Genomic DNA, 72,089 nt, shown 5'->3' with positions numbered 1-72,089 from the left:
ATCATAGACACTCAAATCTAATCTCCAGTAAGGAATCTAGACAATTTCCTTCTAGAAAACCTTTTATACCTTCCTCCAAAGAAGCACACAAAGAAAAAATAAATGTTCAATGGTATTCTCCTACTTGATTCTGTGGACCTTTTCCACTCTCTGTTACTGAAGACTCAATTCTCAATGCCCCTAGCACTCCAAAAGAACAGCAGTGGCAGCTCCCCTTTCCTGTGTCCAAGTCTCCCGTGGATTACACACTTCCACTCTCTGTTCTGCTTCCGGGATCCCACTCCCAAGTCTTCAGGTAAACCATAGGCCACGCTTGCATAGAGACCAAGGCAGTGTACCAGGGATCTTCTCCACTACCTTTGTTACATCACTCTCAATTCTCAGGATCTTCCCGAGTGTTCCAACAGAACACATATGGCACCATCCACTCCATACCATCGCAGCAAGCCTAACACCGTGAATACACTAGCCAAGCAGATCATTAAAAAAGTAACACTCCGCCAACACACTTTCTGAAATTTGAGATAACTAACAGAAAACTAAGAACAAAATCCCCACACAAGAAAAGAGCACTTGCACCTATAATCAATAAAGTAGAAGGAGAAGATGAAGAAACAATGAAACAAAGGGTTGGTTCTTTGCGAAAAACAAACAAGATAAACCCTTACCTAAACTAAATAAAAGACAGAGAGGAAATATCCAAATTAATAGCATGAGCAATTGTATTAAATATTTTTGTTTCTTTAAAATCCGACTCATGTTATGTGAATTTTTTTTCTATTATCCCCAGGTGTGGAGCAAGAAGCTGCTTCAGTTTGTCCACAGCTGTTCCTTATGATTGTCTCGTGCTCTAGCAGGGCTGTGGTTTTGCCACCTGCACATAGTTTAGTTCTGAGTCTTCTGGAGAGGGTACACATGCAGAGCCATGAGAGGACACTGGGTCTTGGAAGAACAAAGAAGCTGCTGCTCTTCCTGATGCTGTTCACCCACACTGCTACTCTGTTTGCCATTGCTGGTTTGTGGGCTGCTGGATATCCTGGTGACTAAGAGGTATTGCCCCAAAGATCCTGACCACCCTAATCCACAGGAAGTAGTTAAAGAGACCTCTGTTTCTTTCCCCTCTAGCATTCTCTCTCCTTTACCAATTGGGGGTTTTGGAAGGAATAAGGGTTGTAAGGGAGGTATAGGTTTAAGAATCCAAATAAAGGGCTGAAGAGATGGCTTAGGTTAGGAGCACTGGCTGCTCTTCCAAAAAACCCAAATCAATGAGATTTAAACAAACAGTGCCATTTGTTGTTTGCTGTTTCAGTGGGGTTCTGGAATCCACACAAGTAAGACAGTTATTGCACTAAAGAACCTAATGAACCCTAATCAGCATTAAGTAGCTGGAAATCTGCATTCCTTGTCTGTACTAACTGTTTTCTCTCCTAACAAGGGGTGGCGAGTGAAAGGGAGGTAGAGGTATTTAAGAACCAAGAATAAAGTAGGTATTTGAAAAAGGAAAGCTTACAGTTTTGCTCTCAGTAATATCAAATATAATTCCTAGTTGAAAAAAAAAAAACCTCATGTCACATTTTGTGTTCTTTCCATTGCTTAAATTGCGGCATTCCTGCTCATTTCATTCCAAAGCAATACTTTTGCTACCAAAAAAATCCCATGCCTCAACCTTCAGGTCACCTGTGTCTGTGCCCTTACATCGAAATACCCACTACTGTGAGGCTACATCTGAAAGCCAGAACCCATTTGGGTTCTCCTGGATATATTTCATCAGATGTAAGACTGTTCCAAAGTCTGGAGATGAACTACTGGAGGCATCTCCATACCTGACTTCAAGATATACTAGGAGTAATAGGAATAAAAACTGCATGGTACTGGCATAGAAGTAGGCTGGGTGATCAATGGAAACAAATCAAAGACCCTAAAATAAACCCACATACCTATGCACAATTACTTTTGGACAAAGGAGCCAAAACCATACAATGGAAAAAGACAGCATCTTCAACAAATAGTGCTACTCAAAATACATGTCCACAGTAGAAAAATGCAAACAGATCCATATTTCTACCCTGCACAAAACTCAATTCCAAATGGAACAAAAACTTAAACATAAAGTCAGATTCACGAAAACTGCCAGAGGAGAAATTGTGTAACTCCCTTGAACTCACTGGTCCAAGAGACAACTTCCTGAATAGAACACCTGCAGCTCAGGCTCTAAAAGGTACAATTAAAAAATGTAACAAAAGCTTTTGTAAAGCAATTGACACTCTGAACAAGAGGAAATGGCCATCTACAGATTGAGAAAAGGTCTTCACAACCCTCCATCTGACAAAGGGCTAATATCCAGAATTATATTAAAGAAATCAAGAAATTAAACATCAACAGACAAAATAATCCAATTAAAAATGGGACACAGGCATAGAGAATTCTCAACAGTGCATAAACACTTAAAAAAGGGCTCAACATCCTTACTCATCAGGGAAACGCAAATCAGAACTGTCTGTGAGACTCCATCTTACATTTGTCAGAATGACTATGGCCAAAACCTCAAGTAGCAACACATGCTGGCAAAAATGTACAGAAAGGGGAACACTCCTCCATTGCTGGTGGGGGAGCAAATTTATATAACCACTTTGGAAATCAATCTGGCACTTTCTCAGAAAACTGGGAAAAGACACACCTAAAGACCCAGCTATACCACTCCTGGGCACACACCTGAAAGTTGCTCCACCATCCAAAAAGGTTATTTCCTCAACCATGCTCATAGCAGCATCATTTCTACTAACGAGAAACTGGAAACAATCTCTATGCCTCTCAATCGAAGAATGGATAAAGAAACTGATATTTACACAATAGAATACTACCCAGCCATTAAAAACAAGGAAATCATGAAATTTTCAGGCAAATGGATGCAACTAGAAAAGATCTTCCTAAGTGACATGACATAGACCCAGAAAGACACACAGAAAAGACAGTAGTAAGCCTCAGGGACAACATACACAGGACAATGAGAGTCCCTTTTAGAGGACAGAGCCGTAGAGACTCCTCCTCACCATGGAATCCACACTCAGAAAAGCTGACAGGGCAAGGGCCTCTGCCCAGGGCACCACATACATACTGGCTCACAATCCATCCCACTTCTAACACGTGGAACTCTCCTAGCTCAGCAGACCAGCTTTTCTGGGACTGGCATCAATGAACCCCATGGTCTCCATGGCATAGCTTGTGGTCCTGGATATTGATCACTTTAGAAGCACCAGAGAAGAATCTTGGAAAGACTCTGCAAGGTACTTTGTGCTGGTCCTCCTTCCTGGTTGTGTAGCTTCCCCAGAGTCCATCATCATTTGCTTAAACCAAGCATTTGGGCCTCAGGGCTCTGGCAGATCCTCTACTGTAGGATTAGAGATAATGGGTTCTCAGACAGCACAAACCATCTCAGCTCTGCCCTAGGGCACACAGAGCCTCCGCCTAGTAAATTATTAGTTTAATAAATGTTTCCACTCCCCCAGGGTACATGTTTATTTTACAAGTCACAGGGTGCTGCATGTACACATTTCATTACCCTCTCACTGTCCAATGCAGCCATCTCTACCTCACAGCTGAGAATTCCTGCATCATCCCTCAGTCAAATGCAAACAGTAACAAAAACTGAAGCTTAAAGGAGCCTTGAAGTTGAAAGAAAAGAGTAGCAAATAAGAGATGAATGAAAAACTAAAAATTAAATGACATTATTCTTCCTAGTTATGGTGGGGAGAAAATTTATTATCCCTAGAAAGGCACACACACCGGCAAGTACTTCTGGGCGAGCCCAAAGTTCACACATCCCTGAGCCATGGGAGGACAGGGAGGAGAGGAGAGGGGCACGCCAAACTATGAGACTATGACAGTAAATAGATGAAACAGATCGGGGAACCAAATTGCGTAAATAACAGAAAGAAAGGCAGCTGGGTTAAGGGCCCGAGCCCTGGGCTAGAGGGCAGTGTATGCCATCCATAGCCTGTAAACAGGGAGGGACTCGGCGATGCTGGGCAAACCTGGTAGCTTATTCTGCTCTGAACTGTTAAATAGGCACCTCAGCCATTTGTCCCCGGATTTGAGTCTTAACAGTGCCCAGATCGCCACATCCAGTCTGTTCACAGTCCATCCCACTTCTACCACGTGGGACTCAGTCAGCTCAGCATTCCTAAGGCCAGGACAAAGGACCTCACAAGCAGCTGCTGGCTGCCAGGTTCCATCCAGCTGGGGAAGGACCAACCACACCAGCTCCTGCTGCTCAGAACTCAGCCTCCTACTCCACCACCATGTTGGGGGCTGCGGTCATACACTCACCATGGCGCCGTTTTGGAAGAGGCCTGAAACCCCTCACAGGACCCAGCAGCTGAGCTCAGACCACTGGATGCCAAACACTCCTGAGAGCTCAGCTTCCAAATGGAACCTGAAACCTGGCACCCGGAAGAACCCTCCTCTTCCTCTGAGTACAGGATTCATCTGGAAGTCCTGATTGGCCAGTGAGTCTTGAGGGACATGAGCACCTTCCATAGGGTCACAGTGTACTGAAGAGACAAAGCAAAGTGCTTCCTGGCCCAGGCGGAATGAATGCATGTTTGCTAATTACGAAGAGTAGTGAGGGTCTGGCTTAGGGAGGAAGCTCAGGAGAATCCTATGCTCCAGGCAGGGACTTTGGATCCATGATTCGACCTTTGGGTTCATATGTGGAGAATCAGGGTCACATCTTTCCCAAATCGGCAGAGATTTTTTAAGTAGATTTGTTCCTGTTGTCTAATAACCTACCCTTCCATCTTTCAGCTCTTTGTAAGCTGTTCCTCCTCCTGGAATCAATTGGGATAGCTTGAACAGCCCATTATTCAACTTGCAGCGGAGTGAACAATCTGTCCACAGGCAGAAATCTATCACGAATATTAACAATTAAAGAGCGATTTTAGGAAACAAAAGGAGATTGTTGTTCTGTCACTTCACACTGGTTCAGGTTAACTACAGCTACTTTTCACCTGGTAGGTATGAGATAACCTTGGGAGAAAAGCAGGAAACAGAAGATACACAATTTGGGGCATGCATATCTTCCTCATGATAAGGTTAGTTCTGACTCCTGATTTGGTCCTCTATAGGCCACACAGGATATTTATTGAACATGTACAACTGATTTCCTCATTTCACATTGTTACTGTCAACTCCTCTCACAGCAAGAAAGCTTTCTCCCTCTTTCTTGCCCATTCCCTTCGGTGCTGTGACTATAAAAGCTCCAATACTTGTCAGTTATCTCACTTCATACACAGTTCCTCCTTTATTTGTAAGGCACCAATTAAAGCCAGAGAGGTTGGAAAAACTTCAGTCCCTTATAGGTCCTAAAAGACCACTGAACCCCTTCTTATCTCCACTCTAAACCTGCCCTTCTACCCCATTCTTTCCCACAGATGAGATTCTCCCTATGAGAACTCAGCCTTTCTGCTGATAAAGCCCTGGTACTAGGCAAGGTGGTTCCTAGTTTTACCTGGGCTAAGCCCCTGACCTGCAGTACTATTTGGTTGATGAACCACTAGCCACATGGTCCAGTTCAATTCCCCTTTCTCATGCACAGGAATGGCTTCTTCATATTCTCTTCTCTTTGGGAAACATCTAGTTTCTACACTGATATTTGCCCTACTCAAATGTCTCATACCAAGGAACACTAAGAGTGATCAGAAAGTAAAAACGATTCCCTGTATTTCTTTTCTCAAAGTCCTGTCTCTTTCTCTCTTCCTGCTATCCCAATAAATAAAAATACTCTCTGGTTTCTTTTTATACTCTCAAAAGAAATGTGAAGATTAAACTGTAAACCTTAAGGGGACCACATGGTATGAACAATTTTAATCATAATTAATTCTCTGTTTATTTTATCTCCTTTTAGATAAAGATAGGAACAACTCTCATTTTAAATTGGAATGAAACTTTATGAAAATTCCAAGTTATATTTTACAACATGCTATGTAATATGCTTCAACCATGGTTCAACATAATTTTTATAAGATGCTAAAATTTTTAAGATTATAAAAGTCTATTCAAATTAAGATAATTTAAAATGCCTGTCTAACTGCCTGTGACTTTATCTATTCCTAAATTAATAAATAAATGCCTTTTTTCCTGCCATGAGCTGCCTGTGATCCAGATTTACCACTAGGTTTTCTGGCTAATGCATTTGGTAAAATAAATTCACATGTAATTTTAAAGTTGCTTTATAAAAAAAATTGCTTTATACTATTCTACTATATTGTTGTTTATTCTATATCTCACACCTTGAGGGTTAGTAAGTAAAAGTTTTGACCTAAATACCCTAAAACTATATGATATAATGCCAAGAATATAATAAATTAAGATCTGTTAATTTTAGACTCATTTCTTTATTCATGGTAAAACTTGGTCATTATGCTATATCTTTACTATCAAGGTTAAAATATTCTTTTTCTTATTTTCTAAATATAAAAACATTATTGATCTACAATACAGCCTTAGACTTTTATAAGTTACAGACTATGTTTATGACTTTTAAGGCTGTACCTTGGCAGGGACAAAACCTAAAGCCACAATATTTGACGGTTAACAAATGCAAGTTGACAGTCAGTCATCCCACACACCATCAAGTCTTCAAACATGTCCAAAATTATATTTATAGTCATACAGATGCAAGCATGGTCTCACTACTATCTTAATTAAACATGTAAGGATGGTCCCTGAGTCACCATATAGGATCTGGTAAAAAGAATTAGAGAGGTGCCTTCCCGACAGGCTCATCTATGGCTTAAACTATGCTCCAGACCTTGGCTGCTGCTCTGAGACTGTTGGCATTCGCACACAGAAAACCAGAGGTCTTCAGTGCCCCATCCTGTCGGGGTATAGCCAAAAGTCATTTTCACCAGGTGACTGCTTGAAATGCAGCCAAAGGGGACACTGGTCCCATGGCTGCCTCAACAAGCCATGACTACCTGCTGTCAGACTGGCTTCTGGAAGTCAAAATGCTCCCATGCAGGCTTTTGCTCTATGCACAGCCATGGTGGCTCAACCAGTACAAGAGCCACAGATGCTTTCAGCCTTCCTGATCATTGGCCTGGTAGAGAACAAATGGCTCCTAGATTCAGCAACCTCCAACACCATCACCCAGCCCAGGGTAACAGGTTTGTTTTGCGGATTTGTTTTGGCTTCAAACTAGGGTCCCTTGGTCATATTGTCAATTTCTGTGTTGGGAGACTTCAGATGCCTTCGCAGTTCTCTTCATATGCAGGAGACCAGGCCTTAAGCCTCACTGGTAGAGTTGTAAGGCCTAGGTGGTCTAGTTTGCTTCAGACTGAATAAAACAAGCCTTAGTTGTAACCTTTTGTCATCCCTTTGGCTAAAGAACAGTAAATGTTCACAGCAGTCTCACATATGTCTCATGGTATGTAACTAGATATAAAGGTCTAAGGAGAAGAAGTTTAAGTTATAAAGATCCTACAAAATGTTTAAGGGTCTAAGAAAGTGTTTTAAGGTTGGTAAATGCAAACTTAAAAATTGGTTAAGCCTCTTTTCCATAAGGTATAATCATAGTAAAAGTTAAGACCAAGTGAGCTTTTGTCCCTTCTACTTCATGAAAGGCTTTTGCCTTTCCACAGTTCACCTTCGAGAATGTTGATGCTGTTAACACAAAGGTGTATGTCTACCACCTTTTCTACAATGTGTATTTCAATACATGTTATAATGGTGTTGCTGCCATCTCTAAAAGTTTATATCCTTTATAAAACTTAAAAGTGATCCTTGTAAGCTGCAGAAAAGCCACCTGAACCCACCTCTCAGATCAATTAGGCTCCAGATAATGTACTGCACCTGTTGTTTATCTCAAAAGGGGGGATTCTTCCCTCTCCCTTCCCTGGTTTTGGAACTCCTCTTTCTTGGCCACACAGTTGCTATATCCACACATGCAACACCAGTTGACTGATGCTTTCCTTTCCATGTTCCGCATAAATGTTTCCCTTTGCCTGAGAGACTGATGGGTATCTTTCTATTTCCCTGCGTAAAGGAAGTTTCCTCCCTTTTGGCCGACCCACACACAGATGCCTCCCTTGGTTGAATCTTCTTTTTCTTTTTATCAAGAAGATTTTTGGCTTTCCTTTCCTCTCCTGTGTAGGGTGTTTCCTCTGAAAATCTTAGTACTAGTTGAGCCATGACTCCCGGCAATCATCCCTGTGGCACCTGTGTTGTAAGTGGTGATTAATATTTACTATTGGTTTATCTTTTATTAAAGCTTCCTGTTAATCCTAAACAGCTGTATAACCAAATCACCACAAAGAGACCTGTTTTATTTAGGTAACCTAGAACACAATGCTGGACAATAGTTACAGTCTGCTAAACCTCCAAACCCTCATAGTTTCTTAACATTTAGATTTTACCCATTATACTTGCTTTTTTTTTTTTGAAATCTTAGGTCTGGTTCATTTTCTCCATGCTGTTCCTAGATCTCTCCTCCAGGTCTCTCTCATAGCTCTCCTCCAGCCTTGCTCTCCCAGCTCTCTTCCCATCTTCCTGTCCTCTGGCTCCTCCCTCTCTTCGTGCTTCCTTTCCCTGCTCAACATTGTGCCTAGTTACTTTATTTTGGATGTTTGCACAAAGTTGAGATAGGTGATGTTTAGAATAAGTATCACAATGCAATGTCTGGATTGAAACCAGAGAGTGGGGGAGAGAAATCAGCATTTGAATGAACAAGGGTAAAGTGTATACATTTCAGAAGAACATTATACCAACGTTTCCCACTTTAAGTCCAATAAAAGGCTCCTTTTCCTTCAATAAAATAATAATTTTGACATTATGAAAACTGTTAGGTAAAATCTACATGTGCAATGTCCAGTGCATGTGTATTTAGCAACTTAAGAGAAAGTATCTGATCATTCTATTTATCTTGACAAGTTTAAAGTTCTATACTTAAATTAACTTTTATCCCTATTGATATTACCTATAGGAAAGCATTTCTTAACTTCTAAACAACGTAAGCTTAATTGTGGCAATATAACTCTTTGGTCTTCAACCCTATCAGAGACTTGAGAAGGAATAAAATTAAGTATTAGATTAAATATGAAGTGCATGTCAGCAACTTTCAAAAATTAAAAATTGACAGATACAGTTTGCTGCCTGAACAGTCATCCATAACTTTCTGTAAGGTTGGAGCATCATCTTCAGCCTTCTGGCTCAGAATATTTAACAGACATATATATGAACCAGGAACTATTTAGGGCTTGCTTACCCTGTCTTGGCAGAGTTCAGCAGTTGACTTGTCCTGCATTATCTTGCCCATTTTTGGCAGAATTTGTCTTTCATGAAGGAAGGCTATTTATCTGAGTGGCTTGTTTGCCACATTTGGAGGCATGGAGGTTCTTCGATGCTCATTATCTTCTTTCATGTAGGTGGCATGCTGCCAGGAGATGACCTGTCTCATTGTCAAAGAATCTTTAAAATAATAAAGACATTTCAAAAGGCCATATTCTGTAGGTCTTTGAAGTTTTTGAAGACTGCCTATCTTTATATCATCGATCTGTCTACAAAATCATATTTATCTGTTAAAATTCAGATGTATGCTCATGTGATAAATTAGACTAGTGTCTGACATGAGTATGAGTTAAATAACTAGCAATTAACTTGCATTACCTAATATCCTAACCAGTTTTTAATAGCAGTTTAAAAGTATTGGAAGTAACTTTGATTTTGTATCAATATACTAAAGGTTATACCAGTGTATGAAAAATACTTATTTTTGTATCAGTATGCAAATTCCTATACCAGAGTTAAAATTACCTTAATTGAGAATAACAAATAAAACCCTAAGCTGAATAGATTCAATAATCTACCTTTTGTCTTATTCCTATATGTAGTCTCTGTATACTATTTTCTTTTTAACCCCTTTTCTCCTTATCTAAGAAAGAAAAAGGAAAAGTGTGAAATCCCTGCATATAACCTTGTTGCACTCTGAATATCACCATTAATAATTATAAATAGCTCTCCATTACAATAAAATTTTGTAGCCATAGCAAACAACCAAAAACACACCCAACACCCTTTAACGAAAATTGGACGTTGTTCTCCTGAATTCCTTCTAGCTGACATTTTGGACATGTAGAAATCCTGCAGTAAGTACAAGTAAAACTGGGAAAATGGTTAATTAAGCAAGCAATAACATTTGTGGTCCAGCCTTTGAATGTTAAGAAATTTTCGGCTTAATAAAAGTCCTCTTTGGAACAGTCTACAATGCTGGACCAATAAAGATTAGTAGCTTTCTTCAAAGTTCTTTTGGGAGCAGGATTAGATGAGATACAGCAATTGAAGCAGTTGAGTCAGGAACAAGCAGAATGCTGGAACATGCAAGATGCTGGAACAGATGTGTCAATGTCTCAGCATGCTGAAGAATGATTCTTTTAGATTTGATCCAGCATCTCTTGTGTCCAGTTCTTTTATTCTGCAAACATATAATTTCTCACAAGCATTATAGAGTTCTAAAATTATAAATGTATGAGAGGTGTAGGATGCAACTAAACTGTAAGCCAATTCTATCTATGCAAATTAAAAGATTAGCATAATATATTTTAAGGACATTTTAGCCAAGGATTTATTGGCCAAGTATTGTTGAAGTTCTGGGTAGAGATAAATTTTTTTATCTCTCAGTTAGTTTTAGAGTTGTTCCCATGTAACGGGATCAGAGCAATATAAATTACCATTATTATTGAACATAGAGTCATTATCCTGTTGAAATAAAAACAAGGTTGGATAAGTTATAATATCTTTTTGGTCTCTTGCGTGCCTGTTGTATGTGGCCAGGTTGCTACCTATTTCCCTAGAGAAGCCTCCCATTAGAGAGACAAGCTGGTTGTCTTGAGCAATAGAAAATGCATGTTTTAAGTAAAATTTATATAAACTCCTTTTTAATTTAGAATATAAGCATACCGTAAGTGTCTTGTACCTGTTTAGAAGTTTAGCCCTAGATTTTTTGTAGATGTTGTAGCTCTGTGCCCTATCCCCTTTTTATATAGAATCGGTAGTTATGCCTTTATAGCCAAACTTTATATAAACTCCCTCTTACCTTTAGCATTTAAGCATACCCTAGTCATCTTCTACCTGGGCTTTACATTGATTATGGCTATTTTTTGGCTTGCCCCTTTTTCATGCAGAGTGGACAGTTATGCCTTTACAGCCAAACTTTATATAAATTCTCAGGATTAAGCATATAAACTGTCTTACCCTTTGCATTTAAGTATATCCTAAGCATCTTGTACCTGGGTTTTTACAGTGGTTTGGGCTATTATTTGGCTTGCCATCTTTTTGATATAGGATGGACAGTTTTGTTTTTTGAACATATGAATATAATTTTTGAGTGTTTTGACCAAACCAGGTTGGCATGTACATTGCCATCGTTATGTCTCTTGTGTCTTTTTTACATAGGCATGGCCAGCATTTTTCCCCTGTGAAAATGTCTCATGTTTAAAAGGATAAGGCAGTTTCTAGAGCAGTGTGACATTATGTCTCTTTACATAAACCTAAAATATATGTGAATCCAACCTTTAGATCAGTAAGGACATAACATCTATTATTAAAAAAAAAAGAATTTACATGGTAACCTTAAGGAAAATTTTGTCATTTTTTAAACTTAGAGTATCTTTGCAAGTGGCCAAACAGCAGAAGTTGACATCTTGGCTTTTATTATGTAAATTAGCTTGATCCTGAACTCAGAGACTTGCCTGTTTCTTTTTATTTTGTGTTGGGAAGAAAGGCATGTGCCTTCACTAGCTTGTTCAAATCATTATCATTGTAACTCAAAGCCCTTAAATAAAAATCAAACAAAGAGACAAGAAAATTTTAAGTTTAGGTTCAGTTGTTCCAGTTTACGCTGTAACAAACAAAGCTCAGTTGGTTATTTTAGTTGATGTTTCGGTGAATTGGAGGACCCTTACCAGAAAGAGCTGACAAGCATCTTGTAGCCAGAGAGCTTTGAATTTTAGCTGTTATTAATCTATTTATTAGGAAGAGGGCCCTTTTTCTTGTCTGTAAGTTAGTATTCCAATCCTTGTTTTTTTTCCCCGTTTTTCTCCTTGAACTTTCTTGGAGAAGGCATGGAGAAGAACCATCACAATTAAACATATTGCAACTAGATCCATGACTATGACAGCCAAAATGAAGCCAGAAGGGATTAAAACACCCAATGCAATGGCATTTTTTAAAATTCAAGATGCAGTTTAAGCCAAACTCAGTCTAGAGGTTTTTCTGCCTCCAATTCCTCTCCTTCCCACCATGGCTGCTGAGCTGAGCTGAGCTGAGCCAGCCACATTGTAAGGAAGCTATGCATGTTTACCCCTCAGTTAAACTGCTGCAGCAGTCAGTTTTGTTATGGAAGTCTCAGGTCTGCCCACAGGAGGCTATTCTTTGCTCCTCTGAAGGGTAAAGAGTGTCTCTTAAAGAGACAGTAATTAACCTGGGAGTTTTTAGGTTTTAAGTTTGTGTTTTATCACTGGGAGCTTATTACCCCCACCAAGTTATGATAAAGTGTGATTTAAAGGGTGTGGATACTTAGATTAGTTGGGCATCATTTGTTGCAAGTTGCTGTTAAAATGTACTATTAATTATCTTTTAGTCATGCTGGCTGTTAATCTTAAACAGCTGTGCAAGAAAATCACCACACAGACACAGGGATTTCTTTAGTTAACCTAGAACACAGTGCTGGGCAATATTTACTCCATCCTAAACCTCCATGCCCTCAGAGTTTCCTTACATTTAGATTTCCCACATTATACTTGCTTTTAGTGATAACTTAGGTCCATTCTATCTCCACATAGTTTCAAAATCTCTCCCCCAGCTCTCTCCTCCCTTAGCTCTCCTCTCACCCTTTCTCCTCCCACTCATTTCCTGTCCTCTAGCTCCTCCCCACTTTCCTGCCCTCTGGCTCCTCCCATTGCTCAACATTGTGTCTAGTTCCTTTATTTTGGTCTGTTTACACAAAGTTGAGACAGGATGCTTAGAATAAATATCACAATGCAATATCTGAATTGAAGCCAGAGAGTTGGGGGAGGGGAGAAGAGAAATCAGCATTGGAATGAACAAGGGTAAGGTGTGTACATTTCACAGGAACATTAAAAAAGAGAACACACTAGCACTCCATGTGACTGGGTCTGTGTCCAGCCCTAGGATGATGTATGTGTTAAGGGTATGGAAGTGACCCTAGTCTGTGTGTATATACCACTAAGATGAATGGGGAGGGTTGGTCTATGGGGGATGGGATTCAGCATCATCTTTTGGGAAGTCTGAATGTTCATTTCTTCAGGAAGTTGGTATCTAGATGGGTCAAGATCAGCAACAGTGTGGGATCCCCTCAGAAGACTGTAAGTGATGTGTTTGGTGGTGTCCTTGACCAGAAGTGGTGCCAGGGAGCAGGTTGAGGTGATGTCTGTGGATTCAGTTGGTAATTTTCACACTGACGAGGCAAGGCACTAGTTTCTGGAAAAGTAAAGAGTACAAGGCTCTGATCTTTGGTGTCCTTGGAGATGGTGATGGTGCAGGCCAGACACTGAAGACAGGAGTTTAAGTGAGGGGTTTAGGAGGAAGAAAATGCAAGGGATTTTGTGTCAGCCTTTGTGTCCCTGTCACTCAGACTCATTTGTGCTGGGCCATCCTATGGGAAGCACCATGATCCAGGTGCTTCCACTGTTTGCCTGGTCTGGGTGACCAGTGAACTGTGGCTTCAATGTTGGGAACTCATCCCCAGGAACCCCAATACTGTTTTCAGGGGACCAGGAGGGATCCAATGTCTGGGTGCTGGAGAGAAAAGTGCCTGGACCTGGTGATCTCCATTCACTGGCATATCTGTCAAGTGCTGGGGATCCAGGTTTCCTGACTGTCAGACCAGAGAAACAGCTGTAGGGGTACCAGATCTATTGATACCCAAATGTCCCAAGAATCCTGAAGATGCCTGAAGGGGAGCAGGAGGTATCATATATGTGGCTGCAAGAATGGAGGTTCCCTAGGCCTGGGGGTCCACAGTCATTGGCATAAGCCTAAAGTTTAGGGCCCCCATGGTTCATTACTCTCAGACCTGGGAGACAGCCATGGAGGGGCCTGGATGCAATTGACCATAACTGTCCCAAGAATACTAAAGCTCCCTTGAGGGGAGCATGGACCATCTGATGTCTGGTTACTGGAGTGGAGGTTCCTGGACCTGGGGCTCCTCACTGGCTGGATATGCAGAAAGTGCAGGAGCTCCAATATTTGTGCCCTTCAAACTAAGGAGATGGCCCTGGAGGCCTGCGTCCAATTTGCCTCAACCAAATGCTATGCCCCTCTAATACAGTGCAGATTGGTCACCACCATCTTGGAATCCTCCCCCGACAGACCACACTTAGAACAATTTCAGTAGAAATTGAAGACTGCAAGTCTAGCTCCAAAAACAGGTGGAGATATACTGAGCAAAAGTACCTTTAAGTTCATCATGTATGATATAAATGGTACATTAACAAGATTCATCAAAGCCACAATTCTCTCACATACCAAGGGGAGAGATCACAAATACAGAAATCAGGGTAATGACACCTATCACCACTGTTTGCAATTCTTAGATGGACAGCTATGCAGAGCTAGTCTAACCTCGGAATAAGGCTGCCTTTGCCTTTAGGTAGATTGACTCAATAAAGGAAAAGGAGTTCATTGCAGCTACCCAAGTCTGCTTTCTTTCTCAGAACTGTGACATCAATATAGAAAATTCCCTTTCGAAACTTTGTTTTTATTTCAGGTGCATTGATGTATTGTGATAGTGATGGACCCTGGAGTTCTAGGCAGCCGTAAGATGCCATGGGGTTGTTGGGATAAAACCCAGGTCATCTGGAAGACCAGTCACTGCTTCAAACCACTGAGCACTCTGACCCTGAGAAAGCCACTTTGTTAAGCTTTAAATGTCTTTCAGATATACGGATGATTTGTGTTCATGTGTCTATGTACCCTATTTGAAATGGCCAATGTGGGCACCAGATCCATGGAAACGCATTTAGAAGATATTTGCTGGCTAGCAAGTGATATCTGAAATGGAACTTGTCTTCTGTAACAATACCCAGTGCTCTTATCTTCCATGCTATCTCCAGCCACCATTTATTTAAAACTTTTCCTACAGATGTTAATTAAAATATATTACACCATTTCCCTTCCTTCTCTTTTCTCCATGCCTTTCTGAATTCTCTCCTTCCAATGTCTTAAAAAAGAATGTGTGAATAAGTGTGGACCTGCATATATATATATATATATATATATATATATATATACTACTAATGTAGTAATATATATATACACTACTAATGTAGTAATATATATATATACACTACTAATATTCTATATATATATTACTAATTCTATTCCTATTGGTTGTGAGGATAAGGTCTAAGGTTTCTGTGGTGAACCCTTTATGTAGGATATATAATTATGGAGTGTATCCCTGCTAATCCCACAACTTGGATGGAGTTCTAGTCTCCAATGCCCACAGGAATCTAACCCTGAATTGAAGTAAGCTGTCTTGGACAGGAAACATTAGAAAGCACAGGGTGACAAATTCCTTAGATAACACATGGTGCTGGAATGGCCCTGATGTTCTGGAGCTGTGGGGAAGACTATGGACATTGGTCTTAGCCAATCAGTCCCCTTTGTTCTGTGGACCTCCCATTATACCATTGATGGGGGATATTTCCGTCGATTGCTTTGTCATCTTGAACTTTCTGCATTCTCTTTCTGAACACCATGACTTCAGGACTGTGTTACCATGCCTGGCTTGGATGGTTTTAACCTCAGTGATTTGCTAGAATGTTGGGGCAAGGGTAATGAGTTGCTACATTTAACTATATTGAGAATCTCCTTATGTCTGTGAGGCTACTTTTCACTATCTGTTGAATTAAGAACAGAACTCCAATCTACTTTGATGTGTCATAAAATCTCCATGTTAAAGAAAAAAAACAATACTTTTCTTTATACTTAAAGGAGAGGATTTTAAGCCAAACAACTGCAACTGATCAATGCTTTTTTCCATTACTGGACTTAGGAACAGAGTCTGTGTCCTGCCTACCATGACCATTTGGATTCAGCAATTTACTCTCAATAAGCCCACAGAAAAAACTGAATTATTGAGGGAGACCATGCCCAACTATACTGCAGGTACTAGGGAGGCAAGGTTAGCAGATCTATTATGTACACTAAGTTCAAGGTCAGCCTGGAATTTACAGTGAGACTATTATTTCAAATAAAAAAGAGAAAACAATGTTGGAAAATGAAAATACATTTAATTAAGTTATTTGTTTATTACAGTTTATTCACTTTGTATCATGGCACTATCCACTTACAATTCTGACCATTTCCAGCCAGCCTCCCAATCTCCCCCATGCACCTTCCCTAGTCCTCATATAGGGAGCTAGGGAAAAATCAAAAACAATGGTTAAAACACAAATTATTAATAAAAACTGGAAACATATTCACATATTTATTCAGTGTGACAAATTTTGACAAGTGATGAATATATGTTATGCTGTTTCTTTCTTCCCACAGGTAATATTTGCTAATTGAAGACATGGTAATGTATTTAATTGCCAGCTTATGCAAATAGTTCTCAGGGGGTTCCCAGTTCCCAAGGAATAAGGCCATGGAAGCTACCATGGAGGAATCCTAAATGTGGGCAAAGAGAAGAGTGGAGAGATAGAAAGAGAGAGAGAGAGAAAGAGAGAGAGAGAGAGAGAGAGAGAGAGAGAGAGAGAGAGAGAACAAACAGAAAACAGAGAAAAAGAAGAAAAGCACATAGAAGAAAACAAAATATCTGGGTACATAAGGAAGAGCCTCTGGGAGAGGGCAGGCCCATTCTACTAGACTGAAAATTTAAGGGTAGAGGTGGGGAATGCCAATCATACCTTTAGAAGGTAGGGAGTGAGGGATGCTGGGACAACCTAGGAAGCAAGAAAACCTTCTGTCAAAAAGGCACCTCAGCAGCTTGTCTTAGGTGTGAAGTACAACATATGGTAAAACATTCATCTTTTAGGTTTAATAGGTTTAGAGAGCAAAGATACACGACTAAGTAATCTCTCCAAGCCATACATTAAAAACTTCCTGCCTATAAGTTGCTCCCTCATTCTCAGCATATTTCTTTCTTGGAAGGAATTCAAAGAGTGACATAATGCTATTGAGCAGAAAATATCTCATCTAGGGGAATAGGTCTTTTTATCAATAACAGTCCAGACCAGAGTAGAATTTCAAGGAGTTCATTGATTTATTAGATGTTCACCTAAGGGAGATATAGGAATGTTTATTCAGAATATCCATATTCCTGCCAGGCAGAGAGGTTGCAGTGATGACACATGGGGAGAGAAATTTAAAATCAATTTGAGACCACCAACTGGCAGCCTACATGGTATTCTGACTGACATATATATATACATGTATCTGAGAAGACAAGGAAATAGGGAAAGAAGTGGAGAGTTGACCCACCACAGATGAGTAGATACAGAGACTACAGTAGGAGGCAGCTTGTCCTCGATACAGCCCAAGAATTCATTGCTCTCTGGGACTTTTATCCTTTCTTTTACATCCAAATATACTTCCCTTTCTTTAGCACCCAAATCTCCTTCTCCATGTTCCTCAGGTCTCTGTAAATGCCTGATATCTCCAGCCTTCTATTGACATCTGTTTAACCTCAGGCTCCCCTGACAACAACCTCCACAGCATCTGAAGTCTTCACCACTCAGGGCTCCTAAGTGAATGTTTGCATGCATCAGGGGAACAGAATACAATCCATTTCAGAAAGGTTGGTCTTCATGCCTTCAAGTTCATTTTCTGTCTTTGCACTAGGCATAATCTCAAAAAAGGATATACCTGACATATGTCTTGGTGGGTTCCCTTTGATACCTATTTACCAGCTGTGAGATAAACTCAGTGTGGTGGCTTTGGTTCAGTGGTCAGGCACTTTTAAAACACTTGTATTGTTAGTTGCTCTCCTGGCCATTTTTTGGATACTTCCATATTTTTGTGAAGATATTGGCTCAGAAACTTCTTCAAGCAGCAAGCCTAAGTTACTTTCTTATGTTCTCAATCTTCTCTTTCTTCTGGGTCATCAGGGCTGAGTTAAAGATGTAGTTAGGATCAACCTTTCCCACCTAAATGCTATTCATCACACTTCCATGGGGCTAAACACGTGGCTCAGCGCCTAGGAGAACTGGCTGCACATTTTCATTTTCAAACAAATTTTATCATTTAAATTGCCTTGAATTCATCAATTATTACATAACATTATGTTTATAATGTGAAAAAAGACAATGTTTTATCGATGTAATATCTCAACTAATCTTATTGGAGCATCAGGGAAACAGAGCTGTAGGAAAGGATTTTGGTGTCCAAAGCTGGAAATCAGACCTCAATCCTCCTACTGAGATGGCCAAATGATATGTGACAAAGATGTCTCCCACTCTTTACATATCTGACATGGATTAAAATCACATAATCCTGTCACATGCACATATCAGAAGTGTTTCTTTTTAAGTAAATATCCTTGTTGTTACATTATATAGAATCTTTATAGTATAAATTTCCTATAGAATACAGTACTTCTAGATGAAATGACAAATGGATGAGTAGGAGGAACATACAGAATCACAGAATGTCCAATCATATATACATGTTCATATCACATCAAGCTATGTAGTGAGTTGCAGTTGATTACTGATTAGACAACTTCATTACATCTCTATGAAACATGAAAACACAAAGCCTTGAATTACCATGTTAAACATTCGTAGGGCTTCTCTAAAGTATGATTCATTCATGAACGTGAAGCCTATAGAAATGTACAAAGGTTTAGATATACTAAAAACATTCACAAGGATTTCTCTCCAGAATGATTTCTTTCAAGGCTTTGAAAAAATGTGACATGCAAAGGATTTCCTGATTTATATTCATAGGGTTTCACTCCAGTATGAAATCTTTCAGCCTTTAGGAGATCACAGCAATGTGCAAAGCCCTTACAACATTGAGTATATTCATTGAGTTTCATTGCAGTATCAAATTTTTCATGCCTTTGGAGATCACTGCAATGTTTGAAGGCTTAATCACCCTGATTACATTCACAGGGTTTCTCTTCAGTATGTGTTCTTTTATTATTTTGGAGATTTCCGTTTCATGAAAAGGCTTTCCCCCACAGATTACATTTTTATGGCTTCCCTCCAGTATGTGTTCTTTTATGCACTTCGAGACAACTGGGTTGTGAAAAGGATGTAACACAATGATTACATTCATAGGGTTTCTTTGCAGTTTGAATTCTTTCATGCCTCTAAAGACCACTACAACATGCAAAGGCTTTACCATATTGATTACATTCGTAGGGTATCTCTCCATTGTATGTTCCTTTATGCCTTTGAAGACTATTGGTTTTGAAAAGACTTTACCACATTGATTATATTACTAGGGTTTCTCTCCAGTATGTTTCTTTTTGTGCACATGGAGATTACTGGATTGGGAAAAGGCTTTACCACAGTGATTACATTTGTAGGGTTTCTCTCCAGAATGTGTCCTTTTGTGCACATGGAGATTACTGGACTGTGCAAAGGCTTTACCACACTGATTACATTCATAGGGTTTCTCTCCAGTATGTGTTCTTTTATGCACTTTGAGTGTACTGAGGTGTGAATAGGCTTTACCACATTGACAACATTCATAGGGTTTCTCTCTAGTATGTGTTCTTTTATGACTGTGGAGACTATTGGGTTGTGAAAAGGCTTTCCCACACTGATTACATTTGTAGGGTTTCTCTCCAGTATGAATTCTTTCATGTTTCTGGAGAGCACTACAACAAGGAAAGGCTTTAGCACAGTGATTACATTTATAGGGTTTCTCTCCAGTATGTGTTCTTTTATGCACTTGGAGTGTACTGAGGTGTGAAAAGGCTTTATCGCATTGACCACATTCATAGGGTTTCTCTCCATTATGTGTTCTTTTATGAATGCGGAGATTAAACAATTGTGAAAAGGCTTTCCCACATTGATAACATTCATAGGGCTTCTCTCTACTATGTCTTCTTTTATGCTTTTCGAGATTTCCGAGTAGGGAAAAGCCTTTCCCAAACTGATTACATTTGTAAGGCTTCTCTCCAGTATGTGTTCTTTTATGCCTCTCGAGATTTCCATGCTTTGAAAAGGCTTTCCCACAATGATTACATTCATAGGGTTTTTCTCCAGTATGTGTTATTTTGTGCATTAGGATACCACTGGGTTGGGAAAAGGCTTTACCATACTGCTTACATTCATGCTTCTCAAAAATAGGTCTTCTTTCATTCCTGTAAAGATAATTGGGTATCTATAAGATTTACCATAGTCATTACACTGATGAATCTATTTGTCAGTGTAAATTAAGTTTGCAATTTCGCCTAAGTGTAAAATGAAGTTTCCTCTTAATGTCTTATCACTTTGTTTACTTTCATAACTACTCTCTTGACTGTGGGTGTTTTGTACCTTCCAAGATATTTTTGGTGGTAAGAAACTTTATTACATGGCTTACTTATAGCATCATTTTTATGTAAGTGGGTTTTCACATATTTAAAAAAGACCTAGGAGTCAGCTTTACCACAGTGACTGAATTCATAACCTTTCCTGTTGTTGGTGTCATACTACATTTGTAAATGAACCATAATAGACACAACAGTTTCCACAGGGCCAGAAATTATACGGATTTTCTGTACTGAGAGGTTTTTTTTGGCAATAGTCCCAATGAGTTTGGAAAACTAATTAAGTGTATTAGTATAATTTATTAATAGTCCCCTGCTTTGCCTAGACTTTCTGAATGTGATACAAGTTTATGATTCATTTTTTATTAATAATGAATGAATGAACACATGAACAAATATAAACTTATAGTGTTGTCACCATCATGTTTTCTGTTGTATGCGTGTATAGGATAGTTTAGAATGCAATAGGATAGTTTAGAAGCACATGATGATGTGCTTCTGGAAAATGCCTACTCAGGAAAAGCAGGTTGTGCTGGATCCTTCCAAAAAGTATGTCAAAAAAGATGCAATGATGGAGATCTACAAGAACATCATAGCTATGGAGGACACAATGAATATTCTTTAACAATTAACTAAAACTTTCATTATGAATAATTATTAATAAATTCAATGAAAACTTGCACTACATTCAAAAAATCTACTCAAGTAAGGACTACGACATCTTCTAATTGTTTTGGAAGAGTGAGGTATGTTTCTTCTTTCCATATCCTTACCCTCACATGACTTGTATGAATTATGACAAAGGATACACCTATTAAAAGAGGAATGACAAATGAAAAAATACCCAAATTCACAGAGTTTGACTCTTTCTTCTTCAAAGACGTGCTATAGGGATTATGGTTCCTCCACAACAATATTCTTAACTCTCATGCCTTCTGTCTAACTTAGCTTAGCAACTTCAAGGATTTGTGTAACATCACCTTTGCTATGGAATATTTTCTCACAAGGAGGTCTTGCACATAAAATTATCACCTATTCAATGAATAGGCCTTTTGCAGTATGAGTGGTATGATACTCAACAGATAAGAATTTCTACAGAGTATCTAAAATGTGGATATGAGTAATGATTTATCAATTATATAGAAGAATTTTAATTTAGAATATGGCTGCTGTGGTAAAAGATCTCATACAAAGTCCTTTGATGTGTATGTGATCTGGCTGTAATATAAATATACTTTAATCTAGAAAACAGTGGCAAGCAGATCTGAGTTCAATGCCAGCCTGGTTTATAGCAAGTCTGGTAAGTAAAGCTATGGTTCAGGTATGGTGGTACATGCCTTTAATCTCAAACAAAGGGTGTAAAATATTGCTAGAATGAAGCACCCATGTTTGAAAGAAAGGTCGAGTTAAGTGGCACAAAAGGGGATAAAATCTGAAACATAATTGACAGAGTAGGATAGATGTATCTGTCGTGAGAAGAGAGAGGAAAAGAAGCTCATTAAGGAGCATTGCATGGAGAGAGGATGGAGTTTTACTGGGAGAGTAATAGAAAGACAGGTTTTAGGGAAAGAATTAAGGTTAAGATCAAATGATCCAGAAAATTTGAAAGAGCATGATGATTAGAAAAAAATGCTGGAGTTATTTGAGGCCAAACAATGCAATTCAGAGGGTGGGAGAAAAGCCAGATGTAGTAAGTTAGCTAGGAGAGTTGTTGGGCCAGAATTCGAAAGAACAAGATAGGGTGTGCATATGAAGCAGTAATTCACACAGGCTGAAAATCTTCTACACATAAGATAGATCATATGGAACTTAGAAGCTGCCCTGCTCAGGCCAAGAATAGCAGAGAGAGGAGCAGTAATCCTTGGATATAGGAATTATGGGAGGTGAAGAAAAGTCCTTTTTATAGTAATAGCTGTTTAGCAAGGGTTTCACCATGTTCTCTCATTTCAAAATGCCTTGCTAACATAAAAAATATACCTGACAGTGAGGAACATGGGATTGTGAGAATTTAATATTCCTTAATACTCTTAGAGTGGTGTTTGTTTTCAAACTGTTGCTTTTCTTCAAAACCTCTGGGACACATTAATATTTTTTTACAGGGGCTTCGGATATGGTCTGGAGGTTAATAGCACTGTTGGTTCTTCCAAAGGTCCTGACTTTAATTCCCAGCAACCACAAGGTGGCTCACAACCATCTATAATGAGATCCTGTGCCCTCTTCTGGTGTGCAGGCAGAATAACGTATAAATAATGAATAAATAAAACATCTTTAAATATTATTTTCACGAAAATATTTATATCAAATTTCATGAAGTAATTACCGTTCATATCTTCTAGAAGGTTGATAATGTTCTTCCATATTATGGTCTTCCCAATTATAGCCTAAAATATGTACCAGAAAGAGTATGATATATTATTGAAAAATAGGTAAATTTTCTGTTACTATATTCAGTAAATCTCAGAAACATGCCTGATTTTTCAACTCAATCATCCCGATTCTAATTGAAATTATATAAGAGCATCAATACAAACAAACAACAGTAACAACAGATGTCACCTTTACCTTAATAGAGAAAGAAAATTCACTGTCTTACCTATAGCTGTAAGGTGCTTATAGGTCTCTATCATCACATCTTTGTAGAGACTCTTTTGGGAAGGATCCAGCAAGGCCCACTCTTCCCGAGTGAAGTTCACATTCACATCAGCATAGGTAATTGAATTCTAAATGATCCCACACATGAGGATAGCAGAAAGCACAATGGTGACAACAGTGTAAATGCATACTTCATTGAAAATATATTCATATAATTCTGGTGATTCCCTGATATTTCCTGAACCAGAAGATTCGATATACTCATTAAGTCATTTTAGAAGGAAACTAAATGAGGAGGTTCACCGAAATTCTGCAACCTTTGAATAGAATGCAGTCTTTCAAGAGAAATGAAAAGTACCAGACATAAAAGAAAGCAAGACAAGCAAGTAGATGAAAAATACAGAACGCAGATCTGCATGCACAATTACTAACTACAAAATTTAGGAGCACGCAGGATGAACTGGTTGACGACTTTAATTCCAGCACTCAGGAGGCAGAGGTATGTGTATCTCATTGAGTCAAAGGCCAGCCTAGTCTCTGAAACAAGTTTCATGACATCTAGAAGTACATTTAAGACCTGAATCCACCGCAATCATTTAAATAAGAAAGATAAGAAATATACAAAGAACTCTATGGTATTTCTGAAGTTCCTACAAAGAATTATATATTCACATTTCTGTATCTATCTTCCAGAAACCTGAAGTGTCCCAGCTTAAACTGTAATGTTAATGAAAGCTAACTAAAAGGGAATGCATGTTCAAACAGGTACAAATGGACAGATGAAAACATTAGTACTGGAATTGTTGGTCATAAATGAGCAACTTAAGGCAGTTGCGGGGACTCAGCAATGAAAAGCTCTTGTTGGTCTTGCCAATAACGGGGCTCAATTGCCAGTGCTTACATGGAGGCTCACAACTACCCATTACTTTAAATTCTGAAGTTCTGAGGCCAGTCAGCTGCTGACTATTGTGAGGACCAGGTACACAAGAGTTGCATAGTCACACATACAGCGAAAATATTAGTAATATTCAATCACTTAAAACAAAACAAGAAGCAGGAAGAACCAGACTTGCCTGCAATCCAATGACTCAGAAGACTCACACAGTATTAATGTTATGAATACAAGACATCCTGAGAAACAGAATATACTCTCTACCAAATATCAAAATTCAAGTGTGGATGTGGATGAAGATCAGCATAGTAGCATATGCTTGACATGTAAAAAACCTACATACCACACTCATCAGCAAACATATGAAAACAAAAACTCCCAGGCATATTGGTTAACATTGAATCCCAGCCCTCTGGAGCCAAAGTGAGGTGGACCTCTAAGTTTGAGGCTGGGCTGCATTGCATACCTACATCCAGGACAGCCAAACCTACACAAAACCTTGGTCTTGAAATACAATAAAAATAAAAAATGTAAAAACCTCAGGATACCAAAATAGCTTAGCAATGAATAGCAATTTCTTTGACTCTTTCTTGTGATTTAGAGATAGATTGGATAATGATGATGCCCACGTGAGCATGAGAAGGAAAAAGAAGGATCAGTTTCAATCACAACACATTAGAACAGAAACAAAAGGAAATGGTTTGAGATCATAGACACTCAAATCCAATCCCCAGTAAGAAATCTAGACAGGTTCCACCTACAAAACCTTTTATACCTTCCTCCAAAGAAGCACACAAAGAAGAAATAAATGTTCAGTGATATTCTCCTACTTGATTCTGTGGACCTTTTCCACTCTCTGTTACGGAGGACCCAATTCTCATGGTAGCCCCTAGCACTCCAAAAGAACAGCAGTGGCAGCTCCCTTTTCCTATGTCCAAGTCACCTGTAGATTACAGACTCCCACTCTCTGTTCTGCTTCCGGGATCCCACTCCCAAGTCTTCAGGTCAACCATAGGTCATGCTTACATAGAGACCAGGGCAGTGTACCAGGGATCTTCTCCACTGTCTTTGTTAAAGCACACTCAATTCTCAGGATCTTGCCTAGTGACCAAGAGAACACATGTGGCACCATCCACTCCATACCATCCCAGCAAGCCTAATACTGTGAACACACTAGCCAAGTAGGTCATTAAAAAAGTAACACTCCATCAAAACACTTTCTGAAACTTGAGAGCCCTAACAGAATCCCAAGAACAAAACTCCCATACAACAAGAGAGCACTTAGACCTATAATCCAAAAAATAGAAAGAGAAGACAAAGAAACAATGAAACATAGGGTTGGTTCTTTATGAAAAACAAACAAGATAAACAAACCCTTACCTAAACAAAATTAAAGACAGAGAGGAAATAACCAAAATAATAGAAACAACAATTGTATTGAAAATTTTTGTTTCTTTAAAATCCCACTCATGTTATGTGAATGTGTTTTTCTTTAACTCCAGGTGTGGAGCATGAGGCTGCTTCAGTTTGTCCACAGCTGTTATATATGATTGTCTCGTGCTCTAGCAGGCCTGTGGTTTTACGACCTGCGCATAGTTTAGTTCTGAGTCTTCTGGAGAGGGTACACATGCAGAGCCATGAGAGGGCCCTGGTTCTTTGAAGAAGAAAGAAGCTGCTGCTCTTCCTGATGCTGTTCACCCACACTGCTACTGTGTTTGTCATTGCTGCTTTGTTGGGCTGCTGGATATCCTGGTGACTAAGACGTATTGCTCCAAAGATCCTGACCACCCTAATCCACAGGATGCAGATAAAGAGACCTATATTTCTTTCCCCTCTAGAATTCTCTCTCCTTTACCAATTGGGGGTTTTGGAAGGAATAAAGGTTATAAGGGAGGTATAGGTTTATGAATCCAAATAAAGTGCTGAAGCGGTGACTCAGGATAGGAGCACTGGCTGCTCTTCCAATAAACCCAAATCGAAGAGATTTAAACAAACAGTGCCATTTGTTGTTTGCTGTATCAGTGGGCTTCTGGAATCCACACAACTGAGACAGTTTTTGCACTAAAGAACAAATGACCCTAATCAGCATTAAGTACCTGGAGATCTACATTCCTTCTCTGTACTAACTGTTTTCTCTCCTAACTAGGGCTAGTCGAAGGGAGGTATAGGTATTTATGAACCAAGAATAAACTAAGTATTTGAAAAAGAAAAGTTTACACTTTTGCGCTCAGTAATAAGAAATATAATTCCTAGTTGAAAAAAAAAAAAACACCTCATGTCACATTTCACATTTTGTCTTCTTTCCATAGCTTAAATTGTGGCATTCTTGATTATTTCATTCCAAAGTAATACTTTTGCTACCAAAAAAATATCCCATGCCTCAACCTTCAGGTCACCTGTGCCTGTGCCCTTACATCGAAATACCCACTACTGTGTGGCTACATCTGAAAGCCAGAACCCATTTGGGTTCTCCTGGACATATTTTCATCAGACATAAGACTGTTCCAAAATCTGGAGATGAACTACTGGAGGTATCTCCATACCTGACTTCAAGATATACTAAGAGTAATAGTAATAAAAACTGCATGGTACTGGCATAGAAGTAGGCTGGGTGATCAATGGAAACAAATCAAAGACACAGAAATAAACCCACACAAGTATGCACAATTGCTTTTGGACAAAGGAGCCAAAACCATGCAATGGAAAAAGACAGCACCTTCAGCAAATTGTGCTGCTTCAAATACATGTCCACATGTAGAAAAATGCAAACAGATGCATATTCCTCACCCTGCACAAAACTCAGGACCAAGTGGATCAACAGCTTAAACATAAAGCCAGATTCCCAAAATCTGCCAGAGGAGAAAGTGGGTAACACCCTTGAACTTACTGGTCCAAGAGACAACTTCCTGAACAGAACACCTGCAGTGCAGACTCTAAGATCTACAAGTAATAAACGAAACATTTTGAATTTCAAAAGCTTTTGTAAAGCAATGGGCACTATTATTACCAGGAGATGGCCATCTACAGATTGAGAAAAGGTCTTCACCAATCCTCCCTCTGACAAAGGGCTAATTTCCAGAATTATATTAAAGATTTCAAGAAATTAAACAGCAACAAACAAAATAATCCTATTAATAATGGGACACAGGGATAGAGAACTCTCAGCAGAGAATTCGTGAATGGTGCATAAGCATTTAAAGAAATGCTCAACATCCTTACTCATCAGGGAAATGCAAATCAAAATTATCTTTGAGACTCCATCTTACACCTGTCAGAATAACTAAGATCAAAACCTGAAGTGACAAAACATGCTGGCAAGGATGTGAAGAAAGGGGAACACTCCTCCATTGCTGGTGGGGGAGCAAACTTTTACAACCACTTTGGAAATCAGTCTGGCACTTTCTCAGAAAACTGGGAAAAGTAAAACCGAAAGACCCAGCTATACCACTACAGTGGATACATATGAAAGATGCTCCACCATACAACAAGGACATTTCTTCAACCATGTTCATAGCAGCTTCATTTCTAGTAACCAGAAACTGGAAACAACCTATATGCCTCTCAACCGAAGAATGGGTAAAGAAACTGAAACATTTACACAGAAGAATACTACCCAGCCATTTAAAACAAGGAAATCATGAAATCTGCAGGCAAATGGGTGAAACAAGAAAAGGTCTTCCTGAGTGACATAACACAGACCCAGAAAGACACACAGAAGACAGTACTAAGCCTCAAGGACAACAAAAACAGGACAATGAAAGTCCCTTTTAGTGGCCAGAGCTGCAGACTCTCCTCCTCTCCAGGGCATCCACACTCAGAGAGGCTTACAGAGCAAGGGCCTCTTCCCAGGTCACCACATCCAGTTTGGCTCACAGTCCATCCCACTTCTAACACATGGGGCTCTCCTAGATCAGCAGACCAGCTTTTCTGGGACTGGCAACAACGAACCACATGATCTCCATGGCATAGCTTCTGGTCCTGCATATTCATCACTACAGAAGAACCAGAGGAGAATCTTGGAAAGACTCTGCAAGGTAATTCATACTGTTCCTCCTTCCAGGTTGTGATGTTTCCCCAGAGTCCATCATTAGCTTAGACCAGGCATTTGGGTCTCAGAACTTTGGAAGATCCTCTACGGGAGGATGAGATATCAAGGGACTCAGACAGCACAAACCATCTCAGCTCTGCTCTTCCATTCTAGGGGCAGACAGAGCCTTAGCCTGGTAAATTAGTAGTTTAATAAATGTTTCCACTCTCCCAGGGTACATGTTTATTTTACACGTCACAGGGTCCTGCATGTACACATTTAATTACCCTCTCACTGTCCAATGCAGCCATCTCTACCTCACAGCTGAGAATTCCTGCAGCACCCCTCAATCCAACACAAACAGTAACAACAACTGAAGCCTAAAGAGCTATGAATTTGAAAGAAAGAAGTGGCACATGGAAGGTGAATAAAAAAATAAGAATTAAGTGACATGACTCTTTCTAGGTATGGTGGGGAGAAAGTTTATTATAGAGAGAAAGGCACCTGTGAGCCATGTGAGGAGAGGGAGGAAAGAAGAGGGGCAAGCCAAACCATGAGACTATGACAGTAAATAATAGATGAAATAGAGCAGGTAACCAAATTGGGTAGATAACAGAAAGAAGGGCAGCTGGGTTAAGCGCCTAGTCCTGGGCTAGAGGGCAGTGTATGCCAGCCATAACTTGTAAATAGGTAGGGACTCAGGGATGCTGGGCAAACCTGGTAGGTCATTCTGCTCTGAACTTTTAAATAGGCACCTCAGCCATTTGTCCCAGGATTTGAGTCTTAACAGTGCCCAGGTCGACACATGCAGTCTGGTCACAGTCCATCCAACTTCTAACACGTGGGACTGAGACAGCTCAGCATTCCTAAGGCCAGGATAAAGGACCTCACAAGCAGCTGATGGCTGCCGGGTTCCATCCAGCCCAGTAAGGACCAACCACACCAGCTCCTGCTGCTCAGCCTCCTGCTCCACCACCACGTTGGCTGCCTCGGCCACACACTCACCATGTCGTCTCTTTGGAAGTCGCCTGAAATCCCCTCACAGGAACCAGCAGCTGAGCTCAGACTACAGCACGCCGAACATTCCAGACAGCTCAGCTTCTAAACCGAACCTGCAACCTGGCACCCGGAAGATCCTTCCTCTTCCTCTGAGTACAGGATTCGTCTGGAAGTCCTGATTGGCCAGTGAGTCTTGAGCGACATGAGCACATCCTATAGGGTCACGGTGTACTGAAGAGACAAAGCATAGTACTTCCTGGCCCAGGAGGAATGAATTCATATTTGCTAATTACAAAGAGCAATGAGACCCTGGCTTAGGGAGGAACCTGACCTTGGAAAAATCTATGCTCCAGGCAGGGATCTTGGATCCATGACTTGAACTTTGGGTCCATATGTGGAGAATCAGGGCCACATCTTTTCCAGATCTGCAGAGATTTCGTTGTCAGTTGAATTTTGCCTGTTGTCTAATAGCCTACCCTTCTGTCTTCAGGCACTCAGGAATCATTTTCCCTTCTCCTTCTCCTGAAATCAAGGTGGATAGCTTGAACAATCAATTACTCAACTTGCAGTGGAGTAAACAGTCTATCCACATGAGGAAGGCTACCCAAAATACTAACAATTTAGAAAGATTTTAGGAAGCAAAATGAGATTGTTCTGTGACTTCACACTGAGGTCAGCTAAACTGAAGCTACTTTTCCCCTGCTAGGTATCAGACAACCTTGGGAGAAAAGCAGCAAACAGATGATACACAATTTGGATCAAGCATGTCTTCCTCTGTGAGACTGTGAAAACAAGCAAACAAGAAACTGGAAAAACACTGTGGTATCAGCAACGGATGTGTAGGTGAACCAAACAGATAGACTGAATCTCTCTATGGATGTAGAAACTGGATCTATAAGAATTACCCACAGTTTCTGGTCCACCTAATCCAACAATCCCTGTCTGCCAATGGAAATTTGAAAAATTCAGTAGCCACTTAGACCATGTAGCTGGATGTCTCAGCTGGTCTTTAGTAGATCCCAGAATTCCAAAAAGTAGGCTCTACTCCCAGTTCCAAAAAATATGACTTTGATAGCCAGAGTTTGAACAAGCAGAAAATAAGAAAGAGCTATCATCTTCAATGGAGTTTATATGTGTACACTGCTATCAGAAATGTGGTTTACATGAAAGAGATATCTTTTCACTTCAAATAATCCAGATTAATCGCCCGGCAGTAATGGTGCATGCCTTTAACTCCAGCAATCCAGAGATAGAGGCAGGCAGATATCTGTGACTGAAAGGCCCACCAGGTGTACAGAGGGTGTTTGAAGACATACATGGTTACACAGAGAAACCCTGCCTTAAAAAAGCAAAATAAAAAAATAAATATAAATAAAAACAAAATCAAGATTAAAGAAGGGGTTTCCTACTTCACAATACCCAACTGCTAGGGATTTAGTTCACAGAACTAGCATAAATAGTGGCCCCTACCATGACCTTGGATGGTCTCAAGAAACCTCTACCCAAATTTCACCTGGGAAAATCTGACCCTCTTTGGGACTTGATGATCAGTAACAATCCGGTTTTAAAAGACTCAAGATTGTATCACACTGGATCCTGTTGGCTATGCTACAATTCACACCCCCTAATTATGAAGGGATTGGTTTAATTGAAAATTGTACCATTGAAGCTGTTTCCAGCAGTTTCGAGGGCAGTGTGCTGGGACATAACTGACTCTTCAATCAGTGTCAGAACAAGGAGTTTGTTAGGGACAGGTACTATCGTCCAATTGGCATCTCTGTAACATTACCCTGAGTGTTCCATCCTGTCAGACCAACACATACTTGAGTCCACCCAGCCAGGGATGGCGGGCTTGTGACACTGGGCTCACTCCTCACCTTTATAGCAGCATTCTGAACAATGCCCAAGGTTTGTGTATTGTAGTTCAACTGGTTCCATAGATTACACATCATTCAGAAGATAAAATAACTAATGTCCTTTTGGGAATGCCAGGAACACTGAACTGACTCGGTTCAAATGAGAACCTATGTCCTTTACTCTGGCTCTTATCCTAAGTGCAGGCTTGGCTGGGGTAAGAACAGGAGTTGCAGTTTTAGCAGTTCAGAGTAAAAATTGTAATGCTTTAAAGGCTGATATAGACCAAGATATTCAATGCCTAGAAAATTCAATCTCCCAACATGAAAGAAGTGTTGACTCTTTGGCTGAAGGGGTTCTAAAAATAGAAGAGTGTTAGGCCTTCTATTTTTACAACAAGGAGGCTTATGTGTGGCCTTAGAAGAAGAATGTTGTTTTTATGTCAACCACTCCGGAGTTATCAGAGAAACTTTAACTAAAGTCAGAGAAAGTCTAGAACAAAGGTAAAGAGAAAGAGAGGAATCTAAAGGATGGTTTAAGTCTTGGTTTGATGCACTCCCCTGGCTGACGACTCTGATATCTACTCTCCTGGATCCTCTTTTTATTCTTGTAGTACTTTTTGCCTTTGGTCCTTGCACCTTAAAGAAGCTTCTACAGTATGAAGCAGAGATTGGGAACAATACAGTTAATGGTTATGAGATCCAACTACCACTAATTGCATGAAGGATCCCATGATTGTTCATGAGAAGTTTCTAGTAGAGGGGCAAATGAGAGAAAAAGAGCTGAACTAAGTCTTTCTTTTTTTCAGATTCCATTTTGAATGGCCCTGTCCTTTAAGTGACCCAAGTTCTCCCACCAGGAACCCTTGTGTGTTTGCATCAGACTTGTGTTACTGGTGGTCTCTTGGGGAGGGTCTCAAGATAAAGTATAACACCAGCACACAATTACCTGTAATAAAGAAACCTCCAAATCTGTACAACTTGTGCAGGCAGATACATTTAATGATGTAACAGAGTCAACCACCTGTTGTTGATTGTGAAGTAATGAAAGGCTCTTTGACAAGTGCTGAGGCTTCTGTGATTCAGCCAGAATACTTGAAGACAGGTGAAAAGGAGGCATCCATAAGACTCATAGCAGTACAGAAACCAGCATGTTAGGGAAGCCATGAGAAGAGCACCAAGAACAGTAGTAAATATTTGTTTGTTTGTTTTAGGATCAAAACACAGGATTCCATTGTGCTCAAGGTCAGTGTGGTGGTTTGAATAAGAGTAGCTCTCAAGGCTCCTGTGTCTGAATGCTTGACATGTTGGGAGTGGCAAGGTTGAGTAGTGGGGCCTTGTTGGATAGGGTATGGCCTTGTGGGAGGAAGTGTGTCACTGGGAAGGTGGGATTTGACTTCTCATATGCACAAGCAGGCTTGGGTGACTCTGCAACTGACTGATCAAGATTTAGAACTGTCAGCTCCTTCTCCAGCCCCATCTCTGCCTGCCCACTGCCATGTTTCCCTCCATGGTAATCATGGACTAAACCTCTGCAAATGCAGCATGCTCCTATTCAATCTTTTTCCTTTCTATGTGCATCCAAGGTCACCGCATGTTTTCATAGCAACAAAATCTTAAGAAGAGTTAGCTCACCTTCAATGGATGGTGAGCTCAACACTCATTAGTCACATGGCCCTGTGGGATACATGGTTTAGATGACTCCCTTTTCTTTATAAAACCATGTTTGGCCTGGATACAGGAGGAGAAGATTTCTATGGCTGGGGAACAAAGGAAAGAATACTGTTGACTCAATCAGAAACTGTGGAGTCCATATATATTAGCACAGGAACTGCAACTGTGGAAGCAATGCCTTGTCATCCAGAGGTTGTACCTCCTCAGTACACAGACACAAGAGGTTCCCTGACCCCACTGTATTGTGGTTGACTGTGACAGGGTTGAGTTCAGATGGATCTGGGAAATTTATATTGAGAGACCAAAAAGATTAAAAATTAGCAGCTATTATTAAGGGCTGAACTATGTGGGTGGAGAAGTCTGTTGATGCCCTGAGGGGAAGGACCACCTTACTGCATTCTTTCCCCACCTACTAGAGATAACAGTTGCTAGGAAACTGGCCCATCCCCCTAGGGAGGGACACCAGGTCAGTATGGTCTGGGGATCTTCCTATAGCCAATCAATTCAAAATGTAATATTTTGATGAATAGATGCTTGCCAGGCAGGTATTGCCCCTGCCTTGGGCATGCTGGGAGGAACCAGAATCTATATATCACCCAACTAACCTGGGGCAGCATGCTCAGCTCCCACCGCTTTGGCGGTGGGGCTGTGTAGGCCCGAGCTGCAGCTTGTAATTTTTAATAAAAAGACCCTCATGTGTTTTGCAACGGAGTTGATTCTTGGAGATCGTTTGGGGGCTCGCGAACTGGGTAAAACAATATGAGCTGGGATTTAATACTTTGGGAAACACGTTTTCTGAAATAGTGTATCATAAGTAAATATTGGCAGTTTGTGTGTGTGTATGTGTCATTTTCCTCAGGAAAGCATTGTCGTATGGCATTGAAGGCAGTCAAAATTAACCACCTCAAGAGACTGCCATTAACTGCAGAGCTGACATAAATGTCCCCATATTTTTCTGTGGGAACTGGTAGGGAGGGAAATTACAGATAATGGCACACACACAGAGGATAGAGACTTGAACCAAAGTTTGAAGCCTGGATTGAAACCTAAATTGGAAGTGTTGCAGTGTTCAATCTCTCCCTAATCAGGGTAGGGCAGGTGAGATGAAGGAAGCCTGTCACACAACAAGAGAGGAGTTGGCTGCCCTGTGCTAACAGGAAATGATTTCTCTCTTCAGTTTATCTGTTTCTACTTTCTATTTCTCTAGACCTATCTCTACCTTGGTGGCTCACCCATGTTGGTTTTCATTTTGCTCAATGTCTTTTTATGTGATTTCTTGCACCCAAATTTCATATCAAACACATGTCCCAACCCTGAGATGACCCAATTAATAAAGCAGTACTTTTTGGTGCTCCACAGCATTTCTTAATTTTGGTGTATGCACAGATGATTCTTGTTGCCCTGGTAATTTCCTTGGAACTCAGTCAATATAATGTCTAGAGACCTGCACCCCCAAGTGTTCTTTTACTCACCTGGACAATTCTGAAGTTATAAGGCCATTACAGAAGCTGGTGGGAGGCATTTATCTTCAGAGGATGATTCAGGTGGTTCCTTGACAGACTTACCTTCTGAGACTAAAATATGAATTGCTACAAATAATTGCCTGGACAATACTACAATTTCTCTTCATCATGAGAATGTGCTTGTTAAAAGAAAACTTAACTAGGTGGGAAAAGAACACTTCCTCAATAGAAAATGCACTTGGTTTTATCCTAAAGAATGTGGTGGTGACTGAGTTTTTTTCTCCAAAATCTGTGGTTAGAGCTCAAAATCTCCTTCACAATGTGAGTATGAAAGGAACTGGTGCATATGGAAAAAGGAGGAAGGGGAAGGAAAACACTGCTCCAGGTTAAGAAAGGTCACTGATCCTGGTCATAAAACACCTAAAATTCAGACATGTTCTTGGGAAGGAAGAATATTATGCTGGATGGAGGACACATTGAGATTTGAATTCCATATGTTAAATGCAAGTTTTACTCTCTTTGAGAGAAAAGACTTATGGTTGACATTTCTTTTTATATTTAATTTTTATATTCATTTTACATCCCAATCACAGTCCTCTCCCTCCTGTGCCTCCTTCTCACCCTATTTTTCCCTCCTCTTGTCCTCAAAAAAGGGAGCCCATTTCCACCAATGACACATCAATTCATATCAAGAGTGAACTCCTCCTCATCCTCAGGCCAGGCAAAGCAGCCTGATAAAGATGAAGTAGTGAAAATCAGGCAACACAGTCTATGTCATAGACAGCACTTATTTCTTACAAGCATCTGTGTGGCTGCATCTGTAGAAACCAGAGATTAACTGGAGAAGCATAGCAGGCTATTCTGATCTGCCCCATGTATGAAGAAAACTCTAGAGAGGGATGCCTCTCTATCTGGACAAAAAATCTCAGTTCCTGGAAAGTCAGTAACCCATTTCTTTGCATATCTGTATTTTTCAATTGTTGCTGTGTTAGCTTGTGGTTTTCCTACTAATGATTGAGATCGCTAATACATTGGTTTTAAATTGTTAAAAATGCTTATACTTTGTCTGTGTGTGCTCATTGGCTTTAGCTGTCAATGTTACATAGCTTAGCATGATCTGTGGGAGTAACAACTGGGGGTTCGCCAGATGAGAATCACTTGTGGCTATGTTTGTGAGTGACTACAGTGGTTGTGAATTCAGTGGTAAACCCCAGGCACTGATGGTGGAAATTTACCTCAACATGTGGCCTGGGCTGGTTAAGAAAACTTACAGAGAAGTAGACAGTGACCTTGTAAAAGAACATAGCAACAAACAGTGTTCAACTATAATCCATGCCTTCATTTGATAGCCTGAGTTTCTTTTTTGAGCTCCCTCAATGTTTGGGGCCTACCAGCATCAGCCAAAGAAGCCGACTTATCACCTGAGTCGTCTTTGGTTATTGGCGTTAATGACAGCAACAGAGAAGAAAGGCAGAATAAAACTTATACTCTCAAAATTTTGCTTGTCATTGTCAGAAAATCTGAATATTGTTGTTTTGATCAATACACAATATATAAGAAATCTAGATATCAAAAGCCACTTTATGCTTAACTGGGGCTTAATGTTGCATTCCAGGAAGTACTGAAAGAAGAGAGTGGCGAGAGAAATACAGGTCGTGGAGGTCACGGTAAGGAGGATTCAGTGGAAATTAGACTCTGAAAAATTTGGCAAGGGGTTACATGATGTTTTGAATGATGATGGCCCAATATGCTTATGTAATAGAAAGCTTGCTGCTCAGCTAAAGGAACTGACTGAGGAAAATTAAGAGATAATGGAATCATTGGATGGGGTGTGTCACACTCTGAGTTCTAAGTGTGGCTCTATCTATCTATGTATCTATCTATGTATCTATCTATCTATTAATTTATTTATTTATACATACATACAGTGTTCTGTGTGCATATGTGCCAGCACACCAGAAGGTACCAGATCTCCTTAAAGATGGTTATGAGCCACTATGTTGTTGCTGGAAATTGAAATGAGGACCTTGTGAAGAGCAGACAGTGCTCTTAAGCACTGAGACATCTCTCCAGCCCCTGTGGCCCCATTTCAAAAACAATATGGAGAGAGGGACAACCTGGTGAAAGAGCTGTCACCACACAATCTTCTATTTTCTGAGTTATGGGGCCAGTTGAGGGCACTGTGCTGGTGGAGTTCATGAAGATGTGTGCACTTGTGAATGTATATGTGTGTGAGAGACAGACAGAGAGAGAACAAGCACCCACAGGGCCTGGATCTGTGTTGAGCCCCTAGGATGAGGTATGTGTTACAGGTATCTAAGTGCCCCCAGTCTGTGTGTGGATCTCTCAGTCAGAAGAACGGGGAGGCTGTTTCCATGGATGATAGGATTCAGCATTATCTTTTGTGAAGTTCTGAGTTTTTTCCAAAACACGAAGCCATCTTCTCAGCCCTGAGAAAGCCACATTTTAAAGCTTTGTATGTGTTTCATTTATATGGATGTTTTCCATTCATGTGTCTGTGTGTCCTACCTGCAAAGGCCAAAGAGTACAGTAGATCCCTTGGAAATGCATTTACAGGGTATGCTTAGCTAGCTTGTGATTCCTGAAATGGAACCTGTCTTCTATAAAAACATCCAGTGCTACTAACTCCTATGCCCTCTATAGCCAATATTTATTTAAATTTAATTTTACCGATGTTAATTTAAATATATTACACCATTTCCCCTATTCTTGTCCTTTATCCACCCTATTCCAAATTCTTTCCTTCCATTGTCTTAAAAAAGAATGTGTGAATAAGTATGGACCAATGTATATAAAAAAACTTACTGAGTCCATGTGTATGGCTTGTGTGGGTAAGGGTTTTTGTGCTTACCCCTTTCCATAGGATATATAAATGAGGAAGTAACCACTGCCTGAGGCTAATTATCCCACTTCCAAGAGTGTTCTAATCTTCAATGCCCAGAATGAGTCTGACTCTGAAGTGACCTGACCTGTCTTGGACAGGAAACATTAACAAGGAAAAGGTGGCAAATTAGGTAACACATGGTGCTGGCATGGCCTGGATGTTCTGGGGCTGCAGGGAGGACTATGGACATTGGTCTTAGCCAATCAGTCTTCCTTTGTATTGTGGATCTCCCATTATACGATTGACCTTGGATATTTGCTAGGATGTCATTGAAATCTTAAAGTTCCTGCCTCCTCTTTCTGTACACCATGACTATAGGCCTGTGTTACCAAGCCTGGCTTAGGTGGTTTCAACCTCAGTGATTTAGTAGAATGTTGGGATGAGTGTAATGAGTAGTGACACATACATATACATACTTATGTCTGTGAGGCACCTGCTCAGTATATGTTGAATAAGGACAGAACTTCGATTTACTATGATGAGTGATAAAAACTCAATGTTAAAGAAAAAAATATTTTTCTTTATAATTATAGGAGAGGATTTTAAGCAAACAACTGTAGTTGAACAAAGATATTTTTTTCTCTTACTGGAGTTAAGACCAGAGCCTGTGTCCTTCCTACCATGACCATTTGAACTCAGCGATTCATTCTTAATCAGCCCATTGAAAGAACTCAGTTACTGAGGTAGACCATGCCCAACTATACTGCAGGCACTAAGAAGGCAAGGTAAGCAGATCTAGTATGTATACTAAGTTCCATGTAGGCCTGAGATTCATGTTGAGACTATTCTTTTAAATGAAAAAAAGAAAGAAATCAATGATTGAAAATGAAATCATCTTTAATTACTTATTTATTACAATTTATTCATTTTGTGTCCTGCCTGCATCCCCTTCCAAACCACCCATTCTCACCCACTTTCCATCTTCCCATATGCACTTTCCCTACTTCACTGATAAGGAGCTAGAGAAAAAAGAAAAAAAAAAAAACAAACAATGGTTAAAACACAAATTATTAATGAAAACTGGAAACATATTAACATATTTCTTCATTGTGACTAATTTTGACCAGTGATGAATATATAAGGTTTCACTTTATCTTTCTTCCCACAGGTGAAATTTGCTAATTGAAGACATGATGAAGCATTTAAACACAGGCTTATTGCAAACAGTTCTCAGAGGCTTCGCAGTTCCAAAGGAACTGCAGGGAAGCTCCCATGCAGAAAACATAAATGTGGCCAGAGAAGTATGTGTAGAGAGAAAGAGAGACAGAGGGAGCAAAAGAAATAGAGAGAGAACACACAGAGAGTAAACAGAAAGCAGAGAAGAAACAAAGAAAGGAAGAGTGAGAGAAGAAAAGCATATAGAAGAAAACAAAATATCTAGCTATATGGGGAAGAGCCTCTGGGAGAGCTAAAGCCTATTCTACAGGACTGGAAAGTTAACGGTAGTGGTTGAGTATGGCAATCATGCCTTTTAGAAGGTAGGGACTGAGGGATGCTGGGAGAACCTGGAAGCCAGATCCCCTTCTGTCAAAAAGGCACCTCAGCAGCTTTTCTCAGGTGTGAAGTACAACATATGGTACCTAATTTACCCTTTAGGTTTAATATGTTTAGACAGCAGGTAAGAGATACACAACTCAGTAATATAACCACGCCATGTATTAAAAACTTCCCATCTGTAAATTTCTCCTCCATGCTCAGCTTATGTCTCTCCTGCAAGGTATTCAAAGAATGACATGTTATTGAGCAGAAAATACCTCATCTACAGGAATAGGTCTTTTGAACAATGACATTTCAGAGGAGATCAGAATTTCATGGAGTTCATTGATTGACTAGATATTCGCCCAAGGGAGATATAGGAATGTTTATTCAGAATATCCTTATTCCTGCTAGGCAGAGAGATTACAGGGATGACAGAGTGGGGACTGAGGAGATTTAAACTCCTATTTGAGACCACAAAGTAGTGTCCTACTTGGTATTCTGACTAACAAGTACACATGTCTGAGAAGACAAAAGAAGAGGGGAAGAACTGGAGAATTGACCCACCATAGCTGAGTAGATACAGAGAATAGAGTAGGAGGTACCTTGTCCTCAGGTTGTCTAAAGCAGGTAACCAGACCTCAATCATCATATTTAGATGGCCAAAGGAGATGAAACAAAGTTGTGTCCCACTCTGTACATATCTGCCATGGCCTCAAACCCCATGAACCTTACACACAACCTTACACACACACACACACCAGAAGTGGTTCTTTTTTAGTAATTATCCTTGCTGTTACATTATCTAGAACCTTTTATATATTTCCTATAGAACATAGTACTTCAAGATGAAATGACAAACGGACAATTAGCAGAAACATACAGAATCATGGAACATCAAATTACATATTCATATTCATATCACATCAATCTATGTAGTGAGATGCAGTCAATGGCTAATTATACCACATTCATCAGCTTTCTCTTCAGTATCAATCATTCATGAAAGTGAATCCTATAGAAATGAACAAAGATTTTTATCATACTAAATACATTCATAAGGTTTTCTCTCTAGTATGATTTTATTCCTGGCTTTGAAAAAAAATGTGGCATGCAAAGGCTTTACTGGTAATATTCAGAAAGTTTCACTCCAGTATGAAATCTCTCATGCTTTTGGAGATTACAGCAATATTCAAATGCTTTACCACATTGAGTACATTCTTAGGGTTTCTCTGAAGTATGAATTCTTTTATGCCTCTGGAGACCACTACAACTTGCAAAGGCTGTATCACATTGATTACATTCGTAGGGTTTCTCTCCAGTATGTGTTCTTTTGTGCACTTGGAGCCTATTGTATAGTGAAAAGGCTTTCCCACACTGATTACATTTGTAGGGTTTCTCTCCACTATGTGTTCTATTATGTACTTTGAGATTACTGGTTTCTGAAAAGGCTTTACCACACTGATTACATTCATAGGGTTTCTCTCCAGTATGTGTTCTTTTATGCCTCTGGAGACTGTTCCAACATGAAAATGCTTTACCACATTGATTATATTCATAGGGTTTCTCTCCAGTATGTGTTCTTTTATGCTCTTGGAGATGTCTGTGTTGTGAAAAGGCTTTACCACACTGATTACATTTGTAGGGTTTCTCTCCAGTATGTGTTCTTTTATGCACCTGGAGATTACTGTAGTGTGAAAAGGCTTTCCCACACTGATTACATTCATAGGATTTCTCTCCAGTATGTGTTCTTTTATGCACATGGAGAGTACTAGGGTGTGAAAAGGCTTTACCACACTCATTACATTTGTAAGGTTTCTCTCCAGTATGTGTTCTTTTATGCTTTTCGAGACTACTGGGTTGTGAAAAGGCTTTCCCACACTGATTACATTTGTAGGGTTTCTCTCCAGTATGTGTTCTTTTATGCACATGGAGACCACTGGATTGGGAAAAGGCTTTACCACACTGATTACATCTGTAGGGTTTCTCTCCAGTATTCTCCAGTGTTCGTTTGTGCACCTGGAGAATATTAGTGTTTGAAATGGCTTTCCCGCACTGACTATATTTGTAGGGTTTCTCTCCAGTATGTGTTCTTTTATGCACCTGGAGATTACTGTGGTGTGAAAAGGCTTTACCACACTCTTTACATTTGTAGGGTTTCTCTCCAGTATGTGTTCTTTTATACTTTTGGAGACTACTGGGGCATGAAAAGTCATTACTACTTTGGTTACATTCATAAAGTTTCTCTCTAGTATGTGTTCTTTTATGCATTTGGAGACTACGATGTTGTGAAAAGGCTTGACAACAATGATTATAGTCACAGGACTGCTGTCCCGTATGAGTTCTTTCATGCTTTTGGAGATCACTGCAATATACAAAGGCTTTATCACTTTGATTACATTGGTATGGTTTCTCTCCTGTTTGTGTTCTTTTATGAATTTGGAGATTTCCATGTTGGGAAAAGACTTTCTCACCCTCATTACATTCATAGGGTTTCTCTCCATCATGTGTTTTTCTATGTAGGTGGAGTTGACTGTGTTGTGAAAAGCCTTTACCACATTGATTATATTTGTAGAGTTTCTCTCCAGTGTGATTCCTTTTATGCCTCGATAGATCAGTGGGATGTGTGAAGGCTTTACCCCAGTGGTTACATTCATAGGGATTTTCATATATAGGTGTTCTTTCATTCCTGCAAAGATCATAAGTATACATGTAAGCTTTACCATGTTCATGACACTGATGAATCTTTTTATCGGTGTAAATTAAGTTTGCAATTTGGTCTCATTGTAAAATGAAGTTACATCTTAAACTTTTATCACTTTGTTTACATTCATAGTTTCCCCCTTGACTATGGGTGTTTTGTACCTTCCAAGATACCTTTGATGGTAAGAAACTTATAGCATCATTTTTCTATATGTGGTTTTTCACATATTTAAAAGGACCTAGGAGGACTCAGCTTTAACAGAGTGAATGCATTCATAAATTTTCCTATATTCATAACCACACTGAATTTGTAAATTGAACCAGAATGAACACAACAATTTCCATAGGGCCAGGAATCATAAGAATTTTTTGGAATGTGATTTCATTGGTTATATTTCCAATGAGGTTGGAAAACTAATTATATTAGTTGAATTTATTAATAGTCTCATGCTTTGACTAAACTTTCTGAATGTGATACAGGTTTATGATTCATTTGTTATTAATAATGAATGAATGAACACATGAACAAATATTAATTTATAGTGTTGTCACTATCATGCGTTCTATTGTACATAAGTATAATGAGGTTTACAATGCAATAGGCTGTGATGATGTTCATCTGGAAAAAGCCTGCTCAGGAAAACTGAACTTTTGTGAATCCTTCTGAAAAGAACCTCTACACAGATGTAATGATAGAGACCTACAATATAATAACTGCTTTTGGGGAGACAATGAACACTCTTTAACATTTTAATTAATACTTCAGTACTGAATAATGATCAATAAATTAAATATAAACTGGCACCACATTCAGAAAGTCTGCACAAAATAAGGACTACTACATATCTTCTACTTGTTCTGGGAAAGAGAGGTATGTTTCCATTTTCCATGTCCGTATGCCCACGTGAGTTGTATCACACTTGACAAAAATAGTTATTTAAAAAAGAACAATGGGGGATCCAAGATGGTGGCAACCAGCGTACATCATATCTGAGAGGCCAAGGATCTGAAACTCTGAAATTGGTAAGTGGAGGGGCAGCTGAAGCCAGAACATCTACATTGCAGCTTCCTTGGTAAGAGGGGACAACACATGAGCTGAGACCATTTAGTTCCATGTCATCCAAGGACTCCTCTGGGGACTGAGAGTGGGAACAATCGATCCCTCTGCACTTTCCCTTCTCAGGTCTCCCTTCTCCTTAGCCGAGGCAGCCCACTGTGCCCTGCAGCTCCTAGCAGAGCACTCCCTGCTTCCTGACTAAGTCAGCAGGGGCAGGCCTCCTAAGTCCTCAGTGGCAGTTGCTGGCTATACCAGCCTTCCATGTCCCAGGTCTACAAGCAACTGTATTGGCCTTTCAGAGCCTCCCAGCAAGTGAATGTACCAGGTTCTCAGACCCTAAGTGGAGGGCAGCTGGATGTACAGGCCACCCAGCACTGCAGACTGGTGTAGGGTCTCCACAAGGCTTCCCATCAGACATCTGTACCTGCCTCCCACTTCTGCAGCTGTGGCTGGACTCCCAGTGGACTGTTTTACCATCTTCCAAGTTTTGCAGCTGCAGCACCACTGAGCTGATAGATCTCCTACACCCACATTTGCCCCAGCAGGGACACATCTGGGAGTAGAAAACAGGGGGAAACCCTGTGTTCTCTCATTAGACCAAAGAGAGAATGGGTATGCCTTCAAATGAGTGCCTGCAGAGCCCCACATCCAGGGTCTCTCTACTCTAGCAGCCAGACATCAGATCCCTCCCACCCACACACCCACTGTGGACAACATTGGTATTCTTGGGACAGTGTTCTCAACATGGAAGGACAAAATCTATATAAAGAACTAAGGAAGTTAGTTCTTTATATAGTTAGCAAAAAATCAAGTAATCCACTTAAAAAATGGAGTACAGAACTAAACAGAGAATTCTGAATAGAGGAATATTGAATGGCAGAGAAATACTTAAAAAAGTTAATCCTCACTAGCCTTTAAGGAAATGCATATGAAAAAGACCCTAAAATTTCACCTTACACGTATCAGAGTGGCTAAGATCAAAAACTCAAGAGACAACACATGCTGGAGAGGTTGTGGAGAAAGGGGAACCCGCCTCTACTGCTGGTGGGAATGTAAACTTCTACAACCACTCTGGAGAGCAATCTGGCACTTTCTCAGACAACTAGAAATAGCACTTCCTCAAGATCCAGATATACCACTCTTAGGCATATATTCAAATGAGGCTCAAGTATACAATAAGGACATTTGCTAAACAATTTTTGTAGCAGCCTTATTTGTAATAGCCAGAAGCTGGAAACAGCCCAGATGCCCCTCAGTGGAGGAAGGGAAGCACAAATTGTGGTATACCTACACAATGGAATATTACTCAGCAATAAGAAACAAGAAAATCATGATATATGCAGGTAAATGGTAGGAAGAAAAGACATTAAGAGCAGAAAGGGAAAAAGGCCAAGTAACAAAAAAAAAGGAAACCTATCAGAATCACACTAAACTTCTCAACAGAAACTAAGAGAGCCAGTATGGCCTGGACAGATGTCAGGCATAATTGAAGGGATCACAAATACCAGCCTCCACTACTATACCCAATGAGGCTTTTGATCAAAATAGATGGAGAAAAGAAAATATTCCATGACAAACTAAACTTAAACATAGCTACACAGCAACCCAGCCTTACAGGAGATGCTAGAAGGAAAACACCAATCCAATGAAAAGAACTACACAAAAGAAAACATATGATATAGATAACTGCACAACAAAAAATTAAAAGAATACATGCAAAAGAGCACAGTAACACCCCCAACTCCACAAGAAGAGAAACTAACATTCATTGGTCACTATTGTTTATCAACATCAATGGAATCAGCTCTCCAAAAAACAATTCAAAGAATCAAAGAAACCAAGATCTGGATATATGAGAAAATCAACAAAAGAGGTAAACCCTTATCTAACTAACTAAAAGGCAGAGAGAAACTATACAAATTAACAAAATCATAAATGAAAGGGAGGACATAATAAGAGACACTGAGGACATCCAAACAATCATTAGGTCTTACTACAAAAGTATATACACCACAAAATTTGAAAATCTAAATAAAATGGACACTTTTCTTGTAGATTCCATTTACCAAAATTAAGTCAAGATAAGGTAATAGATTGAATAGTCCTATATCCCCTAGGAAATAGAAGCAGTCATCAAAAGTCTCCCTTCCAAAAAATGCCAAGGACCAGATGGTTTCAGCAAAGAATTCTACCAGACCTTCAAAGAAGAGTTCACTCCATTTCTCTTCAAACTATTCCACAAAATAGAAACAGAAAGAACATTACCAAACTCATTCTATGAAGCCACAGTCACCTTGATCCCTAAAACACTCAAAGATGCAACCAAAACAAGGGAATTTCAGCCCTATCTCTCCTGAACATTGATGCAAAAATAATCAAAAATTTCAAGCCAAATCCAAGAACACATAAAATATATCATACACCAAGACGTAATAGGCTTTATCCCAGGCATGGAGGGTGGTTCAATATATGGAAATCCATCAATGAAATTCACATATAAACGAACTGGATGAGAAAAACCACCTCATCATCTCCTTAGATGCTGAAAAAGCATTTGACAAAAATCCAACACCCATTCAAATTTAAACTCTTGGAGAGATCAGGAATACAGGCACATACCTAAACATAGTGAAGACAATATACAGCAGGCCTAGAGCCAACATCAAAATAAAAGCAGAGAAACTCCAATCAATCCTACTGAAAACAGGAACAAGGCAAGGTTACCCACTCCATACCTGTTCAACACTGTACTTGAAGTCCTAGCCAGAGCAATAAGAAAACTAAAGGAGAGAAGAGGATACAAATAAGAAGGGAAGAAGTTAAAGTATTGCTAATCACAGATGATATGATAGTACACATGAGTGACCCCAAAAATTCAACCAGAGAACTCCTTCAGCAAAGTGGCTGAATACAAAGTTAAGTTAAAATAATCAGAAGCCCTACTGTATACCAAAGACAAAAGGGCTGAGAAAGAAATTAGGGAAACACCACCATTTACTAATGACATGAAGTACCTTGGTATGACTCTAACCAAGCAAGTGAAAGACCACTTTGAAAAGAAAAACAACTACAAGTTCCTGAAGAAATAAATTGAAAAGGATATCAGAAGATGGAAAGACCTTCCATGCTCATGGATGCATAGGATTAACATACTGAAAATGGACATCCTGCTAAAAGCAATCTACAGATTCAAAGCATTTCCCTTCAAAATAGCAACATCAATCTTTGAAGACCTGCAAAAAATAATTCTCAACTACATATGGAAAAAGAAAAAAACCAAAATTGCCCAAATGATCCTATACAACAACAGTTCATCTGTAAGTATCACCATCCTTGATCTCATGCTATACAACACAGCCATAGTAATAAAAACTACATGGTATTGGCATAAGATCAGAATAATCGATCAATGTAACCAAATGGAAGACTCAGAAAAATACCCACACACCTCCAGTCACTTGATTTTTGACAAAGAGTCCAAAAGCATACAATGTAAAAAAGACCAGCACCTTCAACAAATGGTGCTGGTCTCACTGGATATCTACCTGCAGGAAAATGCAAATAGATCCATACTACTCACTCTACAAAAAACAAAAGTCCAAGTACATCAAAGATATCAACATAAAACCAGACACACTAAATCAGTTAGAAGAAAAAGTAGTGGCAGAAAAGCCGACACAATAAGAAAGATATTTGGCAGAATAGGATACATGCATCTCTCACAAGACAAGAATGAAAATGAGATTCTTAAGGGGTACTACATGGAGAGAGGAGGGAGTTTTACTGGGATAGTAATAGAAAGACAGGTTGGAAGGAAAGAACTGAGGTCAAGATCAAATGAGCCAGAGAATAAAATAGAGCCTGAAGATTAGAAAAGACAGATGGAGTTAGTTTGAGACTATACAAAGCAATTAGGTGACAGCAGAAAAGCCAGATTTAATAAAGAAGCTAGGAGAGGAGTTTGAGCCAGAAAAGCTGAAATGAATCAGCCATCTATGAGATCAGAAAGAACAAGATAGGGTGTGTCTATTAAGCAGTAATTCTCAGAAGCCAAAAAACTCCTAGGCCTAAGGTAGGTTATATGGAACCTAGAATCTGCCCTGCCCAGGCCTAGGGTAGCACACAGAGGGGCAGTAATCTTTGGAGACCATGATTCCTAGCTTGAATAAAAGTCCTTTTTACAGTAATATCTGTTTAGCAAAGGTTTCACTGTCTTGATTCTTATCAAGCTGCCTTGAAAACAAAATAACATAGCTTACATTGAGGAACATGAGTTTGGGAGAATTTAATATTCCTCAATACTCTAGAATATTGGATCTTTACACTATTGCTTTTCTTTAAAACTCCTGGGACACATTGAAAATTTTTCACAGGCTAATTTATATCAGCTTCCATGAGATAATTACTTTACATAACTTCTCGAACTTTGACAATGTTCTTCAATATTCTGGTCTTCCCAATTGTAGCCTAAAATATATACCAGAAAGAGTTGATATTTTATTGAAAATTAGGGAAAATTTAACTTTCTCTTTTCAGTGAATTTTAGAAACATGATTGATTTACTCTTCCTCTTTCCAACTGAAATTACATAAGAGCATCATTGAGAAAAATCAACAACAGATGTCCACTTTACCTTAATAGTCAAAGAAAATTCACTGTCTTACCTATGGCTGTAAGGTGCTTGTAGGTCTCTATCATCACATCTTTGTAGAGACTCTTCTGGGAAGGATCCAGCAAGGCCCACTCTTCCCGAGTGAAGTACACATTCACATCATCATAGGTGATAGAATTCTAAATTATTCCAAATATGGGTATAAGTGAAAGCACAATAGTGGCAACAATGTAAAAGTATACTAAATTGACAATATATTCATATAATTCTGGTTTTGGTTCTTCCCGGACTTATCTCCTGACAGAGAAGTTCTGATGTACTCACCTGGTCATTTTAGAAATAAACTAAATGAGGAGGTTCATCTCATTAGGCACCGTTTAAATATAATTTAGCCTTACAAGAAAAATGTCAATTAACAGACATAAAGTAAGCAAGTCATGGATGTTGATTAACAGTACAGACCGCAGATGAGAGAAATTGTATGCACAATTACTAACTACAATAATTATGGACAAGCAGGATGTATTGGCTCATGACTTAAATTCCAGTAGTCAGGAAGCAGAGGTATGTGTATTTCATTGTGCTGCAAGCCTGTCTGGCCTCCAAAACAAATTTCATGACATCCAGATGAGGTAAAGTTAAGGCCTTTATCTGCTGCAAAAATCATTCAATTAAGAAAGATTCAAAGAACTCCATGGTATTTCTGAAGTTCCTACAAAGAATTATATACTCAATACAGTTCTGTATCTATCTTCCAGAAAGCTGAAGTGTCCCAGTTTAAACTCCAATATGAATGAGAACTTACTACAAGGGAATGAGTGTTCAAACAGGTACAAATGCACAGGTGAAAACATTAGTACTGGAATAGTTGTTCATTAATAAGCAACATAAGGCAACTGAGGTGGATCAGCAATGAAAAGCTCTTGGTCTGGATATAAGTGGGCTCAATTGCCAGTGCTTATTTGGAGGATCACAACTACCCATTACTCGAAATTCTGAAGTTCTGAGGCCATCGTCTTACTATTGTGAGGACCAGGTACACAAGAGGTGCATAGTCACACATACAGGCAAAATACTACTGATGTTACTTCATTTAAATATTCAAAACAAACACAACAGGTAGGAAGAATGTCACACACCAGCAATCCAATGACTCACAATTCTTAGGCAGTATTAATGTCATGAATACATGACATCCTGAGAGAAAGAATATACTCTCTGGCAAATATTAAAACATAAGTGTGGATTTGGATCAGTACAATAGCATATGCTAGGCCATGCTTGCATGGAGACTAAAGCGGTATACTGGGGATCTTCCCCAATATCGTTGTTACTACAAACCCAATTCTAAGAATCTTCCCTAGTGCTCCAACTGAACACATGTGGCTCTTTTCTCTCCATACCATCCAGTAAACATAACACCATGAATACACTAGCCAAGCAGGTCATTAAAATAGCAACACTCATCCAACACACTTTCTGAAACTTCAGAGTGCTAACAGAACCCCAAGAACAAAACTCCCACACATTAGATCAGTACTTAGTCCTATAATTGCCCCAAACCCAGGTACCTAGCACCAGTATAGGTATAGATTCAAGAATAGTCAGGTAATATGTCACCACCTGAGCTCAGCTATATCACCACAGCAGGGACTAACTATCTGAAAACTACAAAACTTTTTGCAGAAACATAAAGGAATATATCTTCTCATCATTACATGAAACATCCTCTATAATTGACCACATACTCAGACACAATGTAAGTTTTTAGAGCACATTGAAATAACATCCTGTATCCTATCAGACCACCCTGGTTTAAGGCTGGCTACATATAACATCAGAAAGTACACAAAGCTTACAAACTCATGGGAAGTAAATAACCTTTGACCAAGTGAAAAAAAAAAAAAGGTTTCAAACAGAAATAAAACATTTGAAAAGCATAAAATTCATAGAAAATAAATACATATCACATGCAAACTCAAGGAAAATAATGAGGAATGAAAAGTGATACTAAGAGGAAACTTCATAGCACAAAGTGCCTACATGAAGATACTGGAGAACATTCGTACCATCCATTTAACAGCAGACCTGAAATGTCTAGAAAAAAAATATGTAGGCACACAAAAGGAATAGAGATCAAGAAATTATCAAACTGAGAGCAGAAAAAAAATATAAAGAGATGATAAAGAATCCAAAAAATAAAGGTTTGGGTTTTTGAGAAAATCAACAAGATGGAAACACTCTAATCAAACTAACTGAAAGAGAGAGAACATATCAAATTATAATATAAGTAATTGTATTCAGAATATTTGTTTCTTTAAAATCCCACTCATGTTATGTGAATGTGTTTTTCTTTTAACCCCAAGTGTGGAGCACGAGGCTGCTTCAGGTTGTCCACAGCTGTTATTTATGATTGTCTCTAGGAGGCCTGTGGTTTTGCCACCTGCACATAGTTATTTCTGAGTCTTCTGGAGAAGGTACACATGCAGAGCCATGAGAGGGCTTGGGGTCTTTGAAGAAGGAAGAAGCTGCTGCTCTTCCTGATGCTGTTTACCCACAATGCTTATCTGTTTGTCACTACTGGTTTGTTGGACTGCTGGATATCCTGGTGACTAACAGGCATTGCCCCAAAGAACCTGGCCACCCTAAACCTCACAGAGCAGATTACAGAGACCTATATCTCTTTCCCTTCTAGCTTTTATTCTTTTACCTAGCTGGGGTGTTGGCAGGAATAAGGTTTGGAAGGGAGGTAGAGTTTTAGAAATGAATAAATGAAACAGTTTTAATATAATAGTTCCATTTGCTGTTTGAGTGGACTTCTAGAATCCAGATAACAGAGACTGGTAATGCCCTAAAGAAGTCAATGACCCTAACCAGCATTTAGTAGCTATAGAGATACAAGCTCCTTGTTTGTACTAACCTGTTTCTCTCCTGTCTAGGGCAGTGGGGTGGAAGGGACGTTACATGCGGGAAGACTACCTCCTGAGTTAAAGCAAATTGCAAAATAGGATGTTTTGGATAATGATTATCAATTGAACCACTAAAAGAGGTAACCAGAACCGCCCAAATATCAGAGGTAGCAGTTAATACCTGAACTTGGTGAGCTGTATAAGGCACTATTAAAGACTTTGGCTCCTTTCCAAAGTATGTAATGGCTGTTTTTAACCCACGAAGTGCAAGTTGAGCGACGGCATCCGGATACCATTTAATAATTTTTGTAGGAGAAGCATTGGGATGAACCCACACTAAGGGTCCATCTTGCCATAATACAGCAGTTGGTAAATGTTTAGTTTTAATGACACACAGGTCAAAGGCCTTAGTTTCATCTACACGTTTTAATTGGGCATCCTGTAAAGCGTTTTGTACCACTCGCAGGGCGTGGCTTGCAGCCGGTGTTAAGGCTCTGGGTGAAGAAATATGAACATCCCCTTCCAAAATATCAAATAGGGGCTTTAATTCAGTAGAAGGAATCTTTAAATAAAATTGAACAGTACCTGAACAACATGGTGGCAAACTTATAGTTTTATGCTCTTTATCTCCGGACCAGTATGGCGGCTGGCCACATGCAACTGAACTCAGCTGGAAATGCGACTGACAACACCAAGTATAGCCACTAGGTGTTGTTGATATAGTAAACACTGTGGAGCATCTATAATCCCCCACAACCAAAATTTTTTAGTGATTAAACAAGCTTTAAAATTAACTGCTTAACAGAACAATTTTAAACTGTAAAAATTATTTTAGCCATATTAAACCTATTAGCTAGAATTTTTTTCTTAAAAGAGCATAAAAAACATTTTGTAATGAACAATCACCAGTCTTTTAAATGAATTATATGGAGAGCACATGGGAGGCAGGGCCTCTTAGCCCGAATCAAAGATGGCGCCGGCCACGTGGGGCGGGGCCTCCTTGTCTGAACTAAAGATGGCGCCGGCCACATGGAAACCTCTGATACACCCTAAGGTCCCGCCCATTCTTCCCAAAGCCAAGATGGCTGCGCCCAGTTGCCAGCCACGTGGAAGCCTCTGATGAAAGCCAAGATGGTTGTGCCCAGGCATTTAGCAGGAATTTTAATCTTATTGGATAAAGAGGCCTTTTTATTGGTTTTTTTCTTTTCCTTTTATCTCTTTTTACCAGGGCGTTCTTTCCCTGACCTCTCTCTTCCGTGGCTTTAACGTCCACAGAAGGGTCTTTTTTTCTTAGAGACATCCCTATCTCTATCCATTGGGGCCACTAACCTCGTCTCACGTCCTGATTCTGGCATGTCGTCTCGCATCCCCCCTATCCTTAACCTTTTGCTACTCCTTTTTCTTCCGAGGCAGCCCTTGAGTTTGCACGAGACCAAAAAAAAGGAAAGCTATGGCGGCTATCACAGCAGAGAAGGCCATAAGGGCTTCTGCTAGCCGAAATGAGAAACGGGATAAGTCAAGATCAAACATGTCTTCCAGGACAAACCTTAATGTTGCGGTTCTGAATTCCTCCCCACTAACGGGGGCCCTCCTTACCCAGCACTGCTCCCAGGTTTCAGCACCAGATGTTGGGAGCCGCGTGAGCGTTTCGCCGGCAGAAACGCAAGCGACCACAGGAATTCTTCCGCAACAAAATCTTTATTAGCCACCCGATGAAAGTAGAGGAGAGAGAGAGAGCCCCCGATGTGGCGCTGTTTATATAAGCCCGGATCGCACCTGAGTGATGTGTGAATACCCTGACTGGCTGCTCACTATTACCCCGCCTGATGACTTGGGCCCATCATGCTTAGCGGGCTTGTGACGTGTCAATACCCTGATTGGCTGCTCATTCTTACCCGGCGTGCTTACGCAATTCTTAGCGTGCTTACACAATCTTTAGTGTGCTTACGCAATCTGCGCATGCGCCCTGGAGATGTCAGCACCACCTAGTGGCGTCTGAGTCTCGGCTCTCCACATACATGCCTACAGATTCTTGATTTTTGACAAAGAAAACAATACCCTACAATGGAAAAAAGATAGCATCTTCAAGAATTGGTGCTGGTCTAGCTGGATGTCTACATGTAGAAGAATGCAAATACATCTGTACTTTTCACCCTACACAAAACTATAGTTCACCTGGATGAAAGTCCTCAACATAAAAGTAGACACACTAAGTCTCTTAAAAGAAAAGTTAGGGAAGAGCCTTGAACTCATTGGCAAAGGAGACAACTCCCTGAACAGAACACCAACAGCACAGACTCTTAGAGCAACAGTAAACAAATGGGACTTCATGAAACTGAAAATCTCATGTAAAGCAAAGGATACTGTCATCAGAACAAAATGACAAGCTAAACACAACCTATATTTGATAGACGGATAATATCCATAATATATAAAGAACTCAAGAATTTAAACAACAGCAAAGCAGTTTTTAAAATGGGGTACAGAGCTACTCAGAGAATTCTAACAGAGGACTATCAAATGGCAGGGAATCACTTAAAGACATGCTCAACATTCTTAGTCATCAAGGAAATGCAAATCAAAACAATCCTGAGATTCCACCTTACACCCATCAGAATGACTAAGTTTAAAAACTCAAGTGAGAACACATGCTAAAGAGGATGTGGAGAAAGGAGAACTCTCTGACATAGCTGGCAGGAATGTAAACATGTACAACCTCTTTGGCATTTTCCCAGAAAATTAGCAATAGTGCTACCTCAAGATCCAGCTAGACCATTCCTGGGTATATATTTGAAAGATGCTCAACCATACAACAAGGACATTTTGTTCAACTATATTCATTGCAGCTTTATTCATAATAGCAAGTTTCTTGAAATACCTTGGTTGTCCATCAACAGAGGAATGGATGAAGAAATTGTGGTACATTTCCACAATGGAATATTACTCAGCCATTAAAAATGAGAAAATCATGAAATTTTCAGGCATATGGAGGGCACAAGAAAAGATGATCCTAAATCAGGTAACCTAGAAGCAGAAAGACACCAAGGTATATACTTACTTATAAGTGGATATTAGACATATGATATGGGATAAAAATACTAAAACACAGATTCCTAAAGAAGGTAAACAACAAGGATCCTAGGGAAGAGGCTTGATCTTCATTCAGAAGAGCAAACAGGATAGACATAGAAAATAGGAGAAGACAGGGGACAGAACAGGAGCCCTCCATAGGGTCCTCTGAAAGACTCTAGTCAGCAGGGTATCAAAGCAGATGCTGAGACTAATTGCCAAATTTTGGGCAGATTGCAGGGAATCTTATGAAAGAAGGCAGAGAGAGAAAGACCTGGAGGTGACAGGAGATCCACAAGGAGATCAACAGAGCCAAAAAATCATGGCCCAGGGGGCCTGCAGAGACTGATGAATCAACCAAGAACTCTGCATGGAGAGGACCTAGGCCCCAGGTATTTTTTGTGGGTATTCAGTATTGCCTTTTCTGTTTCTGTGAGGAAACACAGTGTCTAAGGCAACTTTTTACAATAGTTTCCCTTGGCTCATGGTTCCAGAGGAATATGGGATCACTATGAAAGTGGTGTGACAGCAAGTTTCAGATCTGGCAGCTGAAGAACTCACATCTTCTTCTTGAGGCATGAAGCAGAGAAGGAAACTGGAAATGCTGTGGGGATGTAAACTCTCAAAGCCCACCTCATGTTACTTCAGCAGGACAGCATTTCTGAATTCTTCCCAAATGGCACCACCAACTGAGAAGGATTACTCTCTGACATCAAGCCTACATGCCTGCTTCTTGTTACAGGAGCCAACCCATGATGAAGGAAAACTCTTTAAGTCAACCTTTAGAGGCATCAGAATCTGGGTTACAGAAAGGAATGCATAGGCAGTTTCCCAGCAATTGAATCTCTAGTGGGGAGGAAAAGAATGTAGTGAAGCTTGTTCCTTTCCCCAGGTGGCCGGACTTGTCTGCACCTGGCTGGCTTTCCTTCAGGCTTGTGCTTTAACTTTAAACCCATACCCAAAATTCTTTGGTCTCTCAGAGTCACATGTTTAGTAAAAATCCGGTGATACCCAGAAAGTTCAATGACAGCAGGAAGTTTATGAATGCCTCCAAATTCTTCTATGCAACAATAACAATAAGTCACATGGCATTTACCTTTTTATGAAATTGTTAGTAAAGAGCATGGCAAATTCATGGTTTCTTCCATGGTGGTAAGGTTACTAGCCAAAAGAAGATCAAACCAAATGATTCCATTGTACTCAAGATCAATGGGGTGGTTTGAAAAAGAATGGCCCAGACAGGTTCATGTATTTGAATGTTTGACACATTGGCGGTGCCAAGGTTGAGTAGTGTGGCCTTGTTGGAGGGGGTATGGCCTTGTTGGAGGAAGTGTGTCACTGGGAAAGTGGGATTTGACTTCTCATATGCTCAAGCAGGCCTAGGGTGACTCTGCAGCTGGCTGATCAAGATCTAGAACTGTCAGCTCCTCTCCAGCCCCATCTCTGCCTGCCTGCTGCCATGTTTCCCTCCATGGTAATCATGGACTAAACCTCTGCAAATGCAGCAAGCTCCTATTCAATCTTTTTCCTTTCTATGTGCTTCCAAGGTCACGGCATGTTTTCATAGCAACAAAACCATAAGAAGAGTTAGCTCATCTTCAATGGATGGTGAGCTCAACACTCATTAGGCACAAGGCACTGTGGGATACATAGTTTAGACTCCCTTTTCTATATAAAAGCATGTTAGTTTGGCATGGATACAGGAGGAGAAGTTTTCTATGGCTGGGGTAATTAGGCAAGGAAAAAAGGAAAGAATTCTGTTGTCTCAATCAGTAACTGTGGAGTCCATATATCTTAGCACAGGAACTGCAACTGTGGAAGCAAAGCCTTGTCATCCAGGGAGTGTTCCTCCTCAGTCCCGAGACACAAGAGGTTGCTTGACCCCACTGTACTGTGATTGACTGTGACGGGGCTGAGTTCAGATGGACCTGGGAACTTTTCTATGAGCTGGGATTTAATACTTTGGGAAACACACTTTCTGAAATAGTTTATCATCAGTAAAATATTGGCAGTTTGTGTGTGTGTGTGTGTGTGTTTGTGTGTGTGTATGTCACTTTTGCTCAGAAAAGCATTGCCTTATGGCATTGAAGACAGTCAAAATTAACCACCCCAAGAGACTGCAAATAACTGCAGAGCTGACCTAAACGTTCCTATCTTTTTCTGTGGTTACTGGTAGGGAGGGAAGCTACAGATAATAACACACACACAGAGGATAGAGACTTGAACCAAAGTTTGAAGCCTGGATTGAAACCTAAGTTGGAATTCTTGCAGTGTTCAATCTCTCCCTAGTCAGGGTAGGGCAGGTGAGATGAAGGAAGCCTTTCACACAGCAAGAGATTAGTTGGCTGGCCTGTGCTAATAGGAAATGATTTTTCTCTTCAGTTTATCTGTTTCTACTTTCTTTTTCTCTAGAGCTATCTCTACCTAAATGGCTCACCCATGTTGGCTTACATTTTGCTCAGTGTCTTTTTATGAGATTTCTTGCACCCAAATATTATATCAAACACGTCTCAACCCTGAGATTACCCAATTACCAAAGCAGTACTTTTTGGTTATCTATAGCATTTCTTAATTTTGGTGTATGTACAGGTGGTTCCTGTTGCCCTGGTAATTTCCTTGGACCACAGTCACTGTAATATCTAGAGACCTGCACCCCAGGGGTTCTTTTACTCAGCTGGAGAATTGTCAAGGTACAAGGCCATTACAGAAGCTGGTGGGAGGCATTTATCTTTAGAGGATAATTCAGGTGGTTCCTTAACTGACTTACCTTCTGAGACTAAAATATGAATTGCTACAAATAATTGCCCAGACAAGACTACCTTTTCTCTTCATCAGGAGGATGTGCTTGTAAAAAGGGAACTTTCCTAGTTGGGAGAAGAACAGTTTCTCAATAGCGAATGCACTTCCTTTTATCCTAAAGAATGTGGTGACTGAATTTTTTTTCTCCAAAATTTGTGGTCAGAGCTCACAATATCCTTCACAATGTGAGTATGAAAGGATCTGGTGCATATGGAAAGAAGGAGGAAGGGGAAGGAAGACATTGCTCCAGGGAAAGAAAGGTCACTGATCCTGGTCATCAAACAACTAGAAAACAGTCATGTTCCTGGGAAGGAAGTAGATTATGCTGAATGGAGGACATGTTGAGATTTGACTTCCATATGTTAAATACAAGTTTTACACTCTTTGAGAGAAAAGACTTAAGGTTGACATTTCTTTTTATATTTATTTTAATTTTTATATTCATTTTAATTCTCGATCACAGTCCTCTGTTTCCTCTCCTTCCTGTGCCTCACCCTATTTGTCCCTCCTCTTGTCCTCAATAAAGGGAGCCCTTTTCCACCTACGACACATCAATTCATATCAAGACTGAACTCCTCATCCTCAGGCCAGCAAAGCAGCCTCGTAAAGATGAAGTAGTGAAAATCAGGTAATACAGTCTATGTCATAGATAGCACTTATTTCTTACAAGCATCTGTATGGCTGCATCTGTAGAAACCAGAGATTAACTGGAGAAGCATAGTAGGCTATTCTGATCTACCCCATGTCTGGAGAAAACTCTAGAGAGGGATGCCTCTCTATCTGGAAAAAAAGAATCTCAGTTCCTGGAAAGTTAGTAACCCATTTCTTGGCATATCTGTGTTTTTCAATTGTTGCTGTGTTAGCTTGTGGTTTTCCTACTGAGATGATTAAGATGGCTAATACATTGGTTTTAAATTGTTAAAAATTATTATACCTTGTCTGTGTGTGCTCCTTGGCTTTACATATCAATGTCATATAGCTTAGCATGATGTGAGGGAGTATCAACTGGGGGTTCCCCAGATGACAATCACTTGTGGCTATGTTTGTGGTTGAATACAGTTGTTGTGAATGCAATGGTAAACTCCAGGCACTGATGGTCGAAATTTATCTCAACATGTGGCCTGGGCTGGTTAAGAAAACATACATAGAAGTAGACAGTGACCTTGTAAAAGAACATAGCAAGAAACAGTGTTCCATGATAATTCATGCCTTCATTTGATAGCCTGAGTTTCTTTTTTGAGCTCCCTCAATGTTTGGGGCCTGCTAGCATCAGCCAAAGAAGCCAACTTATCACCTGAGTCATTTCCATTTAGTGGAGTTAATGACAGCAACAGAGAAGAAAGGAAGAACAAAATTTGTACCATCAAATTATGCTTGCCATTGTCAGAAAATCTGAATATTGTTGTTTTTATCAATACACAATATATAAGAAATCTAGATATAAAACCCACTTTATGTTTAACAAGGAGCTTAATATTGCATTCCAGGAAGTACTGAGAGAAGATAGTGGTGAGAGAAATAGAGGTCGTGGAGGTCAAGGTAAGGAGGATTCAGTGGAAAATAGACTCTGTAAATATTTGGCTAGAGAGGTTACATGATGATTTGAATGATGATGGCCCAATATGCTTATGTAATTGAAGGCTTGTTGCTCAGCTAATGGAACTGACTGAGGAAAATTAAGAGATAATGGCATCATTGGATGGGGTGTGTCACACTCTGATTTCTAAGTGTGGCCCCATTTCAAAAAGAACACGGTGGGAGGGACCACCTGGTGAAAGAGCTGTCACCACACACTCTTCTATTTTTTTGAGTTATGGGGCCACTTGAGGACACTGTGCTGGTGGAGTTCATGGAGATGTGTGCATGTGTGAATGTGCATGTGTGTGTGTGAGAGACAGAGAGAGAACAAGCAACCAAAGGGCCTACAACTGTGTTGAGCTCCTAGGATGATGAATGTGTTACAGGTATCTAAGTGCCCCCTGTCTGTGTGTGAATCCCTCAGTCAGGAGAACAGGGTGGCTGTGTCCATGGAAGATAGGATTCAGCATTATCTTTTGTGAAGTCCTGAGGGAGTTTTCCTAAACAACGAGCCATCTCGTTAGCCCTGAAAAAGCCACTTTTTAAAGCTTTGTATGTCTTTCATTTATTTGGATGTTTTGCATTCATGTGTCCCTGTGTCATACTTGGAAAGGCCAAGGAGAACATCAGATCCTTTTGGGATGCATTTACAGGTTATGCTTATCTAGCTTGTGATTCCTGAAATGGAACCTGTCTTCTATAACAACACCCAGTGCTAGTAACCCCCATGCCCTCTATAGCCAATTTTTATTTAAAGTTAATTTTACAGATGTTAATTAAAATATATCATTTCTCCTCTTCTTTTCCTTTCTCCATCCTATTCCAAATTCTTTCCTTTCAATGTCTTAAAAAAGAATATGTGAATAAGTATGGACCGATATACATAAAAAAACTTACTGAGTCCATTTATATGGCTTGTGTGGGTAAGGGTTTGTGTGATTAACCCTTTATATAGGATATATAAATATGGAACTCATCACTGCCTGAGACAAATACTCCCGCTTCCAAGAGTGTTCTAATCTTCAATGCCCAAAATGAGTCTGACTCTGAAGTGACCTGGGCTGTCTTGGACAGGAAACATTAGCAAGCAAGGGGTGGCATATTCCTTAGGAGCTGGAATGGCCTGGAAGTTCTCGGGCTTATCCAATGGACATTGCTCTTATCCAATCAGTCTCCCTTTGGAATGTGGACCTCCCATTATACCATTGACCTTGGATATTTGCTTGGATGACATTGAAATCTTCAAGTTTCTGCCTCCTCTTTCTGAACACCCTGACTACAGGCCTGTGTTACCATGCCTGGCTTAGGCGGTTTTAACCTCCGTGATTTAATAGAATGATGGGATGAGTGTAACACATAGTTACACTTAACTATATTGAGAACTTATTTATGTCTGTGAGGATGGTTTTCACTATCTGTTGCATAACGATAGAACTCCAATATACTATGATGAGTATTAAAAACTCAATGATAAAGAAAAAAAATAATTTTCTTTGAAATTAAAGGAGAGGATTTCAAGACAATAAACTGCAATTGAAGAACATTTTCTTTCTAATACTGTAGTTAGGACCAGAGCCTGTTTCCTAGCTACCATGACTATTTGGACTCGGTGACTCATTCTCAATAATCCCATTGAAAGAACTATGTTATCGAGGTAGACCATGCCCAAATATTCTGTAGACTCTAGGGAGGCAAGGTAAGCAGATCTAGTATGTACACTAAGTTCCAGGAGAGCCTGAGAATCATACTGAGACTATTCGTTCAACTAAAAACAAAAACAATGGTTGAAAATAAAATTATTTTTAATTATTTACTTATCACAATTTATTCATATTGTATCCTGGCTGTATCCCTTTCCATCTCCACTCATTCCCTGCCACCCTCCCCATTTCTACCTGTGCACCTTCCCTAGTCCCCTGATAGGGGGTTAAGGAAAAAAAAGAACATAATGGTTAAAACACAAATTATTAATTAAAACTGGAAACATATTAATATATTTATTCAGTGTTACTAATTTTGACCATTGATGAATACATAGGTCATACTTTATCTTTCTTCCCACAGGTGAAATTTGCTAATTGAAGACATGATAAAGCATTTAAATGCAGGCTTGTTGAAAACAGTTCACAGAGGGTTCTCATACCCTAAGGAATAGAGCTATGGAAGCTCCCATACAGGAGACATAAGTGTAGGCAAAGAGAAGTGTGTGTAGAGAGAGGGAGAGAGAACAGAGAGAAAAAAGACAGGAAGAGAAGAAACACAGAAAGAAAGACGGAGAGAAGAAAAGCATATAGAAGAAAAAAAAATCTGGCTCTACAGGGAAGAGCCACGTGGAGAGGGCAAGCCCATTCTACTGGACTGGAAAGTTAAGGGTAGTGGTAGGGTATGTCAATCATGCCCTTTAGAATGTAGGGACTGAGGGATGCTTTCAAAGAGGTAACTCAGAAGCTTGTCATGGGTGTGAGGCACTACATATGATAAGTAAGTCATCCTTTAGGTTTAATAGGTTTACATAGAAGAACAGAGATGCACACAACTAAGTAATCTCACCATGCCATATATTAAAAACTTCTCATCTATAAATTCCTCCCCAATTCTCAGATTATTTCTTTCCTGCAAGATATTCACATGACATAATGTTATTGAGCAGAAAATATCTCATCTAGGGGCATAGGTCTATTCAACAATGACATTCCTGAGGAGAATGGAATTTCATGGAGTCCATTGATTGACTAGATGTCAACCTAATAGAGATATAGGAATGTTTATTCAGAATATTGTTATTCCTGCCAGGTAGAGATGTTACAGGGATGACAGAGTTGGGACTGAGGAGATTTAAAGTCTTATTTGAGACCACCAAGTGGCCACCTGCATGGTATTCTGACTGACACTTACAGGTATCTGAAAAGACAAGGAAACAGTGGAAGAACTGGAGAATTGACCCACCACAGCTGAGTAGATACAGAGAATACAATAGAAGGCAGCTTGTCCTCACATACAACCCAAGAATTAATTGCTCTCTGGGACTTTAATCCTTTCTTTAACATACAAATTTCCTTCCTTTATAGTTCGTCCAGGCTCCACAGGTCTGTAAATGCCTGATTTCTCAAGCCTTCTGTTGACTTCTGTTTGAATCTCAGGATCCCCAGACAACAATCTCTACAACATATGGAGTCTTCACCACTCAGGGCTCCTAACTGAATGTTTGCATGCATTAGGGAAGCAGAATACAATTCACTTCAGAAAAGTTGTCTTCATGCCTTCAAGTTTTTTCTCTCCTTACATTAGGCATAATCTCAAGAAGGGGTACACCTGACACATGTCTTGTGGACTCCCATTGCTGCCTATGTGAGATAAACTCAGTTTGTGGCTTTGGAAATGTGGTCAAGCACTTTTTAAACACGTGTACTTTCAGATTCTGGCCTGAATTTTTGGATACTTCCATACTGAATTTTGGATCCAAAACCATTTTTGGATACTTCCATATTTTTTGTGAAGATATTGGATTAGAAACTTCTTTCAGCACCAAGACTAAGTTACTTTTTATGCTCTCAATCTTCTCTTTCTTCTGGGTCATCAGGGCTGAGTTAAAGATGAATTTAGGATTAACTTGTCACACCTAAAAATGCTATTCAAGACACATTTATGGGACTAAATACATGACTCAGTGCCTAGGAGAACTGTCTGCACACTCTCATTTTCAAACAAATTTTATCCTTCAAATTGCCCTGAATCCCTCAATTATTACATGACAGTATGTTTACAATGTAAAAAGAAGACAATATTTTATTGATGTAATATCTCAACTAATCTAATTTGAGTATCAGGGAAACAGTGCTGTAGGAAAAGATTTTGGTGTCCAAAGCTGGCAATCACTCCTCAATCATCATATTAAGATGGCCAAAGGAGATCCAACAAACTCATCTCCCACTCTATACATATCAGTCATGGCTTAAAAGCCCATAATCACCTTACACACACACATGAAGTGTTTCTTTTTAAGTCAATATTCTTTCTGTTACTTTATATATAAACTTTATATTACATATTTCCTATAGAATGCAGTATTTTTAGATGAAATGACATGGCTAATTTGGAGGAACATATGGATTCACAGAACATCCAATTTTATGTATATATTCATATCACATCAAGCTATGTATTGAGATGCAGTTGATGGATGAATAGACCACTTCATTATATCTCTAGGATACTTGAAAACACAAAGCTTTGAGTTAACAAAATAAACACATTCATAGGTTTTTCTTCAGTATGTTTCATTCATGAAAGTGAAGTCTATAGAAATTTCCAAAGGCTTCATCACAGTGAATATATTCATAATTTTTTGTCTCTTGAGTATGATTTCTTTTATGGCTTTGAAAATTTGTGACATGCAAAGGCTTTACTAGTTATATTCATATCTTTTCACTCCAGTATGAAATCTTTCATGCCTTCAGAGATGACATCAATGTTCAGAGGCTTTACCACACTGCTTATATTCTTAGGGTTTCTCTCCAGTATGTGTTCTTTTATGTACTTGAAGACTACTGGATTGTGAAAAGGATTTACCACGTTGATTACCTTCATAATGTTTCTCTCCAGTATGAAGTCTTTCATGCCTCTGGAGATTGCTACAACGTACAAAGGCTTTACCACATTGATTACATTCATAGGGTTTCTCTCAAGTATGTGTTATTTTATGCGTTTGGAGATGTCCGTGTTGTGAAAAGGCTTTCCCACACTGATTACATTCATAGGGTTTGGCTCCAGTATGAATCCTTTCATGTCTCTGGAGGTTGCACCAACGTGCAAAGGCTTTACCACATTGATTACATTCATGGGGTTTCTCTCCAGTATGTATTCTTTTATGCGTTTGGAGATGTCCATGTTGAGAAAAGACTTTCCCACACTGATTACATTCGTAGGGTTTGGCTCCAGTATGTATTCTTTCATGCTTTTGTAGATTACTGAGTTGTGAAAAGGCTTTACCCCAATGAATACATGCATAGGGTTTCACTCCAGTATGAAGTCTTTTATGCCTCTGGAGACTGTTACAATGTGCAAAGGCTTCACCACATTCATTACATTCATAGGGTTTCTCTCCAGTATGTGTTCTTTTATGCTCTTGGAGATTTCCTTTTTTTGAAAAGGCTTTTCCACACTCATTACATTCATAGGGTTTCTCTCCAGTATGTGTTCTTTTATGTACTTGGAGACTACTGAGGTGTGAAAAGGCTTTCCCACACTGATTACATTCGTAGGGTTTCTCTCCAGTATGTGTTCTTTTATGCGTCTGCAGATGTCCATATTGTGAAAAGGCTTTCCCACACTGATTACATTCATAGGGTTTCTCTCCAGTATGTGTTCTTTTATGCAGGTGGAGACCACTGGGTTGTGAAAAGGCTTTCCCACACTGATTACATTCATAGGGTTTCTCTCCAGTATGTGTTCTTTTATGCAGTTGGAGACTACTGGGTTGTGAAAAGGCTTTCCCACACTGATTACATTCATAGGGTTTCTCTCCAGTATGTGTTCTTTTATGCAGTTGCAGACTACTGGGATTGGAAAAGGCTTTACCACACTGTTTACATTCATAGGGTTTCTCATGAACATGTATTCTTTTCTTTCTGCAAAGAAAATTCAGATATGTGTAAGCTTTACCCTATTCATTACTCTGATGAATCTTTTTTTAAACGATTTATTTACTTATTATTATTTACTTATTATACTGTGTTCTGCCTGCATGCTACATGAGGACACCATATCTTAGTATAGATAATTATGAGCCACCATGTGGTTGGCTGAGAAATTAACTCAGGATCTTTGGAAGAACAGACAGTGCTCTTAACCTCTTAGCCATCTCTTCAGCCACTGATGAATCTTTATGTCAGTGTAAATTAAGTTTTCAATTTGCTTTAATCTTAAAATGAAGTTATATCTTAACCTTTTATCACTTTCTTTACACTCATAGTTTCCCTCTTTATTGTCAGGTTCTATAACTTACAAGATACCTTTGATGGTAAGAAACTTCATTACATGGATCACTGGTAGCATCATTTTTCTATAAGTGGTTTTTCACATATTTAAAGACCTAGAAGGAGTCAGCTTTACCCCAAGGACTGCATTCATAAATTTTCCTATAGTTGTAATCACACTGCATTTATAAATTAACCAAAATAAACACAGTAATTTCCACAGGGCCAGTTATCACAGGGAATTTCTGTAACGTGATTTCTTTGGACATGCATCTCTCATGAGAAGAGAGAGGAAATGAAGCTCCCTTAAGAGAGAGGGAGTTTTACTGGGATGGTAATAGAAAGACAGGTTGGAGAGAGAGAACTAAGGTCAAGATCAAATGAGCCAGAGAATAAAAAAGAGCCTGAAGATTAGAAAAGATTGATGGAGTTAAGTTTGAAACTAAACAAAGCAATTTAGAGGACAGTAGAAAAGCCAGATGTAATAAGTAAAGTAGGAGAGAATTTTGAGCCAGAACAGCTGAATTGAATCAGCCATCCATGAGCTCAGAAAGAACAAGAGAGGGTGTGCATATGAAGCAGTCATTCTAGGAGGCAGAAAATCTTCTAGGCCTAAGATAGATTGTATGTAACCTAGCAACTGCCCTGTCCATGCCTATGGTAGCAGACAGAGAGGCAGTAATCTTCAGAGACCATAATTTCAATTTTGAATAAAAGTTGTTTTTACAGTAATATCTGTTTACCAAGGTTTTCACTGTCCTTTTTTGCATTGAAATGCCCAGGAAACAAACAATATACCTGACAGTGAGGAACATGGATTTGGGAGAATTTAATGTTCCTTAATACTCTTAAAATGGTATTCGTTTTCCCACTGTTGTTTTTCTTTAAAACCTCTGGGACACATACAAATTTCTTCACAGGGCTGGTGAGATGACTCGGAGGTTAAAAGCAGTGGCTGTTCTTCCTGAGGTCCTGAGTTCAATTCGCAAAAACCTCAACATGGCCCACAATCATCTATAATGAGATCCCATGCCCTCTTCTGGTGTGCAGGTATACATGCAGGCAGAATAATATATAAATAATGAATAAATAAATCATCTTTAAATAATTTTCCCTGGCATATTTATATAAGCTTCCAAGAGATCATTACCTTCCATATCTTCTAAAAAGTTGATAATGTTCTTCAATTTTATGCTCTTCCCAATTGTAGCCTGAAATATGTACCAAAAAGTGAATCATAGATTATTAAAAATTAAGCAAAATATAAGTTACTCTCTTCAGTAAACCTTAGAAACATGCCTGATTTATTCTTTCTCATTCCAAGTGAACTTATATAAGAGCATTAATAAGAACAGTCCACAATAACAACAGATGTCACTTTTACCTTAATAGCGAAAGAAAATTCACTGTCTTACCTATAGCTGTAAGGTGCTGGCAGGTCTCCAGCATCACATCTTTGTAGAGACTCTTCTGGGAAGGATCCAGCAAGGCCCACTCTTCCTGAGTGAAGTTCACATCCACATCGTCATAGGTTACCGAACTCTAAAGGATCCCGACATGAGTATAACAGAAAGCACAATAGTTGATAACAGTATAAATGTATACTTTATTGATAATATATTCATATAATTCTGGTGCTTCCCTGATATGTCCTGGCACAGAGGTTTCAATGAATTCACCAAGCCATTTTAGAAGGAAAGTAAATGAGGAGGTTCACCTCATTTCTGCACCTTTTGTATAGAATACAGCCTTACAAGAAAAATGCCAATTAACAGATATAAAGAAAGCAAAACAAGGAAGTCAATGAACACTACACACCACAGATCACAGAAACTGTATGCACAATTACTAACTAAAAAATTATGGGCAAACAGGAAGTATTGGCTCATGATTTTAATTCCAGTACTCAGGAAGCGAAGACATGTATTATCTCATTGAGTCAGAGGCCAGCACAGCCTCTGAAACAAGTTTCCTGACATCCAGAAGTACAGTTAAGACCTGTATTCACAGCAAAAATCAATCAAATAAGAAAGATAAAATAACTCAATAGTTTTTACTTAAGAGCCTATATATATATATATTCACTAAAGTTCGGTATCTATCTTCTAGGAACCAGAAGTGGCCCAGTTTAAACTGTAATATTAATGAGAGCTTACTAAAAGGGAATTCATGTTCAAACATGTACAAATGGACAGATGAAAACATTAGACCTGGAATAGCTGGTAGTAAATGAGCAACATAAGGCAGTTGAGGTGGCTCAGCAATGAAAACCTCTTGTTGGTGTTGCAAATAACTGGGCTCAATTAGCAATGCTTACATGGAGGCTCACAACTATCCATAACTCCAAATTCAGGAGATCTGAGGTCATCTCTGACTATTGTGAGAACCAGTACACAAGAGGTGCATAGTCACACATACAGGCAAAATACTACTCATATTCACTTATTTAAAGTAATCAACACAAACACAAGAGGCAGGAAAAACGTCACACACCTGTAATCCAATGACTCAGAAGCCTCAGACAGTAACAATGTCATGAATACATGACATCCTGAGAAATAGAATATACTCTCTGCCGAATAGAAAATTCAAGTGTTGCTAAATAAGTGAGTACTGAACAGCATTTTTACCCTTTCATACAACTGTAAACAACACCATTAATATAATGTATTTTCAAAATAAGCGTTTGGTATCTTCAATTTGCAGCATAAATCAATACATTCCAAATCAAGTTCCTAACAACTTAGAACAAGAAAGCTGATTTCAAAACTATGTGATATGTGAAATAGAATACAGGTAGGAACAATATGACTTCTGTACTTACCATGAAGCTAAAACTACCACAAAGTGCATATTTGTGAAGAAAAAAAAAACAGATATAGAAAAAAAAGACAAAAAAATTATACTTAATTTTTATCAAAATTCCTAAGGAAAATAAGCCAGGAAAAATGTGAACTTGACCAATGTTACCTATGATTGCATGTGATTAAAAATGAAACAAACACAGAGGTTACCACTCCTACAAAAACACCCAAGCAGACAGTTTGTAGACAGTTTTTAGACAGAAGTTTGTAGACAGAAGCACCATGTTTGAAAGCAATGTTTAATTGAGTGGCAGAAAGAGTGTCCAATCAGGGAAAAAGACTTGACAGAATAGGTTAAGCCCAACTTTCAGGAGAGGAAAGAGGAAAGTGAAGCTATTTCAGGGGCAATGCATAGAGACAGAAAGTCATTTTACAGAGATGTTTACACAGAGAGGTTCACTGAGAGAACAAGCTAGTCAACAGTGAAGACAGAAAGATCCAGAGACTGAGAAGGAGCCTGAAGATTAGAGCAGATTGCTGGAGTTAGTTTGAGGCCAAGAAAAACAACTCAGAGACTGAGAGAGAAACCAGATTGAATCACTAAGCATAGAGAGGAGTCTGAGCCAGAGCAGCTCAAATGAACAAGTCAGCCAGAACTCAGAATGAACTAGAGAGTGCGAGCTTATTAAGCAGTAAGGCTCAGGGGCTGAAAACTTTCCAGGCCTAGATTACAGTATATGGAAGCTAGATGCATCCACGACTAGATCTAGGTAAGCAGGAGATGGTACTAAGCCTCAAAGACAACTAAAACAGGAGAATAAAAGTCCCTTTTACAGGCCAGTGCTGCAGTCTCCTCCTCTCCAGGAAATCCCCAGTCACAGAGGCTGACGGGGCAAGGGCCTCTTTCCAGTTCACCACATGCAGTCTGGATCACACTCCATCCCACTGCTAACACGTGTGACTCAGGCAGCTCAGCATTCCTAACGCCAGGACAAAGGATCTCACAAGAAGCTGATGGCTACAGGTTCTCACCAAGCCCAACCACACCAGCTCCTGCTCTTCAACCTCCAGCACCACCACCACCTTGGGGTGGCGGCCACACACTCACCATGTTGCCACTTTGGAACGCGCCTGAAATCCTCTCACAGGGCTCAGACTCACAGCTGAGCTCAGACTACAGCATGCCAAACATTCCACACACCTCAGCTACCGATCTGAACTTGCAACATGGCGCCCGGAAGTACCCGCCTCTTCCTCTGAGTACAGGCCTCATCTGGAAGTCCTGATTGGCCAGTGTGACTTGAGCGACATGAACACTTCCCCTAGGATCACCGTGTACTTAAGAGACAAAGCATTGTGCTTCCTGGCCCAGGAGGGATGAATGCATGTTTGCTAATTACAAAACTAATGAGGGTCTGGCTTGGGAAGGAAGCTGACCCTGGAGAAGCCTATACTCCGGGAGGCGACCTTGGATCCATGACTTGAACTTTGGGTCCATATGTGGAGAATCAGGGCCACACCTTTTCCAGATCTGCAGAGATTTCTTTGTCAGTAGACTTGTGCCTGTTGTCTAATAGCCTACCCTTCTATCTTCAAGCACTCAGGAATCACTTCCCCTTCTCCTCCTCCTGAAATCAAGGTGGATAGATTGAACAATCCATTACTCAACTTGCAGTGGAGTAAACAGTCTATCCACATGAGGAAGGCTACACAAAATACTAACAATTTAGAAAGATTTTAGGAAACAAAATGAGATTGTTCTGTGACTTCACACTGAGGTCCACTAAACTGAAGCTACTTTTCCCCTGGTAGGTATCAGACAACCCTGGGAGAAAAGCAGGAAACACATGATACACAATTTGGATCAAGCATGTCCTACTCTGTGATATTTTGAAAACAAACAAACAAGAAACTGGAAAAACACAGTGGTATCAGCAAAGGATGTGTAGGTGAACAGAACAGATAGACTGAATCTGTCTATGGATGAAGAAACTGGATCTATAAGAATTACCCGCAGTTCCTATTCTACCTAATCCAACAACCACTGTCTGCAAATGGAAATTTGAAGAATCCAGTAGCCACTCAGACCATGTAGCTGGATGTCTCAGCTGGTCTTCAGCAGATATCAGAATTCCAAAGATTAGGCTTTATTCCCAGTTCCAAAAGATATGAACTTGATAGCCAGAGTTTGAGCAAGCAGAAAACAAGAAAGAGCTATCATCTTCAAAGGACTTTATAGGTGTACACTGCTGTCAGAAATGTGGCTTAAATGAAAGAGATAGCTTTTCACCTCAAATTATCCAGATTAATCGCCAGGGAGTGGTGGTACATACCTTTAACTCTAGCAATCCAGAGACAGAGGCAGGCAGATCTCTGTGACTGAAAGGCCCACAAGGTATACAGAGGGAGTCCCAGGACATGCATGGCTACCCTGTCTCAAAAAAGCAAAATAAAAAATAAATATGAATAAAAACAAAATTAAGATTAAGGAAGGGGTTTCCTACTTCACAATACCCAACTGTGTGGGATTTAGTTAACAGAACTAGCATAAGTAGTGGTCCATACCACTACCTTGGATGGTCTCATGAAACCTCTGCCCAATTTCTGCTGGGAAACTCTGACCCTCTTTGGGACATGATGATCAGTAACAATCAGGTTTTAAAAGAATCAAGATCGGATCAGACTGAATCCTGTTGGCTATGCTACAGTTCACACCCCCTAATTATGAAGGTATAGGTATAATTGAAAATTATATCATTGAAGCTTTTTCCAGCAGTGTTGAGGACAGTGTGCTGGGACATAACTGACTCTTCAATCAGTGCCAGGACAAGGAGTTTGGTTGGGACAGGTACCATTGTCCAACTGGCATCCATGTAACATTACCCTGAATGTTCCATCCTATCAGACCAACACATACTTGAGTCCACCCAGCCAGGGATGGTGGGCTTGTGACACTGGGCTCACTCCTTGCCTTTACAGCAGCATTCTGAACAATGCCCAAAACATTTGTATTCTAGTTCAACTGGTTCCATAGATTACACATCATTCAGAAGATAAAATAACTAATGTTCTTTTGGGAACGCCAGGAACACTGACTCAGTTAACATGAGAACCCATGTCCTTTACTCTGGCTCTCATCCTAGGTGCAGGCTTGGCTGGGACAGGAATAAGAGTTTTAGTTTTAGCAGTTCAGAGTAAAAATTGTAATGCTTTAAAGGCTGATATAGACCAAGATATTCAACCCTTGAAAATTCAATCTCCCAACATGAAAGAAGAGTTGACTCTTTGGCTGAAGTGGTTCTAAAAATAGAAGAGGGTTAGACCTCCTATTTTTACAAAAGGGGGCTTATGTGTGGCCTTAGAAGAAGAATGTTGTTTTTATGTCAATCACTCTGGAGTTATCAGAGAAAGTCTAGAACAAAGGTAAAGAGAAAGAGAGGAATCTAAAGGATGGTTTGAATCTTGGTTAGATGCACCCCCCCCCGGCTGACAACTCTGATATCTACTCTCCTGGATCCTCTTTTTATTCTTCTAGTACTTTTTACTTTTGGTCCTTGCACCTTAAAGAAGCTTCTACAGTATAGGAAGCAGAGATTGGGAACAATACAGTTAATGGTTATGAGATCCAACCACCACTAATTGCATGAAGGAGCCCATGATTTTTCATGAGAAGTTTCTAATAGAGGGGCAAATGAGAGAACAAGAGCAGAACTAACTCTTTCTTGTTTTTTTTCAGATGCGATTTTGAAAGGCCCTGTCCTTTAAGTGACCCAAATTCTCCCACCAGGAAACCTTGTGTGTTTGCATCAGACTTGTGTTACTGGTGGTCTCTTGGGGAGGGTCTCAAGATAAGGCATAACACCAGCACACAATTATCTGTAATAAAGAAAGCTCCAAGTCTGTACAACTTGTGCAGGCAGATAAATTTGATGATGTAACAGAGTCAACCAGGTGTTGTTGATTGTGAAGTAATGAAAGGCTCTTTGACAAGTGCTGAGGCTTCTGTGATTCAGCCAGAGTACTTGGAGACAAGTGAAAAGGAGGCATCCATAAGACTCGTAGCAGTACAGAAACCAGCATGTTAGGGAAGCCATGAGAAGAGCACCAAGAACAGCAGTAAATATTGGTTTGTTTGTTTGTTTGTTTGTTTTTTGGAGTTGACTGGACTTACAGATAAGCAGTGTGATGTGTGCACAGCAAAACAGGAAACAGAGAGCTGCCTAGGTCCTTCAGAGAACAGAAGATTATGAGTTTCAGATATTAGACACTAAGGTATTTAACATGCTTTTATTTTGGTTTGGGTTTCATCTGATTGTGATTTGATATTTCTTCCCTTTTAAGTAAGATTGGAAGGATAACATTTTGTGTAGGGATAATTTTATGATTTCAAATAGATAAATAATGCATAGTATACACAAAGATGCTGTCCTATTTTCTCCTGTAGTATAAAGGTAAAAGTCTCAAATTCTGTAGTCTTTGGCAGTGCAAAATTTACTGTAATGAAGTTTGTATACATGGCACAATTGAACATTAAAACAAGTTCAAATCAAGAAATGTGTTTTACAAATATATGTTAAATGGAAGAGGAAAGCAGCATATTCTTTACATGTAAGGGCTTTTTCCTTATATAATTTGAAATAAATTCCTTAAATACATTGTTTAAAACTTTTAAATAATGATATTTTTGCTAAAAATGAGCAATATAATTTACCTTAAATACCAAATGCATAACAGCTGAAAAAATATACACATTACAACATGAAAGGGAAAAAAATCTAAGACTTGTAATGGATGTGTAAAGAAATTCATTATTTCTCCATATTATTGGTTTAAATCTCCTTGATCTTTTCCACAAAGAAATTGTGGTAATAGGATATAATGGATCACTTCTGTATACAACTGTGATGTTCAGGTAACATCCTTTCCCCAAGGGAATGGCTCAATCTTTCCAAAGCATATTTTATAAAAATTAACTGTATTCACTCAGAGTTATATGAAATTATAAGATTCTAATAAAACTTATAAATGCCTGTACCTTGTATTTCATACACAATCTATAAACGTTTTAAAAATTGTATGGCTTATACCTGCCTTGACACTGAAAAAGCTCATTTCTTTTATAATACTCATACATTTGTGTTATAGACCTTATGAACTGTGAGATTAGTGGATGGTTTTATTTTTTCTAGTAGTATCTTAGTCTCAGTTTCTTCTGACACTATTGGAAATTGCCACACCCACGCCAGTGTCGCCATAGTAGCATAAGCTACAGGGCGGGGGATATGATTTCCCCGGAAATAATGCCCCCTGGAAGGTCCCTGGCAAACTCATCCCACTTGGAAAAGAGACGTGTTCTGAGATTTCTATGCTTCTTCAGTTGTGGCTCTGGGGCTGGAATAATGAATTCTTTGATCTTTCCCTGTGACACCTGAAACAGCACAACTAACTTTATAAAGAAATTTATTATTAGTAGATTGTTAAAGGCTTTAATAAAAATAAGTTTAAGGAAAGTAATGAATTAGATTTAGTATTAATAGGCATTAAGAATAGTAAAATAATAATAGGCTCCTTCTTAAGAAATAATAGCATGAGAGGTGCAGCTGGCGGGAGTTTCCCCCTCCCTTCAGTGCCTTGTTCTTAGAGAAGATCATAAATCTTGGGCAGGACATATGGGAGGAGGGTTAACAAAGGTGTAGTTAGATTTTGATATAGAGAAGGACTTTGGCAGGCATCTGACTTAGCTCCTGACTTTCCTCTTCATTGGTTAGCAATAATGAAACTATATTTGAGGTTTCTTTTCCTTTGTTTGCTCTGATCAAAAAGCTTTTAGGCCAAGATTATTTGTGGGTACTGCTTTATGTTTGATTGCATTTTGAGTTAAAATGTAAACTTTGTATTCTTGGTAAAAGTCTGAATGTTCTGGGAAGTATGCCAATTTTAAGGTGCCTTTTGTGAAATCATTATAAAAATACTAGCTTGATTTCAGTAAAGTTGCAGCAGAGTCAAAACCATCAAGGTGTCTCTGTCTGTCAATTCTTCGCCGAAACCGTGTCTTCCTGTCTAAAGCCTTGTTCTTCCGCGGACGACGGGAGCCCGACTGGGCCGGTCCATGGCAGGAAATAGTAAAATCAATACTATGATTTGTTGGAAAACAATTTTCCCAACTAAAAAAGATATATGTATTAAAGAACAACAGGAA

The 72,089-nt window shown here is 39.5% G+C and overlaps 1 protein-coding gene and 1 pseudogene across 1 annotated transcript; both read right to left on the bottom strand.

Moving 5' to 3' along the window:
- Positions 1-19,545: 19,545 nt before the first annotated feature.
- LOC110544148 (zinc finger protein 431-like) lies at positions 19,546-51,626 on the bottom strand (annotated as a pseudogene).
- Positions 51,627-59,850: 8,224 nt separating this feature from the next.
- Positions 59,851-65,454, bottom strand: LOC132650897 (zinc finger protein 120-like). Its single transcript, XM_060376232.1, has 6 exons — positions 65,404-65,454; positions 64,502-64,628; positions 64,237-64,297; positions 62,170-62,738; positions 61,918-62,085; positions 59,851-59,855 (listed from the first exon to the last, which is right to left on the bottom strand). Exons 1-6 carry the CDS (start codon positions 65,452-65,454, stop codon positions 59,851-59,853), a joined length of 981 nt encoding a protein of 326 aa, XP_060232215.1.
- Positions 65,455-72,089: the final 6,635 nt, after the last annotated feature.

Source organism: Meriones unguiculatus (genome assembly GCF_030254825.1).
Source record: "Meriones unguiculatus strain TT.TT164.6M chromosome 13 unlocalized genomic scaffold, Bangor_MerUng_6.1 Chr13_unordered_Scaffold_34, whole genome shotgun sequence".
NCBI classification, from domain to species: Eukaryota; Metazoa; Chordata; class Mammalia; order Rodentia; family Muridae; genus Meriones; species Meriones unguiculatus.
This window is presented reverse-complemented; position numbering and strand designations above follow the sequence as displayed.

Bases quoted from the DNA above. Each gene is read 5' to 3' on its own strand.
- LOC132650897 (XM_060376232.1), bottom strand. From the start codon at position 65,454: ATGACCTCAGATCTCCTGAATTTGGAGTTATGGATAGTTGTGAGCCTC. The intron at 64,298-64,501 runs GTAAGACAGTGA...TACATATTTCAG, and splicing joins CCAGCACCTTACAGCTATAG to GCTACAATTGGGAAGAGCAT. The intron at 62,739-64,236 runs GTAATGATCTCT...TTTTCTTTGCAG, and splicing joins CTTTTTAGAAGATATGGAAG to AAAGAAAAGAATACATGTTC.